The following is a 72,089-nucleotide window of genomic DNA, read 5'->3' as shown; positions in this document are numbered from 1 at the left end:
GATGAGGTTTGCACACGTGTTAGATGGAATTTTGGCCCACTCCTCTTTGCAGATCATCTGTAAATCATTAAGATTTTGAGGCTGTCGCTTGGCAACTCGGATCTTCAGCTCCCCCCATAAGTTTTCGATGGGATTAAGGTCTGGAGACTGGCTAGGCCACTCCATGAACTTAATGTGCTTCTTTTTGAGCCACTCCTTTGTTGCCTTGGCTGTATGTTTCGGGTAATTGTCGTGCTGGAAGACCCAGCCACGAGCCATTTTTAATGTCCTGGTGGAGGGAAGGAGGTTGTCACTCAGGATTTGATGGTACATGGCTCCATCCATTCTCCCATTGATGCGGTGAAGAAGTCCTGTGCCCTTATCAGAGAAACACCCCCAAAACATTATGTTTCCACCTCCATGCTTGACAGTGGGGACGGTGTTCTTTGGGTCATAGGCAGCATTTCTCTTCCTCCAAACACGGCGAGTTGAGTTAATGCCAAAGAGCTCAATTTTAGTCTCATCTGACCACAGCACCTTCTCCCAATCACTCTCAGAATCATCCAGATGTTCATTTGCAAACTTCAGATGGGCCTGTACATGTGCCTTCTTGAGCAGGGGGACCTTGCGGGCACTGAAGGATTTTAATCCATTACGGCGTAATGTGTTACCAATGGTTTTCTTGGTGACTGTGGTCCCAGCTGCCTTGAGATCATTAACAAGTTCCCCCCGTGTAGTTTTCGGCTGAGCTCTCACCTTCCTCAGGATCACGGATACCCCACGAGGTGAGATTTTGCATGGAGCCCCAGATCGATGTCGATTGACAGTCATTTTGTATGTCTTCCATTTTCTTACTATTGCACCAACAGTTGTCTCCTTCTCACCCAGCGTCTTACTTATGGTTTTGTAGCCCATTCCAGCCTTGTGCAGGTCTATGATCTTGTCCCTGACATCCTTAGAAAGCTCTTTGGTCTTGCCCATGTTGTAGGGGTTAGAGTCAGACTGATTCATTGAGCCTGTGGACAGGAGTCTTTTATACAGGTAACCATGTAAGAGCTGTCTTTAATGCAGGCACCAAGTTGATTTGGAGCGTGTAACTGGTCTGGAGGAGGCTGAACTCTTAATGGTTGGTAGGGGATCAAATACTTATTTCTCTGCGCACAATGCAAATAAATATATATATAATTTTGACAATGTGATTTTCAGTTTTTTTTTATATAATCTATCTCTCACTGGTAAAATTAACCTAGCCTAAAAATTCTAGACTGTTCATGTCTTTGACAGTGGGCAAACTTACAAAATCAGCAAGGGATCAAATACTTATTTCATTCACTGTACATACATACATGACAACATACATACAAACATACATAAATGCAAACATACATACATGCAAACATACATACATCATACATACATGCAAACATACATACATGCAAACAGACACACATGCAAACATACATACATACATACATATATATACATGCAAATATACATACAAACATGCACATATATACATACATGTCAACATACATTCAAACATATATGCACATATATACATACATACATGCAAACATACATTCATGCAAACATACATACATGCAAACATACATGCACATATATACATACATACATGACAACATGCATACATACATACATACATACATACATACATGCATACATGCAAACATGCATACATGCAAACATACACACATGCAAACATACATACATACATACATACATACATGCAAATATATACATGCAAATATACATGCACATATATACATACATGCCAACATACATGAACATATATATATTCATAAATGCATGACAACATACATACATGACAACATACATACAAACATACATAAATGCAAACATACATACATGAAAACATACACACATGCAAACATACATACATACATATACATGCAAATATACATACAAACATGCACATATATACATACATGCCAACATACATTCAAACATACATGCACATATATACATACATACATGACAACATACATCCAAATATACATACATACATGCAAACATACATTCATGCAAAGATACATACATGCAAACAAACATACATTCATGCAAACATACATACATGCAAACATACATGCAAATATATGCATGCAAATATACATACACACATGCACATATATACATACATGCCAACATACATGCAAACATACATGCACATATATACATACATATATGACAACATACATACATACATGCAAACATACATACATGCAAACATACATACATGCAAACATACATACATACATGCAAATATATACATGCAAATATACATACAAACATGCACATATATACATACATGCCAACATACATGCAAACATACATGCACATATATACATACATACATGACAACATACATACATACATACATACATACATACATACATGCCAACATACATACATACATACATACATGCCAACATAGAGACATGGCAAAAAAATAATAATAATACGTTCATACTTACTTTCCTCCTGTCCGGCCTCCAGCGATGACGTTTCATCCATGTCGCCGCTGCAGCCTGTGATTGGCTGCAGAGGCGGTCACGTGGGATGAAGCGTCATCCTGACGTGCGTGACCGCCACTACAGCCTGTGATTGGCTGCAGCGGCGAAAGAGATGAAACATCATCGCTGGAGGCCGGACAGGAGGAAAGTAAGTACGAACGTATTATTTTTATTTTTTTATTACATTAAAATTGTATTTTCCGCGCGCCGAGCATGTACTGTCAAGGTTGCTGAAAGAGTTAGTGCAGCCCATTAACTCTATCAGCACCCTGGACAGTAGCATGCTCGGCGCACGGAAGTGACAGGTTCGGTCCGAAAATAACTTTTTTGTGAAATTCGGCGAACTAGCCGAACCGAACATTTGATAAGTTCGCTCATCTCTATTAATTTGGTATCGCCATAATCGTAACGACATTACAGGGTTTTTTTCAATTCACCCCACAAAATGTAGTTTTTTTTACTTTTTTTTTTAATACATTATATGGTACATTAGGCCGCAGGGTAAATTCCACATAAACAGCGCCATTCATCGGTTAACTGTTTAAATGATACCAGTTCAAGTGACCTTTATCGAGAAACACCATAAGAAATGTTTTCACAATTAACCTTCTAATTGGGCCTAGCATGTGTGATACTGTCTGCTAAGCCGTTGTATCTAAGCATATTATATGTGATACTGTCTGCTGAGCCACTGTCTCCTATCAAGTAGCAAAGCTATCAGGTGCCATAGTGTAATGAAACGGGGTAGGGAGACAGACAGGTGAGCCCTAATCTACCCGAAACTCAGTCCCTGCCTACTTGCACGGCCCGTTCTAAGTGACGGCGTACAACTGGGCGACGGTCCCTACGCTCAATAAGTGCAAGACAGACAACACAAGACAAGGGCACACAGAAGAAAAAGGAGGAGGTAGGGGCAGTTGCCCACGGAAACACCGTGAGCAACAGGCAGTGGTGAACGAGCCGAGACAAACCAGGAGAGTACGAAGTAGCAAATCAGAGCAGGAGAATAGTCAGTCAAGCCAGGGTTAATAAGTAACAGCGGTCAATAAGGTAAATAGCAAGAAGCGCAGAGCCAGGAAACCAGACAATCACAGGCAAGGAACATGCTGCAAGTGGGGGTAGAAATAGACCAAGGGCGGGAGCTAGAACCGTCAGGCCAGGCTGTGATAGGTTCGATATTCCTTCCCTTTTTTGACTCAGTGCTTTTTGCTTTACTTACATCATTTCATCATTGGCACTGGAGCGACTTGTTATTGCAGCACTATCCATATCAGTTCCCTGGTGCTCTGATGCTGCTTGTGCATATAGATATACATATAACTGCTTTTCTATCCTTCCTTAAGGGTACATGCTTTTCTGCATGAGGACTTGATACCATTATACTTACCATACTTACCATCTTTATTCATTATTATATACCTGGCATATATTTTATGTTATTTTAATTGTCTATAGTATATACTTGGGAGGGGGGTTCAATTTTTGTATCTTTATTTAATTATTTTTGTATTTATGTGTAATAAATTATTTGTTTTGATTAAATAAAATTATTTTGATTAAATATTATTATATCAAGATTTCTTCTTTGGTTTAATGTGATAGGTTCTCCCTCTCCTCAGCCTGCCAGCCTGAGTGGTAACAGATCGCGTCACTCCAGCAGACCTTGGAGCTGATGAAGGCTGATTAACCCTGGGCGTCGACATAGAACCTGTGTCTGGCAAACCTTTTACAGTACCCCCCCTTTTATGAGGGGCCACTGGACCCTTCCTACGTGGGCCTGAATTGTTGGGGGACCGAAGATGGAACTTCCAGAGCAATATACCGGCGTGAACATCCCGGGCGGGTACCCAAGTCCTCTCCTCAGGCCCGTATCCTCTCCAATGGACCAGGTCCTTCATGGAGCCTTGGACCATCCTGCTGTCCACAATCTTGGCTACCTCGATATCTACCTCATCCGGAGTGAGAACAGGGACCGGAGGTTTCCTCGATGTAGCCAAGGACGGGGAGCAGCTTTTCAAGAGGGAGGCATGGAACACGTTGTGTATCTGAAAAGATGGGGGTAACTCCAGCCGGAAGGAGACAGGGTTGAGGACCTCAATTATTTTGTATGGCCCTATATACCGGGGAGCAAACTTCTTGGACGGAACTTTAAGGCGCAAATTTTTAGAAGACAGCCACACCAGATCCCCGACCACAAACAGAGGGTTAGTTGAATGTTTTTTATCTGCCTGAGTCTTTTGGATGCTCTGGGACGCCTCAAGGTTCTTCTGTACCTGGACCCAGACTGTGCACAGTTCCCGATGAACGACATCTACCTCGGGATTGTTGGAACCACCAGGTGAAACGGAGGAGAACCGTGGATTAAACCCAAAATTACAGAAGAAGGGGGAAACCCCAGACGAGTTACTGTCCCGGTTATTGAGGGAAAATTCGGCGAGGGGAATGGAGGAGACCCAATCATCTTGACAGTCTGAGATAAAACACCTTAAGTATTGTTCTAGAGATTGATTAGTCCTCTCAGTTTGGCCATTAGTTTCAGGATGGAAGGGCGAGGAAAAGGACAGATCAATCTCCAGCTTCTTACAGAAAGCTCTCAAAAACAATGAAACAAATTGTACCCCTCTGTCAGAAACAATATTGACCGGAACCCCATGGAGACGCAGGATGTGTTTGACAAACAAGGTAGCTAACGTCTTGGCATTGGGTAGTTTCTTGAGGGGTACAAAGTGGCACATCTTACTGAAGCGGTCTACTACAACCCACACCACCGACTTGCCTTGGGACTGAGGCAGATCGGTGATAAAATCCATGGAGATATGGGTCCAAGGTCTCTGGGGAATGGGCAAAGAACATAGTAAACCCGCAGGTCGGGACCTGGGAGTCTTGGACCTAGCACAAATTACACAAGCGGCGACGTAGGCCTTAACGTCTTTAAGCAACCCAGGCCACCAATAGGTTCTAGAAATGAGGTGCTTGGTACCCAGGATGCCTTGATGGTCAGATAGTGCGGAGTCATGATTCTCCCTGAGCAACCTTAGCCGGAATTGCAGGGGAACAAATAGCTTGTTCTCAGGAAGGTTCTCGGGAGCAGAAGCTTGATCAGCCGCAATTTCGGAGATGAAGTCTGAATCCACAGAGGATAGGATTATACCTGGGGGCAAAATACAAGAGGGATCTTCCTCAGGAGGAGGGCTGGCCATGAAGCTATGCGACAGAGCATCAGCTTTAATATTTTTTAACCCAGCCCTATAGGTAACCACAAATTTAAATCCCGTGAAAAACAAAGCCCACCGAGCTACTCTCGGGTTTAGCCTCCGGGCAGATTCTAGGAAAACCAGATTCTTGTGGTCAGTAAGGACCGTTACCTGGTGCCTAGCCCCATCCAGGAAGTGACGCCACTCTTCAAATGCCCATTTAATGGCTAAGAGTTTGCGGTTGCCAACGTCATAGTTTCTCTCAGTGGAGGAGAACTTCCTGGAGAAGTAGGCACAGGGACAGAGATGGGTAAGGAAACAGGTACCCTGGGACAAGCCAGCATCCAATCCCACCTCGGAGGCGTCAACCTCCACGATGAATGGCTCAATTTAGTTAGGCTGAATCAGCACTGGGACAGAGACAAAGCACCTCTTAAGGACCTAAAAAGCCTGGACCGCCTCTGGAGGCCAGTGGAGGAGATCAGCACGGACATTTACGAGTGAGGTCTGTTAGAGGCTTAGCGATGACCGAGAAGTTAGCAATAAATCTCCTATAATAATTAGCAAACCCCAGGAAGCACTGTAACGCCTTCAGGGAGGCAGGTTGGACCCATTCCGCCACAGCCTGAACCTTGGCAGGGTCCATGCGGAATTCATGAGGAGTGAGGAGTTGACCCAAAAATGGTATCTCCTGCACCCCAAACACCCATTTTTCGGTTTTAGCAAAGAGTTTGTTTTCCCGAAGGGCCTGGAGCACCTTCCTGACATGCTCAAAGTGGGAGGACCAGTGGTTGGAAAACACAAGTATGTCATCAAGGTACACTACAAGAAATACCCCCAGGTAGTCTCTTAAAATCTCATTTATGAAATTCTGGAAGACCGCGGGAGCATTACACAACCCAAAGGGCATGACGACGTATTCTAAATGACCTTCGGCCGTGTTAAACATAGTCTTCCACTCATCCTCCTCTCTGATGCGGATAAGGTTATAAGCCCCCCGAAGATCAAACTTAGAGAACCATTGGGCCCCCTGAACCTGATTGAAGTTTCAGTAATCAATGCACGGCCTAAGACCACCATCCTTCTTACCTACGAAGAAGAAGCCAGCACCTACCGGAGAAGTAGAGGGGCGAATGTAACCCTTGGCCAGGCATTCTGGGATATACTCTCTCATGGCCTCACGTTCGGGACAAGAGAGATTAAATATCCTACCCTTAGGGAGCTTAGCTCCTGGTACCAAATCGATTGCGCAATCGTATTCTCTATGAGGAGGTAACACTTCGGAGGCCTTTTTAGAAAAAACATCAGCAAAGTCCTGAATAAACTCAGGTAGAGTGTTCACCTCCTCAGGGAGAGAAATAAAATTAACAGAAAAACATGACGTCATGCATTCATTACCCCATTTGGTAAGATCCCCAGTATTCCAGTTAAACGTGGGATTATGCATATGCAACCAGGGAAGGCCTAAAACCAAATCAGACGATAATCCCTGCATCACCATTACAGAGCACTGCTCCAAATGCATGGAGCCAACAATGAGTTAAAAAACAGGGGTATGCTGCGTAAAATAACCATTAGCAAGTGGAGTGGAGTCGATACCCACTACCGGGACAGGTTTAGGCAAATCAATCAATGGCATAGCTAGAAACATAGCAAATTCCACAGACATAATATTATCAGAAGACACTAAATCCACGATGGCACTGCCGGTAGCAGACCTACCCTCAAAAGAGACCTGAAAGGGAAGCAAGGTCTTTTTAGGTTTCATATTTACGGGAAATACCTGTGCGCCCAAGTGACCTCCCCGATGGTCACTTAGGCGCGGAAGTTCTTCCGGCTGCTTATTCTTACGCCTAGGACAGTTGTTCACTTGATGCTTGTCATCCCTACAGTAGAAGCAGAGACCATTCTTCCTGCGGAGCTCTCTACGTTGTTGGGGAGACACGGAGGCCCCGAGTTGCATTGGTTCATCCGAGTTTTCCGTGGAAGAACGAAGCAACGGAACCTCGGGAGCCATCATGGGGGAGGCAGAGGAGAAAGCACAAAAACGTTCAAGTCGTCGTTCCCTGAGACGTCGGTCAAGACGTACCGCTAAAGCCATAACCTGATCTAGGGAGTCAGAAGAGGGATAGCTAACTAACAGGTCTTTCAGGGCGTTCGACAGACCCAATCTAAACTGGCACCTCAAGGCAGGGTCATTCCACCGAGAAGCTACACACCACTTTCTAAAATCAGAACAGTACTCCTCAACGGGTGTCTTACCCTGACGTAAGGTCACCAGCTGACTCTCGGCAAAAGCAGTCTTGTCAGTCTCGTCATATATGAGCCCGAGAGCAGAAAAAAAAAAGATCAACAGAGGAAAGTTCAGGGGCGTCAGGAGCCAAGGAGAAGGCCCATTCTTGGGGCCCGTCCTGGAGCCGGGACATAATTATACCCACTCGCTGGCTCTCAGAACCTGAGGAGTGGGGCCTTAGACGGAAATAGAGCCTACAACTCTCCCGAAAGGAGAAAAAATTGAGGTGGGGCACTACCAGGGTAGCATCATGCTGGTTGCCCCTCTGAGCCAGGGCTTGGACCTGTAGGGAGAGTCCCTGCATTTGCTGAGCCAGGGTCTCAAGGGGGTCCATAGTTGCGTCAGGGACCAGTTTAGAAAAGGTATATGGGCCTGTGATTATGTAATGACGGGGTAGGGAGACAGACAGGTGAGCCCTAATCTACACGCCACTCAGTCTCTGCCTACTTGCACGGCCCGTCCTAGGCGACGGCGTACAACTGGGCGACGGTTCCTACGCTCAATATGTGCATGACAGACAAACAGACAAGGGTACACAGAAGCTAAGGGAAATGGGGTAGTTGCCCACGGCAACACCAAGAGCAACAGGCGTAGTGAACGAGCCGAGTCAAACCAGGAGTGTACGGGGTACCAAATGCAGAGCATGAGTGTAGTCAGTAAAGCCAGGGTCAAAATGAAGCAAGGTCAATAATAATAGCAGGAGCAGCAGAGCCAGGAAACAGGAAAGAATCACAGGCAAAGACAAGCAGGCAATGAAGGTATAAATAGACCGAGGGCGGGAGCTAGAACCGTCTGGCCAGGCTGTGATAGGTTCTCCCACTTCTGAGCCTACCAGAATGGTAGCAGATCGAGTCACTCTATCAGACCTAGGAGCAGGTGCAGACTGATTAACCACGTGCGTCAACACAGAAGCTGTGTCTGGCAGATCCTTTACACCAAGTTCCTGTGACCCAATGTGCCACGTCACAGTGTATTCAAATCATGGAAGCGTCCGGTCTACATGACTACCGACCGTCATGGTGTGCAAACCTTAGATCAAAATTTCGACATATAACTAACTAACTCTAAACCTCATAAGGTAATTTTCTTTAACTATTATACCAGGATGTAGGCGGAGGAGTAGGCTAAGAGAACGGAAAGTGGCCGAGGCGGGAGTTGGGCCAGAGTGAATATGACGCTTGACTGGGCTCTGGGGACGGGAAGGGGAGAGAGACAGATGGGAAGGTGGGAGCAGAGGGGCAACATAAAAAAAATAATTAAACTGAATCTACTGCTTTAAAACAGTCACTCACCAAGTTGCAGAGCCGGCCGCTGCTTCTGGCCCCTGCATGGGTCCCATTCCTTTCTACAAACCAATTACCTCTGATCATAACCTTGATGAGCGGCGGCTGCCCACTTTATTTTACTTTTGTGGCCAGGCCCCTGACAGTAGTATCAGCGGTACTACCCTGATGGCTGGCCTGTTTGCAGGGGTACTAGACAACTACGTCACAGATAACCCAAGTTTCAAGACCATGCAAATTTATGGATTTTTGGCATCCCATGGAATATGGGAACAATAGGGAATTCTATCAGTAAGTATTCTGCCTGTTTCTTGGCTAATACTCCTAATCCAATTCCTTCTTCTAGCAGATTTTTTAAAGATTCTTTACATGCGGTGCTTGGTTTCGCCACAAGTTTGCGATATGTCGATTCATTGTCTAAAATGGTATGAACGTGTCTGGGATATAAACAGGAATCTAGAACAACTCCTGCTCTGTAAGATTTGGAGGACACAGTTATACGCTGGATATATGGTGAGCACCTCTGTGTTTTCACCTTTAGCCCTTATGTGTATATAGTGAACCTTTTAGAAGGTACATCTTTACCCGCTAAGGTGGAAGGGTTGGTTCCAATGCCTAGTTATGGTGGTGTCTGAGGAAATAAAGGTCCTTTTAGACGTCCCGATACTGACCATGAAAACCAGCGCCAATCAACGATACAGCGTGTCACAAGGAGCAATCATCGATAATGTATGGGGGCTAACAATTGTTACTAGACCAGACCCCGCACCGATCTGCCAGTCCCGCTGCCTCCGGGCTCTGGACAACACTGCCGGAAGCAAATGGCTCCGATCACTGCATAGCGGCCGTTCGGCAGAACTGCAGCTTGGCCTCTATTCTTTGACAGGAGCCATCTGCTTCCGGCAGTGTTGTCCGGTGCCCGGAGGCAGCTGGAGTGGCGGATCGGTGCGGGGTCCAGGTGTCGGACACGCACCGATCATATACTGATGACCTATCCAGAGAATAGGTCATCAGTTGTCAGAACATGGAAAACCCCTTTAAAGGGAAGGTGTCACAGATTTTTTTTTTTTTATCTATAATATTGCTTTTAGTATGTCATTAAACTAAATTGTATTTATTTGTGTTTTTGTGTTGTACTTTTTTCTTTCTTTTACTTCTCTATGGGGGCTGCCATTTTTTTTTTCATCTCTGTATCTGTCCATTAACGACGCATACAGAGATGGAATACGGCACATACATCCCCATAGAGAATGAGAACGGGAGCCGTTCCATTCACTATAGCGTACGCCGTCTGTGTGGGAACGGCGCATGCGCCGCTCCCACATAGACCAAAAGGAAGGTCTTTGGTAGAGCGACATCCAGCACCATTTTCATGTGGACCGGAAGCCACGGCCGTACAGTAAGATGATGACTTCCAGTCGCGGCTTCCGGCCATATGTTGAAGGCAGCGCAGACGCAAAGACTAGGAGCGGCAGGGCGGAGGCGGCAGGAGTAGGTAAGTTATGTTTGCGTATGTGATGTGTGTGTGTGTATGTTAATGTTATACTGTCTAATGATCACTGTATCTAATCCTCCTACACTGTGCATTCGCTCAGAAAATGGCGGCACACAGTGTAGGAGGTTTGAACATTCAACCACCTCCTTTCTCCTGGCACTAGCCAGGATAAAGGAGGGGGGATTCTGGGAGGACACTAGAGCGAGGGTGTCTACTACAAATTTGCAGCATAAGGCAATGAGGTTGCTTTACCACATGCCAATGCTGCAATTTTGGGAATTGCTCCCTCTAGTGACCAGCACATGGAAATGTTATAAATTAGAATCTAATTTATAATATTTCCTGACTTGTGAAAAAATTAAAAAAAATAAAACAATGTGTAATCATTTATATATTAACTGTTTAACTGAAAAAATTCTAGCGGCACATTCCCTATAATACTGGCATTTCATACACCAGTCCTATTAAACAGTTTGCTGGAGTAAGATGCAACACATTTATTAACAGGCGAATGACTCTTAATAAATGTGTCGCATCTTTTAGCTGCAACGCGGCCTGTCATCAGTACTTTCTACGTGCTGCGGCCTGCTGTAAGAGCCTGAGGGAATCCGGGAGGGAGAAACGGAGTGGTGAGGTAAGTTACATAGTTACATAGTTTGTACGGCTGAAAAAAGACACATGTCCATCAAGTTCAACCAAGGGACGGGAAAAGGGAAGGAAACATTTCTACACACAGGAGCTGATATTTTTTTGTTCTAGGAAATTATCTAACAATTTTTTAAAGCCATCTACTGTCCCTGCAGTGACCAGCTCCTGCGGTAGGCTATTCCATAGATTCACAGTTCTCACTGTAAAGAAGGCTTGTCGCCTCTGCAGGTTGAACCTTTTTTTCTCCAGACGGAGGGAGTGCCCCCTTGTTTTTTGAGGGGGTTTTACATGGAACAGGATTTCACCATATTTTTTGTATGTGAAATTAATATATTTATATAAGTAAATCATGTCCCCCCTTAGTCATCTTTTCTCAAGGCTAAATAGGTTTAGTTCTTTTAATCTTTCCTCATAACTTAGATTCTCCATGCCCCTTATTAGCTTCGTTGCTCTTCTTTGTATTTTTTCCAACTCCAAATGCCTTTGCAAAGTCCAAAAACACTAAACTCACAGCGGCCCCTCTGTCTAGGCTTCTGCTCACCTCTTCATATAAACACTATATCCACAGCGGCCCCTCTGTCTAGACTTCTGCTCACCTCTTCATAAAAACAGATTAGGTTAGTTTGACAACTTCTGTCCTTAGTAAAACCGTGCTGGCTGTCACTTATAATACTATTTATTGTCACATAATCCTGTATATAGTCCGTCAATAGCCCCTCAAACATTTTCCCCACGATGGATGTTAAGCTTACTGGTCTATAATTACCCGGGGAAGACCTAGAGCCCTTTTTGAAAATAGGCACCACATTTGCCCTGCGCCAGTCCCTTGGCACTATACCAGTCACTAGAGATTCTCTGAATATTATGAAAAGGGGGACAGAAATAACTGAACTAAGCTCTTTAAGAATTCTAGGGTGTAACCCATCTGGTCCCGGGGCCTTGTGCACATTTATTTTATTTAATTTAGCTTGGACCATATCTACATTCATCCAATTCAGTATATCAACTGATATATTAACAGCACCGGCACCGGCTACATCAGCTGTTCTTTCTTCTGTTGTATATACAGAGCGGAAGAACCCATTTAGTAACTCTGCCTTCTCTTGATCTTCTATAACCAACTCCCCATTACCACTATCTAGGGGTCCTACATGTTCAGACCTGGGCTTTTTAGCATTTATATACTTGAAGAATTTTTTGGGATTTGTTTTACTATCCTTGGCCACCTGCCTTTCATTTTGTATTTTTGCTAATTTTATTACATTTTTACAGATTTTATTAAGCTCTTTATATTTTACAAAGGCTGCAGATGTACCCTCAGATTTGTATTTTTAAATGCCCTTTTTTTGTCATGTATTGCCCCTTTCACAGAAGGTGTAAGCCATGTGGGATTTAATTTTAGTCGTTTATACTTGTTACCTATAGGAATAAATTTTGCACTATAATAACCCAAAGTAGATTTGAAAATCTCCCATTTATCATTTGTCCCATTATTTGACATGAGTTCTTCCCAGTCTATATCCTGAATTGCCGCCTTCATCCTGGGGAAATTGGCTTTCTTAAAATTAAATGTTATTGCCCTCCCAGCCTGCGTTTGTTTTTTACAGTATAGGTAAAATGTAACTATATTGTGATCACTGTTACCGAGGTTTTCACGAACATTGACGTTCCCAACAAGATCTGCATTATTAGAAATGACCAGATCCAACAGAGCTTCACCTCTAGTCGGGTCTTGCACAAACTGGCCCATAAAATTTTCCTGCAACAGGTTGAGGAAATGTCTCCCCTTTGCAGTTGAAGCTGAACCATGACACCAATTAATATCCCGGAAATTAAAATCTCCCATTATCACTACAGTACCCGCCTGTGCAGCCCGCTCCATCTGTTTATATAGCTGAACTTCCATCTCCTCAGTTATATTGGGGGGGTCTATAGATTACACCAAAAGTAATTTTTTCAGTGTTTACTTCCCTTTCTAGTTCCACCCACAAGGTTTCAACCTCCTCACAGTATTCACCCACTATTGTCTCTTTCACACTCGCCTGCATATCACTTCTCACATACAGACATACACCACCACCTTCATATAACTTCTCACATACAGACATACACCACCACCTTCATATCATTTCTCACATACAGACATACACCACCACCTTCATATCACTTCTCACATACAGACATACACCACCGCCTTTCCTATTTGTCCTGTCTTTCCGAAAAAGTGTAAAACCCTGTAGATTTACAGCCCAGTCATGTGAAGAGTCCAGCCATGTTTCAGCAACACCAACTATATCTATATTTTCTTCCAGTATCAAGGCCTCCAGCTCCCCCATTTTGCTTGCTAGACTTCTGGCATTTGTGAACATACACTTTAACTTGCCTGTCAGTTTTTCACTTTTATTATCAGAAATGTGATTTGACATTATTTGGGCCTTTTTATTTACACTGATGTTTTGTAACGAAAGGATCTCCTTATCTTGTTGTCTAGTCCTCTCCCCACATTCTGTTTCTCCCCCCACCAATATAGTCTGACCCCTCTCTAACCTGGCTACCCCTTTTTTTTCTACATTGACCTGACTCCTCAGCCCTAGTTTAAATACTCCGCCACCCCAGCTAGAATTCTCTCCCCCAGCACAGCGGACCCCCTTCCATTTAGGTGCAAATCATCTGCAGAATACAGTTTGTACCCCAATGAAAAGTCAGCCCAGTGCTCTAGGAACCCAAAGCCTTCTCCTCTACACCAAGACTTCAGCCATGCATTTAACTCCCTGAGCTCCCGCTGTCTTTCCTGTGATGCGCATGGCACAGGCAGTATTCCTGAGAATACTACTTTGGAGGTCCTTCCCTTCAGCTTGTAGCCTCGTTCTTTAAAATTATTCTTAAAGGGAATGTGTTGCCAGCAAAACATGTTTTTTTTTTTTTAGTTAAGCAATTAGTGTGTGGGTGATTAAACATTGTTCTAATTTATTTTATTTTTTTCACAAGTCAGGAAATATTATAAATTGGATTCAATATATAATATTTCCCAGCACTGGTCACTAGATGGAGCAATTCCCAAAATTGCAGCATTGCATGTGGTAAAGCAACCACATTGCTTTATGCTGCAAAATTGGGAAAAAAATCCCTCGCTCTAGTGAGCTCTCAGAATCCCCCCCTCCTTTATCCTGGCTAGTGCCGGGAGAAACGAGGGGTTTGAACGGTCAAACCTCCTACACTGTGTGTCGCCATTTTTTGAGCTAACACACAGTGTAGAAGGTTTACATACACTAGTAAAACACACTGAAACACGAACATACATAGAAATCACTTACCTGCTCCAGTCGCCGCCGCTCCCTCCGGTCCGTCCGCTCCGTCTGCTGGCGCTGCTCCATGTGCACAAGTCCGGAAGCCGCGACCGGAAGTAGTAATCTTACTGCCTGGCCGCGACTTCCGGTCCACAGGAAAATGGCGCCAGATGGCGCGCATTTCAAATCGGACTGTGTGGGAGCGGCGCATGTGCCGTTCCCACACACACGGCGTACATCATAGTGGATGGAACGGGCCCCGTTCGCAGTCCCTATGGGACTGGAGCTGCCATATTCCATGTCTGTATGTGTCGTTAATCGACACATACAGAAATGGAAAAAAAAATGGCAGCCCCCATAGGGAAGAAAAAGTGTAAAAATAGAAAAAAGTAACACACAAACACACAAATTAATCCAAACGTTTTTAATAAAACCCTAACATAAAACTGATATAAAAAAAAAAATGTTGGTGACACTGTTCCTTTAAGGCTCCTCCACCTACCATTTATTCTGTCGTTGGTACCGACATGGACCACAACAGCTGGATCATCACCAGCCCCTCCCAGCAATTTGTCCACCCGTTCCACCACATGCCGAACCCTGGCACCAGGGAGACAGCAAACCATTCGGTTGAGGTGGTCTTGGCGACAAATTATTCTATCCGTCTTCCTGATTATAGAATCCCCTACGACTATCAATTGTCTTGGCTTACCTGCATTACCATCCCGCCGACTACTAGCTGGGCTGTTCTCCCGGCTGTTAGGGAGATCAGTATCCACTAGGGCTGCCATTTCTGAGACTGACACCCCCGCATCATCACCCAACTTGGCAATTTTGCCTGGAATGTCAGAAACCGGATTGGCCTTCCTTTTCTTTGACCCCTTTCTACTGCCCCTAACTACATTAACCCAGCTACTTACCTGATCCTGCTCACCCATGTCTTCACCCTCCAGTTCTAACCCACTAACTGCATGCTCCGTGAGCAGCAAGCTCAGCTCAAGATTGTCTATCCTCCTCAGTGTTGCATTCTGCTCCTCCAGATCTCTAATACGAGCTTCCAGGTGACCAACATGCTCACATCTGCCACAGAGATATTCACCCTGGAACTCCGGCTCCAGTCGTGTATACATATGGCAAACTGTGCACTGAAGAAAACCTCCAATCTTGCTATCCATTATCCAAGTTACAAAAAAAACAGCGAAGAGTTGTTAATGCAAAAAGAGAAAGAAGTAGAAGAACTTTTTGGAACTCCACTTGATCTACAACCCACTTGTTTTTTCAAGCCACAGAGCAGGTTCTACAGAGTACTGAGGCCTGATTTATAGCACCTGGGACCAGCTAACCCCTCCCCCTTAGTACATTTTTAAAATGTATTTTATTGTCTGATTGGGGGGGGCATACAGTCTGATTGGGGGGAGGTATGGGTCTGGCACGGACCTTTGCCTTGTTACGCCCTCCAGAGATAAATCTGGGGCGCATTAAACATATAGATTTCTGCTATAATTTACATCAGTTACTGGTGTAAATTATAGTAAAATTGTTGGCCATTTCTGCTAAGCCCTGCCCCTTTTTTGCCCCCAAAAATGTTGACATTTGCACATTTTGTGAATTTTCTACGCTAGTAAACTGTTGTAGAAAGGTTAATATATTCCCCCAAAGGCTACAGACCGTAATACAATATCTTCATGTAATCGTTGTGTGCAGCAACGCTTGTTGTCTCCATTCTATGTCAGTGTGGGAAGTAGATGTCCGGCCTTATGATTTTGTGATAGACCCAAAATCCCAAGCACGAAACCATAGAAAGCACAGGCCAGACGGACTCTGCCACAGTGGAGGGTAGGCCAGACATGACGGGGATAGGAGGGAGGATCGTGTCACAGCCAAAGGGGAGAGTTAGTGGAGGGGGATGGTCTAGGAGAGGGAGGGGATCCGGTGAGGGTTAGCCGGAAGTGCGCTGACCTCCCGGTCTTTTGGTCGGGAGCAGCGCACGGAGTAAGACATCCATCCACGCATCTCCCATCCGGCGGCCATCTTAACTCATGTCAGCGCAGCACTTCATTGAGCAGATGCGGGCGGCGGCTGCTGCATTAGGCCCCGCCTGGTTGGAGGAACAAGCTGCAGCGGTGGCCAACGCTCCGGTACCTTCGTCTGTCTCTCCCTCGCGCCGGGACCGGCGCTCGCGTCCTCCAGAAAGGCTGAGCCCCGATGTGGCTCGTCGAACTCAGCGCCACAGAGGGAGCCCTGTGAGGGAACCTCCGGCTCGGGCATCTGGCAGCACAGATACTGCAGCCGGTGCCAGGGTCGGAAGGAATACCACTTTGCAGCGGAGTCCAGCGGAAGTAGGGTGGGTGCGGCCTCTACTTCCGGTCACCCCTCCACTCGCCAGTTCTACGCCGGGTTCCATGGTTCGGACGGCTGCCCCTGGTGATGTGCCGGCTGGGGGTGGAGCCCCACGGCGATCCGGAGGAAGCAAGTGACGTGCATTGGGCCGCAGGCCTAGGTCGTCTGTTTCGAGGGTGACTTCCGGGCAGCGAGCTGCCGGCCCTCTGGTGCCGGTCGACTACCAGAGAGAGAGCTTGGGAGCCCGCCCCTCACCCACCTCGGTTCCGGCAGTTGATCTGGGACCAGATCTGCCGAAGACCTTGAGGATGGGGAGCTTCGTGGACAGGACGGTCCAGCTTATGGGTCCACAGCACCTGTGCAGCTCGGTGAGTCGTTTTCACCATCTTTACCTGTTCCTGCTATACTTATGTCTCCTGTTTCGGGGGAGGGTTCCGCGGTTGAGGAGCGGGTATGTGATGTGGGGTCTGGGTTGGGGAATGTTGGGGGTGGGGGGGAAAGTCTGCGAGAGTTAGTCGGTTGCGTCAAGGAATTGTTAGGCTGGCTCAACGGGACGGGGGTCACCGAGCCCTCTTCGCGGTCTCCTGTGGCGGCATGGGTGGGGGCTGGTGGGGTAGGGTTTAATGCCCCGGCGGCGGTCGCTGCGAGTGTAGGAACAAATACGGAATCGGTGGCGGTGTCTGTTCAGACCGACTCGGCGGTGGCGGTTGATGGTGTTCGGTTGGACGATAAAGCCAGGGGGGAGGTTTATGTGTGTTTTGAAGGACCTTTGGGGGCACACTTGAAGCAGGAAGTTCGGGAAAAAATTTGGAAGGACGAGTACGTGGAATTTTTTTTATTGTTTCCCCTGGAAAAATCTAATCTGGAGAAGGGGAAGCGAGATGAGAGTAAGAAGGAGGAGGAGGAAAAGCGTTGTTACCGCTTTATCCCTAAGAAATTTGTTAACTGGTTGCAAGAGTTCGCCATTTTGGCCAGTGTTATTGGTGAAAAGGCTCCGGAACATTGCTCCCCCCTGTTTTGCTATATGGATGCCATCGGGGAAGCCCATAGGGTATATGGGGGGTAGCTTGGCTAGGTTATGACAAGCAGTTTAGACAACGGAAGGCGGTTCGGCCCAATATTAGGTGGGACCACGGGGATATTGCCCTCTGGTTACGGGTAACGGCTCCGGTTCGACCGGGCCAATCCTTTCCCGGGAGCGGGCGGGGGGGGGGCAGCAGGCCAATCTGGTCAATCCAGCTCAGGGGGCAACGCAAAGCTCGGGCTGTGCTGGCAATACAATGAGGGGCAGTGTAAATTCGGTGCAGGTTGCAAGTTCAAGCACCTTTGTGCTCAATGCAATGGGGCGTCCCACGGGGCATCTAAATGCTTGCGCAAGGGAAAACGAGGTGGGGGTGGGGGTTTTAACGCCAGTCATGGGGGTGACGCCAGTGAAGCTGGAAAGGATGGTCAGGTTTCTAAATAGTTATCCGGACAGGGCCAACGCGCAGTTGTTGTTTGATGGTTTTAATATGGGTTTTTGTATCCCCTCCCCTCCTCACAGGGTCCCCTTTCCCATAAAAAATCTGATTCAGCTTACCAGCATCTTGACGTGGTTAGGGAGAAATTAACAAAAGAGGTGGATTTGGGGCGCATGGCGGGGCCCTTTAGTTCTCTCCCCATCCCGGGTTTGGTCGTCTCCCCGCTGGGGGTTGTCTCGAAGAAGGAGGCGAACAAATACCGTTTGATTCACCATTTGTCTTATCCTAAGGGCTTGTCGGTTAATGACGGGATAGAACGGGATCTTTGCTCGGTCGTGTATACGTCATTCGGCGCGGCGGTGCAGTGGCTGCGTTTCCATGGTAGGGGGGCGTTAAAGGCCAAGACGGATGTCGAGGCGGCTTTTCGGCTGTTGCCGGTGCATGCGGATAGTCAGCGTTTACTGGGGTGTTTTTGGGGGGCGGTTTTTATGTGGATCAGTGTCTCCCCTTGGGTTGTTCCATTTCTTGTGCGTACTTTGAGGCGTTTAGTTCATTTTTGGAATGGGTGGTCAAATCTGTGGTGGGGTGGATTAGATCATTCATTATATAGACGATTTCTTGTGCGCAACGATCTTGGGGCCCGCCCGTTCCGTGAGTTGGTTCGGGACATAAAACACGATCTGTTGCAGGAGAAACAGTAGAAATGATCCAGCGCTAAGTCCAGTTGTAAATTAAAAAGGAATCGATGTTCCCATCTTTATTGGGGTAATGTGAATAAAATAGGAGGGAGACGCAGTCCCAAGAGAAAATACGAGCGGGCAACTGTGTGCTGGCCTACGCGTTTCGAGCAGCTCCTGTGCTCTTAATCATGGCAAAGAAATGTGAGGACACTAGCCGCCATGTCTGCTTAATAAACGTAACTAATTAGTACGCAGATAGAACAGGTGAATAATTAACCCTGGTTTGCAATCGTCTCCACCGGAGAGATACACCCTGCGTAAAGAAATGCATGCAATAGTGTGATCTAAGAGGTGTAAAAAGTATATAGAAAAAAAACTAAATAAATACATTCAGGCACACTAATTAAATTGTAATAAGTTGCATGCAGGATCGTAGGTTTGGTAATATATACAGCAGACAAGGCTATCATGTCCTCACAGTCCTCACAACGTATATCACAGATATTATATATTCGATATACAAGGTTTAAAAACAACACATATTAACAATTCAGCCAGGTTCCGAATATAGCATCTTCGAATACTTATACAAGCTGATGAAAAAAACATACAAGATCAAACATATGATTAAAACATAAACGGGAATATAATTCCCGGTACAATAAAAAATGAATTGATTTTCACATACATGACCTGGGTGAGCCTTATACGTGTAAGAATACATAATGTAAGTACTTACAGGTTCATATAAAGATTTCGGAAAGTTATGTGAAATTGCGTACATGTTTAATTGGAAATGGTTGGCCAAACTGAATAAGAATAAGGTCTGAATGGAGGTATAATGTGCACATGCGTTTTTAAATACAAAAATTTCTCTCAAAGATTGCTATACTGGTTCATTGTAGGGAAAAGATGTTAATGCCCGTGCTTGCAATTTATTGATTATAAACATTCATTTCTAGAATTAAATAATTCCTAGGAGTATATATGGCGTAAGTCAATGTCAGAAAATCCCTCTTTAAGTTTGACATCCGCTTGACATTATATACTAATGTGTGATATATCTGTTCTTTTAGATATATAAAATCATCAACTGCAAAGCGTCGTCGGAGACCTATAGTGTAACCCCGTATGGAACGGAGTGTGTCCAAGAAATATGCAACAAGAGCATCTATATACACGAACCACTGGACCGATTGGAAGAAAAAATGATTTCTGTGTTAAAGTATACTGAAAAAATACGTCTGTAGATATCAGTTATATTTTATAAAATTAACTACAAAACATTGCTGTCATTAAATAAGATTCGTGCTGTAATCTGTCTGGTGTTCAATGATTTTGGATTTCAACTCATAGGGTGAATATCTTCCCGAAAGAATAATACTTGGATAACCCAGTATAGTTGGTGTGCATGTCCAGTTAAATACAACCGGCATCAATATAATATAGCTAAAAGTAGCTCGTATAACTGATGGCGCTGTCCAAGAAATATGGTGCTGAATGTGCTGCAGATGCAGTGTTCGTTATAAGAAAAACCTCTCAGTAAATATTGATAGCAAAGAATATTGAGTTGGCTGTGCAAGATAAGCCACCGTTTCATGATCATAGACTTTATTACGGATGTGATTTTACCAATAAGTACCCGTCCTATTATTGTATAAAATCTCTAGGAATCTACTATGTTGGAACTGGCTTCCGATAATTCTAGTATGTACGTAAATTTTTAAGCTGACATAATTTGATTGTAATATCGCTGTCCGTAGTAGATAGTCTTTCATATAATCTAAACTGTCACAACAATCAGTCCCCTAAATTGGAAAAACTGAATATCAGAATAATGTGCTCTATTACTCTATCCAAAATGTCGGAAAGATATTTTTAAAGTAGAAACATCACATGGTCAATGTTGCAGTCCACCTTAAGTGGTGCTGAAAGTGATGATAAGCCTAGATAGATCATGTACTAGTGGGGAAAATCATGTAGTTGACGATATTAATCCCTCCATGTACTAAGGGGACAAGATAGGCTGATTGTATACTTGTTTATGATATCTTCATACATAGTGGATAGTACTTGGTGTGCTCTAGACTATCTCAACTATTGGTCCCCTGAGTTGGAAAAGCTACATATCAAAATAATGTACTCTATTATACTATCAAGACTGCCAGAGAGATATTTGAAGTAGAAACAGCACGTAGTCAATGTTGCTGTCCACCATGTGTGGTGCTGAAAGTAATGATAAATCCAGATAGATCACATCCTAGTGGGAAAAATTAAGTAGCTGACGATGTTAATCACTCAGTGTACTGAGGGGACAAAATTGGCTAATTTTCTACGGTTTAATTATTCAGTAATGAAACATAAGTTCCTTCCTCACATTTAGACCCAGTGGGAATCGTGTTTCCAAGTAGAAGATCCAAAAGGCCTCCCTCGTTAGCAGGCGTTGTCTGATGTTACCCCCTCTTATACTACCTCTAACTTTTTCCACTGCATAGCAACAAAATGAATTAGTACAGCGGTTATGTTGTGAGATGAAATGTCTAGAGGCACTTGAAATATTCAAAAAATTGGGGTTCCTGATATAGCTGAGATGTTCCAGAACCCGGAGTTTAAATTTCCTTATGGTGCATCCCACATATTTCAAATTACAAATAGTACATTCTATAACATAAACTACATTGTTACTATTACAGTTAATGTACGATTTGATGGGGAAATTGATATTGTTTGAGGAATTCGAAAACTCTTTAGTGATCTTTGAAAAATTGCAAACCTTACATGGGTGTGTTCCACATTTAAAATACCCTTTGTGAGTTAGCCATGAGGGTTTGGGGAGACTAGTTGTCAATAGCGAGGGGGCTAACATATTCCCAAGGGTAGGAGGTCTCCGTGATACAACACGACAACCCTTACTTAGTACTTCTTCCAATTTAACATCCTCATATAACAAAGGAATATACTTAAGTACCATATTTCTGATAAGGTTAAATTGGTTGCTGTATTGTAATATCAAAGTTGGTATGCTGGTATCAATCGTGCTAGAGCATGTGGTGTCTGTGTTACGTTCAATGGACAGGAGACTGTCTCTATCTTTGTTTTTGACAATAGTTTTGCCCTTTCTAATGTCCAATTCCTATACCCACGGGCTGCGAGCCTACGACATATTCTGGATTCCTCTTTGGTATATCCTAACTGTGTGCTACAGTTTCTCTTAGCTCTCGTCAGTTCTCCTACGGGTATTGCTGAAATGGTGTGCTTGGGATGACAGCTAGTGGCATGTAGCAGCGTGTTACCTGATATAGGTTTGTGGTAAATCTCCGTGCATACCCTCGAACCTACCTCAGAAATAAACTTAATGTCCAAGAAATTGATAGTTGTGTCATTGGTGACATATGTGAATCTGAGATTAAGATCATTGTCGTTGATGAAGGCCATGAACTCCGGTATGGCAGACACGTCGCCCTCCCAAATGAATAGGAGGTCATCGATGTATCTGCCATACCAGTGGACATGACCCGCATATGGATTGGACGGGGAAAAAAGAGTGAATTCCTCCCACCAAGACATGACCAAGTTAGCTAGAGATGGAGAAAACTTGGCCCCCATGGATACCCCCCTCCTCTGAAGATAAAAGGTGCCTGCAAAATTAAAATAATTATGTGTCATCAAAAAATTGGTCACTATGACTATAAAGTTTTGCAAGCTTGGGTCGTATCCACTATATTTGAGGAGAGGGTGGGTGAGGGCCTTGACAGCGATTGAGTGTGGAATACTCGTGTAGAGAGAGACTACATCACAACTAAGCCATGTGTGGTCTATGTTCCAGATTTTGTTATGAAAGATGGAAAGTACATCCTTCGTGTCCCTCAGATGACCCGGCACCCTCAGAACCAATGGCTGTAAGTGGCAATCGAGCCACTCTGAGATCCTCTCCGTCAGAGACCCTATCCCAGATACTATGGGCCGCATCGGAGGTGGAATAATGCCCTTGTGTGTTTTGGGCAATGCGTGCATTATAGGTATCACTGGGAATTCCACATACAGGTAATCATACTGTTTCTTGTTTAATAAGCCTTGGCCCAAGCCCTCATCCAATATATCTCTCAATGCATTAGAAAAATCTTTAGTAGGGTTATGACACAACTTCACATAGGTATTAACATCATCTAATAGTAAGAGAATCTGGTCCATATACATGACTCTGTCCATAATAGTAACGGAACCTCCCTTATCCGCCATACGAATTACAATGTTCTCATCTTCTTTCAAGGATTTGATGGCTTGTTTTTCTGCGATGGATAAATTATGTGAAGTTTTGTCAAGTCCCGTATGATTTTTGATTTTGTGCAGTTCTCTCTCCATGATTGATTGGAATGTGTCCATGGATTCCGTTCGGGACTGAACGGGATAAAACCTGGGATTTTTGGTGATAAATTGAGGCCTCGGACTAATATCTGTCTTCTGATTGTGTTCTTCTGCAAGATCTTCAAGACAAGTTAATGCCAGCTGTTCCTGGAACATAAGTTTTCTATAATTATTACTCTGGACAGTGGGTTCTTCTATTTGTCCATCCAAGGTTGCTTCCGTGGTTAGGAAGTGCCTTTTCACCGTAAGGTTACGGATAAATTTATTAATATCAAGTAAGGTGGAAAAGACATCAAAATTTAAGTTGGGCACGAAGTTGAGTCCTCGTGATAGCACCTTAAGTTGAATTGGGGAGAGAGGTGCCGAAGATAAATTGATCACATCTAAGTTCATCTCTGATTTCTCAGTCGTCTGGGTTGAATGGTGTCCATTCGATCTGTGCTTCCTGCCCCCCCTCTTCCCCCGTTTTTTGAAAAGTCTCGTTTGTTGCCATATTGAGACTTGGGTGTGCGAACCCCTTGTGCCACTTCAAAATCCGAGTCACCCTCCGCTCCATCTGTTGTTTCAGGTTCAGTCGAACTGAAACTGACCCTGTGTGAACTTGAGTTGGATCGATATGAGTTATTCCGTTTCTTAAGGATGGATTTTGTTCCACGTCTATTGAAATTGCCTCCATTCCAAGAATAAACTTCGTTGTTCCTATAATCTTGGCTGTCACGCATAAATTTGGTCTTTTTAGTATCCGCAATGGACTTCTCCAATTTTTCTAAATGGTCGTCCATTCTGCTCTGTAACATTGCATGATCAGGTGAGCTGGTAAATGAGCTGATTTCCTCCCTGATTTTGGTGAGATCCATCTGCAGCTCTGTAAGCTTAATCTCCTCATGTTTGGTGATGAGAGTCATAAGGCCAATGGAACAATCGGATAAAATCTTGTTCCAATCGGTCAGAAATTCTTCTGAATATTTGTGTGTCGGCACTTTGCGCAGCCTGAGACCCCTCGGAATCATATCTTTCGAAATGTAATTACGCAGTGTGGTGAGATCCCACCACACTCTGGTCTCACTGGATGCTAATTTTTCCAGGTCTCTAAATTTGTTTTGTAGGGATGTATTCACACTATCCGCATGCGCATCTTGACCGAATACAAAGGCCGCCATTTCAGTTCTTGAACATTGTGATTTAGGAAGTACAGGCATTTCCGTAATTGTCGATCTTATAATAAAGTGAACACCGTAAATGGATTCCCCAGGTCATAAATGATTAAAAACAAGCCATGTGTTGAAAAGGTATAATTCAAGCAAAAATGAGTGATATACAATGGTAGTGCTCACCCTTGGGACATATATATATATTGTTATATGGTAGTTTTGAACAATGATACAAAAGTCCTGATGTTAATGATTGTTCCAATATGTGCCGTTATAGCAAGTGTTGTATACTCCAATATAAATCAATAGAATCCGGTGGGCACGGAAGGTTGGCCGTATATTGACAAGAAATAGCAAAGGGAGGAAACCTCCAGCTCACCAGCTTGTTGCGTCTCCTGACTCGCTGCTCGGATCCCCGCTACGGCTGGCGGTATGTGATAGGAGAAACAGTAGAAATGATCCAGCGCTAAGTCCAGTTGTAAATTAAAAAGGAATCGATGTTCCCATCTTTATTGGGGTAATGTGAATAAAATAGGAGGGAGACGCAGTCCCAAGAGAAAATACGAGCGGGCAACTGTGTGCTGGCCTACGCGTTTCGAGCAGCTCCTGTGCTCTTAATCATGGCAAAGAAATGTGAGGACACTAGCCGCCATGTCTGCTTAATAAACGTAACTAATTAGTACGCAGATAGAACAGGTGAATAATTAACCCTGGTTTGCAATCGTCTCCACCGGAGAGATACACCCTGCGTAAAGAAATGCATGCAATAGTGTGATCTAAGAGGTGTAAAAAGTATATAGAAAAAAAACTAAATAAATACATTCAGGCACACTAATTAAATTGTAATAAGTTGCATGCAGGATCGTAGGTTTGGTAATATATACAGCAGACAAGGCTATCATGTCCTCACAGTCCTCACAACGTATATCACAGATATTATATATTCGATATACAAGGTTTAAAAACAACACATATTAACAATTCAGCCAGGTTCCGAATATAGCATCTTCGAATACTTATACAAGCTGATGAAAAAAACATACAAGATCAAACATATGATTAAAACATAAACGGGAATATAATTCCCGGTACAATAAAAAATGAATTGATTTTCACATACATGACCTGGGTGAGCCTTATACGTGTAAGAATACATAATGTAAGTACTTACAGGTTCATATAAAGATTTCGGAAAGTTATGTGAAATTGCGTACATGTTTAATTGGAAATGGTTGGCCAAACTGAATAAGAATAAGGTCTGAATGGAGGTATAATGTGCACATGCGTTTTTAAATACAAAAATTTCTCTCAAAGATTGCTATACTGGTTCATTGTAGGGAAAAGATGTTAATGCCCGTGCTTGCAATTTATTGATTATAAACATTCATTTCTAGAATTAAATAATTCCTAGGAGTATATATGGCGTAAGTCAATGTCAGAAAATCCCTCTTTAAGTTTGACATCCGCTTGACATTATATACTAATGTGTGATATATCTGTTCTTTTAGATATATAAAATCATCAACTGCAAAGCGTCGTCGGAGACCTATAGTGTAACCCCGTATGGAACGGAGTGTGTCCAAGAAATATGCAACAAGAGCATCTATATACACGAACCACTGGACCGATTGGAAGAAAAAATGATTTCTGTGTTAAAGTATACTGAAAAAATACGTCTGTAGATATCAGTTATATTTTATAAAATTAACTACAAAACATTGCTGTCATTAAATAAGATTCGTGCTGTAATCTGTCTGGTGTTCAATGATTTTGGATTTAAGAGGTGTAAAAAGTATATAGAAAAAAAACTAAATACCCGAACTTGATCACGGTGTGGTCGGATATTGTGCCTAGAAAATCCTGGCGTTTGGCACGGTTGGTGGAGCGGATCAACAAAGCCAGGATAAAAGTTGACAGGGCGGTGTCTGCATTTGTTGCGCGGAATGGCGGCATATGTGTTCGGCACTGGGACTTGGAAGCTGGAGTTGGAGCGTATTGGAGTGCAGATGGTGTTCACCTGAATGATGTGGGAATGGATTTGTGGTGCTTGGGCTTGCAGGATGGCATTGGGAGGGCTATTTTGTTGTGGCGGGACTCTCAGGCTTGAGGGGGTCAAGGCCTGTTCGCTGTGGCTGGGGAGTCCTTGGAGTTAGACAAAATATGTTAAAGCTGATGCTCTGTCACGTAGCTTCATGGCCAGCCCCTCTCTTGAGGAGGATTCCGCTTGTATTTTGCCCCCAGGTATAATCATATCCTCTGTGGATTCAGACTTAGTCTCCGAAATTGCGGCTGATCAAGCTTCTGCTCCCGAGAATCTTCCTGAGAACAAGCTATTTGTTCCCCTGCAATTCCGGCTAAGGTTGCTCAGGGAGAACCATGACTCCGCACTATCTGGCCATCCAGGCATCCTGGGTACCAAGCACCTCAATTCTAAAACCTATTGGTGGCCTGGGTTGCTTAAAGACGTTAAGGCCTACGTCGCCGCTTGTGAAATTTGTGCTAGGTCCAAGACTCCCAGGTCCCGACCTGCGGGCTTACTATGTTCTTTGCCCATTCCCCAGAGACCTTGGACCCATATCTCCATGGATTTTATCACCGATCTGCCTCCGTCCCAAGGCACGTCGGTGGTGTGGGTTGTAGGAGACCGCTTCAGTAAGATGTGCCACTTTGCACCCCTCAAGAAACTACACAATGCCAAGACGTTAGCTACCTTGTTTGTCAAACACATCCTGCGTCTCCATGGGGTACCGGTCAATATTGTTTCTGACAGAGGGGTACAATTTGTTTCATTGTTTTGGAGAGCTTTCTGTAAGAAGCTGGAGATTGATCTGTCCTTTTCCTCGGCCTTCCATCCTGAAACTAATGGCCAAACTGAGAGGACTAATCAGTCTGTGGAACTATACTTAAGATGTTTTATCTCAAACTTTTAAGATGATTGGGTCTCCTTCATTCCCCTCGCCGAAATTTCCCTTAAAAACCGGGTCAGTAGCTTGTCGGGGGTTTCCCCCTTCTTCTGTAATTTTGGGTTTAATCCACGGTTCTCCTCCGTTTCACCTGGTGGTTCCAACAATACCGAGGTAGATGTTGTTCATCGGGAACTGTGCACGGTCTGGGCCCAGGTTCAGAAGAACCTTGAGGCGTCCCAGAGCATCAAAAAGACTCAGGCAGATAAAAGACTTTCAACTAACCCTCTGTTTGTATGACCAAAAAGCACAGCATGGATCCAGAATGGTTCAAAATAAAGTAAGAATGCGGCTGTCAGCAAGCATGTTAAATATGAACCAGATCCAGGGGTGTATACCCATAAGGCATCCAAAACATAATATATGACCGAGAAGAGAACAAATGCCAATACACAAGAACATTTAGAAAAATGAGCAAAATATTTTATTCAAAATAACATATACATACAAGAATGATAAAAAGAATCCATGAACCAACAGGTTAAAAAGACCAAACCGCCATACAATGTATAAGGAAGGTAACGTCTGAAGTTGACGTGTAATAATAACAACCAAGAGATATGATCTAATAATCAGGGTACATACATGCATGAGTATGAAATAAAACATTAATGAAAAAATGCAAGAAAATATGTGAACATCAAGCACATACCCATAGATCAACCGGATGGAAGCACGGCGATGTGTCTGCCCCAACGCGCGTTTCGGCGCAACTGCCTTCGTCTGGGGGTAGCGTTTTAAATGATGTGTATGCCACTATATATGGGGATGGACCAGCCGATCGTAGAATAAAAAAGAGGGGGGAGAAGCCCAAGTATAAACATGTAATAATACATGTTTCGCTGCATGTTTACCGGTCGCTTACCTCGTGGTGAAGCCGGTGGCCGCACCTACCAGGACCGCCAATCACGAGAGGCCAGGGTCGGATGCACGCCATCGCCTGTCGTGATTGGCGGTCCTGGTAGGTGCGGCCACCGGCTTCACCACGAGGTAAGCGACCGGTAAACATGCAGCGAAACATGTATTATTACATGTTTATACTTGGGCTTCTCCCCCCTCTTTTTTATTCTACGATCGGCTGGTCCATCCCCATATATAGTGGCATACACATCATTTAAAACGCTACCCCCAGACGAAGGCAGTTGCGCCGAAACGCGCGTTGGGGCAGACACATCGCCGTGCTTCCATCCGGTTGATCTATGGGTATGTGCTTGATGTTCACATATTTTCTTGCATTTTTTCATTAATGTTTTATTTCATACTCATGCATGTATGTACCCTGATTATTAGATCATATCTCTTGGTTGTTATTATTACACGTCAACTTCAGACGTTACCTTCCTTATACATTGTATGGCGGTTTGGTCTTTTTAACCTGTTGGTTCATGGATTCTTTTTATCATTCTTGTATGTATATGTTATTTTGAATAAAATATTTTGCTCATTTTTCTAAATGTTCTTGTGTATTGGCATTTGTTCTCTTCTCGGTCATATAACCCTCTGTTTGTGGTCGGGGATCTGGTGTAGCTGTCTTCTAAAAATTTGCGCCTTAAAGTTCCGTCCAAGAAGTTTGCTCCCCGGTATATAGGGCCGTACAAAATTATTGAGGTCCTTAAACCTGTCTCCTTCTGGCTGGAGTTACCCCCGTCTTTTCAGATACACAACGTGTTCCATGCCTTCCTCGTGAAAAGCTGCTCCCCGTCCTTGGCTACATCGAGGAAACCTCCGGTCCCTGTTCTCACTCCGGATGGGGTAGAATTCGAGGTAGCCAAGATTGTGGACAGCAGGATGGTCCAAGGCTCCCTCCAGTACCTGGTCCATTGGAGAAGATACGGGCCTGAGGAGAGGACTTGGGAACCCGCCCGGGATGTTCACGCCGGTATATTGCTCAGCAAGTTCCATCTTCGGTTCCCCAACAAGCCAGGCCCACCTAGGAAGGGTCGAGTGGCCCCTCATAAAAAGGGGGTACTGTAAAGGGTTTTCCAGACACAGGTTCTGTGTCAACGCCCGGAGTTAATCAGCCTTCATCAGCTCCAAGGTCTGCTCGAGTGACGCGATCTCTTACCACTCAGGCTGGCAGTCTGAGGAGAGGGAGAACCTATCACAGCCTGGCCTGACCGTTCTAGCTCCCGCCCTTGGTCTATTTCTACCCTCACTTGCAGCATGTTCCTTGCCTGTGATTGTCTTGTTTCCTGGCTCTGCGCTTCTTGCTATTTACCTTATTGACCGCTGTTACTTATTGACCCTGGCTTGACTGACTATTCTCCTGCTCTGATTTGCTACTTCGTACTCTCCTGGTTTGTCTCGGCTCGTTAACCACTGCCTGTTGCTCACGGTGTTTCCGTGGGCAACTGCCCCTACCTCCCCCTTTTTCTTCTGTGTGCCCTTGTCTTGTCTGTCTTGCACTTATTGAGCGTAGGGACCGTCGCCCAGTTGTACGCCATCACTTAGGACGGGCCGTGCAAGTAGGCAGGGACTGAGTTTCGGGTAGATTAGGTCTCCCTACCCCGTTTCATTACACTATGACACCTGATAGCTCTGCTACTTGATAGGAGACAGTGGCTCAGCAGACAGTATCACATATAATATGCTTAGATACAACGGCTTAGCAGACAGTATCACAAATGCTAGGCTCAATTAGAAGGTTAATTGTGAAAACATTTCTTATGGTGTTTCTCGATAAAGGTCACTTGAACTGGTATCATTTAAACAGTTAACCGATGAATGGCGCTGTTTATGTGGAATTTACCCTGCGGTCAAAATGTACCATATAATGTATTAAAACATTTTTTTAAAAACACTCAATTTTGTGGGGTGAATTTAAAAAAAACCTGTAATTCCACCATTTCTGTTTTGATCTTACAGTGTTCATCGGGCGGCATGAATTGCATGATAACTTGATTCTGCGGGTCGTTACGATTATGGCGATACCAAATTTATATAGTTTTATTTTTTACTAAATAATTTGTTTTTGTGACGCTGCATTCGAAGATGAACTGCATAGTTTTTCAATGCAACAGCACTTCATAGGGCGGGAAGGGGTTAAAACCCACTCTCTGAAGCCCCCCTTCAAGATACATTTCAACTAATCTGGTCTCCATGGCAGAAATCTGTCTTTCCATCTGGCACCTCCAGCAGACTCCTTTCAGTCTAGTTTGATTTCTTTTACCCCAGAGTTCCTCTTTTTCCCTTTTTTTAATTTCTTCTTTCCCTCTCCCCTTCTTCTCCTTCTCCCCCCACTTTTTTAGAACTATTTCTAACAGGAGCTGTGCAGGATTAGAAAAATATGTCTGCTTTCTTCCAAATACAGCACCACACCTATCCACAGGTTGTATCTGGTATTGCAGGTTAGCTCCATTGAAGTGAATGGTAATGAGCTGTAATACCACACACAACCTATGGACAGGTGTGGTGCTGGTTTTTGGAGAAAGCAGACAAGTTCTCTCATCCTGGACAACCCTTTGTCATGGATAGTTCTTGTGCGGAGATGCTCCCTGCATTATCCCTTTTCCTTTATGGCCGCTGATATGTTCTATTCAGCTTTATGGCCTCTGTGGTAAGTACACTGCCAGTCATTAAAGGGTTAACACTTCAGACCACTGTGGGTGACGTCACAATGTATGAGTTGTGCAGTGGTAATAAACTCCTGTAGTCATGATGATGAAGGTGCTGATGTCATAAATACAAATGTTTATGACATAAAGAAGATTCCATATTAGAAGGTTTTACTGCCACATTCAGCGCCATATTGGATGGGACTGAGGACCTTGAGCTTGACTTCCCCACCAATACCGACCTGATGTAATTTGGAGGTTCTAGCAGGGAAACCCTTCACCCCAGACCACTTCTTCATCACAGTGATGCCATCCTCTTCATATGGGTTGTCTGTAATAGAGGAGTTTTCCAGCAGGAGATCCCCCTCTATTAGCCGGAGCGGAGACAGGTGCTACAAGGAGGCATCTGGAGGACCCGTCTCATCCGTGGATCGCCCATTCATTTTAATGGGTGCCCAGGAAGAGAGACATCCGCCTAGCCAACCAGATCAGCCGATTTATGTGTTTTATGTCGTTCGTTCATTGTATTGTCTTTCCTTGAAAATCTGAGAAAACGTACAAATTCTGTTACAAATGATATTTTGGCACCTTCTAAGCCCAGAGGAAGGGCAATCCTCCAGCCATGGTTTCCCTAGAGGTTTCCCCCACAGGGGGTTTTTCCTTTCCTACGTGCTGGAGGGTGACTCTTCGTGAGTCGGAGGTTTGCCATTTTGGGTTTGGTCATATAATATAATAAAAGTTTTGACCATTTAACACCCAATTATAATGTTTTGTGTCTTTATTTTGCATTCTTTGGTTTGGTGATTGGGATTCTGGGTCTATCACATATCACAAAATCATAAGGCCGGACATCTACTTCCCACACTGACATAGAATGGAGACAACAAGCGTTGCTGCACAATTAAGTGTACACATCCTTACATTAAGATATTGTATTACGGTCTGTAGCCTTTGGGGGGAATATATTAACCTTTCTACAACAGTTTACTAGCGTAGAAAATTCACAAAATGCGCAAATGTCAACATTTTTGGGGCAAAAAATGGGCGGGGCTTAGCAGAAATGGCCAACAATTTTACTATAATTTACGCCAGTAACTGATGTCAATTATAGCAGAAATCTATATGTTTAATGCGGCCCAGATTTATCTCTGGGGGGCATAACAAGGCAAAGGTCCGTGCCAGACCCATACCTCCCCCCAATCAGACTGTATGCCCTCCCAATCAGACAATAAAATACATTTAAAAAATGTACTTTAAAATGTACAGCAGGCCGCAGCACGTAGAAAGTACTGATGACAGGCCGCACTGCAACTAAAAGATGCGACACATTTATTAAGAGTCATTCGCCTGTTAATAAATGTGTTGCATCTTACTCCAGCAAACTGTTTAATAGGACTGGTGTATGAAACGCCAGTATTAAAGGGAATGCGTTGCTAGAAATTATGACAAATAGCTGCCCCCATACAGTTTAATGCCCCCTTAGCTACCTCTAGTACCAGTGTACACATATAAAGCACCAGTGCCCATATAGATTATGTCACACACAGTGCCCATGTAGACGGTGCCACCCTCCTCCCCCAGGGATTCCACTCCAGGACAGTGGACAGTGACGTAAGGCATTCCCTATAGGAGCAGAATCCCTGTCCAGAGCGTCGGCCACGCTGTGGCCAGGGATTGCACTCCAGGAGGAGCCCTATATATATGGACAGTGACATCAGGGGTTCCGCCTAGGAGCGGAATCCCCGGCCAGACCATCGGCAATGCAAAGGCAGTGGATTCCGCTCCAGGAGTAGTCCCCGACGTCAATGTACATATATGGATAGTGAGATAAGGGGCTCCGCACTTAAAGTAGCGCTGTGCCCGGGAATTCCTCGGCGAGTGGTACTAATACAGAAGCAGGGAGCTGACGATCCCTTAGCATTGGATTCAACTGTATCTGCATCCTGAGGACGCAGATACAGTTGACACCAAGACATACCACCGGCCGCTTGGGACAGCGTAACACCGCCCGGAATCCTGGACTGTCCCGCTGTATCCGGGACGGTTAGGAGGTATGCAGTAATTAGGACCATGCACAGTAAATGCTTGTTCATGAGCCTGCAAAAGAGGAGCTGCTCAGTTTTCCATTAGGGTGATGACTGACGGATAAGGCCTCGTTCACATCTGCACTATTGTCTCTGGTAAAATCACGCCCCCCCGCCTGACGGAAAGCCAATGGAATCCACTAAAGTCAATGGGTTCTGTCGGCAGGTGGCGGTGTCCGTTGTGCGACTGAACCGTTGCTTCCGTTATTCCTTTGTTCTGCACCACTGACGGAGCAGAACAACGAAACACACCAACGCAGGTGTGAACAGGGCCTTAGAGAGATAACTGAATATAGCAGCTGGCCATAAACTGAAATACACTGCAGGTACAGAAGACAAATGGTAGACCAATTAGAAATGTGATTTATATTGTACAATACATACAAGGCAATTTAAAAAAAAACAGTGCAAAGGTGTACATAGCCTTTAAGCAATCAGGAGGCATATTTTCAGATTCTGCTGGACTTCTCCCATATACCGGCGTTTCAGGCATCCTATTGGTCCACGGTGTCCTCAATGCCCACCCCATTTACTTCTTGTTTAGCCACAATGCCCGCACGCCACAGCAAGCTGACAGTGCCCGCCCTAATGGTATATACAGGGGTGATGGAGATTTTATACAGAGATAATGGTGGGCTGGTACCTACACGGATAATGGTGGTTATATATGGGGATGATGGCTGGTATATACAGGGATGATGAGAGTCCCTTATATAACCCCCATATTCCCTGTATATTACCCCCAAAAGGAGAGATCAGCAGCACATCGCAGTCCAAAACTCATGGAAAACTATTTTATGTTTCACCCATCCCACCCATCGCTGGATGTGCGTATACTAGGACACATGACTAATATGATAATATTTTAATATAGAATTGTACATCCTAGTATAATAGCTAAAAAAAATTAGCTTATGAGGTTTAGAGTTATTTATATGTCAAAATTTTGATCTAAGGTATGCGCACCGTGACGGGCGGTAGTCATGTAGACTGAACGCTTCCATGATTTGAATACGCTGTGACGTGGCACATTGGGTCACGTGAACGTGGTATACAGGTTACATCAACACTTTCATGACGTATATTGTGGTTCGCGCTTGGGCATTGGAGATGAAAAAGACTGGAAGTCAACATGGCGTTCTGGGCCGGATGAAGAAGAAAAGAGAACATGAACGACTCCAATCTGAGAAGATGTCACCTGTGAGTCACTGAATTTCACTGCACTGTATTCACTTACACTACCGTTCAAAAGTTTAGGGTCACCCTGACAATTTTGTTTTTTCCATGAAAACTCACACTTATATTTATCAAATGAGTTGCAAAATGACTAGAAAATATAGTCAAGACATTGACAAGGTTAGAAATAATGATTTTTATTTGAAATAATAATTTTCTCCTTCAAACTTTGCTTTAGTCAAAGAATGCTCCATTTGCAGCAATTACAGCATTGCAGACCTTTGGCATTCTAGCTGATAATTTGCTGAGGTAATTGGGAGAAATTTCACCCCATGCTTCCAGAAGCCCCTCCCACAAGTTGGATTGGCTTGATGGGCACTTCTTGCGTACCATACGATCAAGCTGCTCCCACAACAGCTCTATGGGGTTGAGATCTGGTGACTGCGCTGGCCACTCCATTACAGATAGAATACCAGCTGCCTGCTTCTTCCCTAAATAGTTCTTGCATAATTTGGAGGTGTGCTTTGGGTCATTGTCCTGTTGTAGGATGAAATTGGCTCCAATCAAGCGCTGTCCACAGGGTATGGCATGGCGTTGCAAAATGGAGTGATAGCCTTCCTTATTCAAAATCCGTTTTACCTTGTACAAATCTCCCACTTTCCAGCACCAAAGCAACCCCAGACCATCACATTACCTCCACCATGCTTGACAGATGGCGTCAGGCACTCTTCCAGCATCTTTTCAGTTGTTCTGCGTCTCACAAATGTTCTTCTGTGTGATCCAAACACCTCAAACTTCGATTCGTCTGTCCATAACACTTTTTTCCAATCTTCCTCTGTCCAATGTCTGTGTGCTTTTGCCCATATTAATCTTTTCCTTTTATTAGCCAGTCTCAGTTATGGCTTTTTCTTTGCCACTCTGCCCTGAAGGCCAGCAATCCCGGTGTCGCCTCTTCACTGTAGAGGTTGACACTGCCGTTTTGCGGGTACTATGTAATGAAGCTGCCAGTTGAGGACCTGTGAGGCGTCTATTTCTCAAACTAGAGACTCTAATGTACTTGTCTTGTTGCTCAGTTGTGCAGTGGGGCTTCCCACTTCTCTTTCTACTCTGGTTAGAGCCTGTTTGTGCTGTCCTCTGAAGGGAGTAGTACACACCGTTGTAGGAAATCTTCAGTTTCTTGGCAATTTCTCGCATTAAATAGCCTTAATTTCTTACCATCATTATTTTTATTGAAAAATTTTCAAAATGACAAATATAATACACAATAACCACAAACACATGGTTGTACAAAAACGCAGTATAGCACATAATATACTTAGTACATAGAACTAGCATAGTGTCGTAAATTGGCAACTCAGAGTCATTCTAAGCACCCCCACATTTATACAAAGTACTAACCATGTGGAGAAAGAAAATACATTAAAACATGTTGCATGTGGTCAACACACACAAAAAGGCCCTGAAAATAGGGCAAAAACATATGTACAAAAAAAACTAAAATGGAGAGTTTCAGGTTTAAAGTTATCGGTTTCGAACATGTATTACGGGGATATACAATTTTGAGAAAAAAGATGCCAATTCTTCCATATCTCTACATACTGCGGGTATTTGTGATCTTTATAGGCCATCATTTTTTCGTAAGCACATGTAGTATTTAGCATGTCATATGTTTCCCCAACAGAGGGAAGGTTCACACTCTTCCAATACCTAGTTATCCCTAATTTAGTAGCCAAAAGGATATGTGCCACAAGTACCCTATTTTCTATAGGTATCTCATTTATTCCGAGAAAAAGAAGTGCTAAAGATGGTGATAGCGGAATGACCTTATTGCACAACCCGGAAAGCAGTTGAAAGATCGATGACCATAGAGGAGCAAGACAAGGGCAAGACCATATTATATGTATGAGAGTACCTCTGTGCCCACAACCCCTCCAGCAAAGATCAGAAGAACCCGGGTACATACGGCTCAATTTGTCGGGTGTATAATACCATCTGAGGGCTGTTTTCATAGCGGCTTCATAATGAGATACACATTTAAAAGTAGAAACAAGGAATTTCAAGGAGTATGTCCATTGGGATACAGCGAATGTCTGGCCTAAGTCCCTCTCCCAAGCAAGGAGGGGGAAGGTTTTAATAAATGAGGATTTAGAGCCAATTAGAGAATAAAGGGGTTTAAGGCGGACTGGGGTATCTGATGGGGCTGACCATAATTGGAATACGTCCGCATTGGCTGAAAGTACGTTCAAATCCATAGTGGGTAAGAAATGTCTAATTCGTAAGTATTTATAAAAATCTCTATGTGCAATACCATATTTATGGGTCAGTTCCGAATACGGGACTAACTTCCCGCCATCCAGTAGATCCGTTAAGTATACTATGCCTCTCTCTTTCCAAGAGTCCAGTTTCATGTCTAGAAGAGCAATGTGAAATATCACAATAGGCGTTACATGCTGTAAGGAAATAGCCTTCATTTCTAAGAACAAGAATAGACTGTCGAGTTTCACATGAAAGCTCTCTTTTTCTAGCCATTTGGAGAGTTTATTCGAACCCACAAATGTAATGCTCCAGATTCTCAACTAGCTCAAAGGAAGGTCAGTTTTATGGCTCCTCTAAACAGCAAAACTGTTTACAGCGGTGCTAACATAATTGTACAAGGGTTTTCAAGTGTTTTTTTAATCATCCATTAGCCTTCTAACACAGTTAGCAAACACAATGTACCATTAGAACACTGGAGTGATGGTTGCTGGAAATGGGCCTCTATACACCTATGTAAATATTGCATTAAAAACCAGACGTTTGCAGCTAGAATAGTCATTTAGCACATTAACAATGGATAGAGTGTATTTCTGATTAATTGAATGTTATCTTCATTGAAAAAAAACGGTGCTTTTCTTTCAAAAATAAGGAAATTTCTAAGTCACCCTAAACTTTTGAACGGTAGTGTATATGGTCTGCAGAATGCCTGTGTAGGACTGATATCTGTCACTATATGGTGGGAATATTGGTCTTTGTTTTACTACACACGTTTTTAGTACACAATTAAGAGTGTTCACATTATTTCTATATAGTGGTAGTGTAGACCCCCAAGAATTATTTCCTTTGGTGGGTCCAAGGTACCTCAGTCAGACACTGAGTGTACACATCCTTGCATTAAAATATTGTATTACTGTCTGTAGCCTTAGAGGAGAATTTATTAACCTTGTTAAGCCGCTTATCTGTGTCACGGACACAGGGTTTGTGGACCCACTAGGCCGCTCCGCCGTAGCGGGGAGGCAGCTGACCAGGTCACAGTCTAAGCAGAAGTAAATGGCAGACAGTAATGCTTGGGTACCTGAAAGAGTCCGGGCGGTGGCTGTGGCTTCAGAACGGATGGAGGCAGGTGCGGCAAGTGGCGCCAGACGTGGCGGGCAGTATCCGATGAAGCGGTAGACACTTGACGTGGCAGATGACACTTGACATGGCAGATGGCACTTGGCGTGGCAGATGACACTTGACGTGGCAGATGGCACTTGACGTGGCAGAAGACACTTGACGTGGCAGATGGCACTTGACGTGGCAGATGGCACTTGACGTGGCAGATGACACTTGAACGCGGGTAGGCACAGGAACAATACTGAATACAGGAACGGTAACAGGGCACGGATAACAGCTGGAACGGGAGACACTAAGGGACCATTTGCGAGACAGACTGGGAAAGACTAACAACGCTCAGGCAAGGATTAGTAGGCCAGGGGCCTTCTTATAGACCAGGAAATCGTGGCAGTTGATGGTGATGACGATTTCCTAATTGCGCGCGCTGGCCCTTTAAGGCCGGGCGCGAGCGTGCTCGCGCACCCTATGGGACCCAGCCGAAAAGAGCGGAAGTGAGCGCTGGCATCTCCTAGGAGGGAGACGGAGGCCAGCGCTCACAGATCCATGGCTGCGGGAGGTGAGTAAACCCGACGGCCCGCGGCCATGGGTGCTACAGTATCCCCCCTCTTACCCCCCTCTTCTTGGGGCCAGAGTGAGAGAGGAACTTTTTAATAAGAGTAGGGGCGCTGAGGTTCTCTTCTCTTGGTATCTGCCTTTCGCTTCATGCGATCGACCGCCAGCAAAATAGAGGACCGGGTCTGTTGCCAGATTTGCAGGAAGTCCCCATATGCAGAGTCAGCAGCGGGTACCTGAGATGTAGTTGATACAGGAAGAGGAACTCTGGGATGTTGACTGTACACGATGTGAAACGGAGTGGAAGTGGTGGACTCACATGTGTGGTTGTTGTATGAAAACTCGGCCCATGGAAGGAGCTGTACCCAGTTATCGTGCTGTGAAGAGATGAAGTGGCGGAGATAATTTTCCATGATCTGGTTGATCCTCTCAACTTGCCCATTGGACTGGGGGTGATAGGCAGAGGAAAAGTCCAAACTCACATCCAGGAGTTTACAGAGGGCTCTCCAGAACTTAGAGGTAAACTCAACCCCCCGGTCGGACACAATGTGAAGAGGCAAGCCATGCAAGCGGAAGATGTGCTGAATGAAGAGACTTGCCAGTCGAGGAGCAGAGGGTAGGCCGGTCAGCGGGATAAAATGTGCCATCTTAGAGAACCGGTCCACCACTACCCAGATGGTGTTGCATCCTGCTGACAGAGGAAGGTCCGTGACGAAGTCCATAGCGATGTGCTGCCAGAGGGCACTGGGTACAGGCAGGGGTTGAAGCAGGCCGGCAGGCTTGCTGTGAGTCACTCTGTTAGAAGCATACACCGTGCAAGCAGAGACAAAGTCCAGAACATCCTTAGGTAGCGTGGGCCACCAGAAGTGACGAGCGATCAGGTCTTGGGTTTTACGGACACCGGCGTGCCCAGCTTGTTTAGAACTGTGTCCCCAGCGGAGAATTCTTTTTCTGTCTGCCAACCGAACAAAAGTTCTCCCCGGAGGGATATTTCTAAGCTGCAGAGGATTGGCGGTGACAACGCAGAATGGGTCTAAGATCGTCTGAAGGGACTCCACCGTGTCTTCCGTCTCAAACGATCTGGACAGGGCATCGGCTCTTACATTCTTGTCAGCGGGACGGTAGTGGAGCAGAAATTGGAAACGGATGAAGAACAGTGACCACCTGGCTTGACGAGGATTCAGTCTTTGAGCGGACTGAAGGTAAGTAAGATTCTTGTGGTCGGTGAAGATCAGGATGGGGTGAGTGGCGCCCTCTAGAAGATGTCTCCACTCCTCCAGGGCCAATTTGATAGCCAGTAGCTCCCGATCACCAATGGAATAATTGTGCTCAGCAGAGGAAAACAGTCTTGAGTAGTAGCCACATACTACTGCCTTTCCTTTGGAGCTCCTCTGGAACAGAAGTGCGCCTGCACCAACAGAGGAAGCGTCCACTTCCAGTGAGAACTGCCGAGATACGTCAGGGTGATGGAGGATCGAAGCTGAAGTGAAGACTTTCTTGAGGCTAATGAATGCGGACTCTGCCTCTGGAGTCTATACCTTGGCGTTCACACCCTTCTTGGTAAGGGTAGAGATGGGGGCCGTCAGAGAAGAAAAGTTTGGAATAAACTGCCGGTAGAAATCGGCGAAACCCAGGAACCGCTGTATGGCCTTTAGGCCTTGAGGACGTGGCAATTCCAGGACATACTTTAACTTCTCAGGGTCTATCTTAAGGCCTTGATCCGAGATGACATAGCCCAGGAAGGGCAAAGACCTCTTTTCAAAGGTGAATTTCTCTAACTTGGCATACAAGCGATTCTCTCTTAGTCGCAGAAGAACTTGACGAACATGCCTCTGATGGGTCATCAGATCTGGGGAGAAGATTAGAATATCATCGAGATAAACTACAACACACATATAGAGGAGATCTCGGAAGATGTCATTAACGAACTCCTGAAATACTGCGGGAGCGTTACACAGTCCGAAGGGCATCACTAGGTATTCCTAGTGTCCATCGCGGGTGTTAAATGCCGTCTTCCATTCGTCACCCCGGCGAATCCGGATTAGATTATAGGCCCCCCGCAGATCTAGCTTGGAAAATTTTTTGGCTCCTCGTATGCGATCAAACAGCTCGGAAATGAGTGGCAACGGGTATTTGATCTTGACCGTGATCTGATTGAGACCACGGTAGTCAATGCAGGGTCGGAGAGATCCATCTCTCTTTTTAACGAAGAAGAATCCTGCCCCGGCAGGGGAGGAAGATTTTCGAATAAAACCCCTCTCCAAGTTCTCCTTGATATAGGCTGACATCGATAAAGTCTCTGGCAAGGAGAGAGGATATTATCGTCCACGGGGAAGAGAAGCATTGGGAACCAGTTCAATGGGACAGTCATAATTGCGATGTGGAGGCAACGTCTCAGCCTCTCGTTTGCAAAAGACATCCGCAAAACTGGCATACTGAGAAGGTAGATCGGAGAGTGACTGAGGCAGAGGGGGCACAACAGGACGGACTTGTGACAGGCAATGGCTATGGCATCTGGAACCCCATTGAAGAACTTCTCCAGAACTCCAGTCGAGTGTCGGGGCGTGTAGACGGAGCCATGGCAGACCCAGCAGGATAGGATTGATAGCCTTGGGTAGTACCAGGAAGGAGATCTGTTCTGAGTTCTGAGCTCCGACCCGTAATGTCAACGGCTCAGTGATGAGCATGATCGGATCAGGCAACGGTAGACTATTCACAGAAGCAACTGCCAGGGGTCTCTCCAGGCGGACTGTGGGTAGTTGAAACCGATCCACTAGATCCTGGTGGATAAAATTAGCAGCCGCTCCAGAGTCAAGATAGGCGGAGGAAGGATGTGATGTCTGTCCGGTGACGATGGCCACAGGTATCGATAATTTGGAAGAGGTTTTAACGTTTGGAGACGTTCCACCTAGAGTTGCCTCTCCAACCAACCCTAGGTACTGGAGTTTCCCGGTTTCTGTGGGCATTGGCGCACAAAATGACCCTTGAGACCACAATACATACAAAGTCCAGAGGAGCGTTTGCGCTGCTTCTCCTGTTCAGATAACCGGACTCTGTCTACCTGCATGGGTTCCTCAGGTAGCGCACTAGGAGTGGACAATAGTGGTCTCTGGGCGGCAGAGGGTGCTGGTCTGTGGGCCCGGCTCTCCTGACGAACCTCTAGAGAGCGATCCCGGATTCTCATATCAACCCGGGTGGCTAACAGGATGAGGGCATCCAAGGTAGAAGGAAGGTCGCGGGCTGCCAGTTCGTCCTTGATGTGAGAGGACAGTCCCTGCCAGAAGGTCGCCACCAATGCCTCATTGTTCCATGCCAGCTCGGCTGCTAGGGTACGGAAGGAGATAGCATACTCCCCTACTGTGGAGCCTTCTTGCTAGAGGGTCAACAGAGTAGCTGCGGGAGAGGATGTTCGACCCGGCTCCTCGAACACCGCACGAAAGGAACAAGGCTAGGTCCGAGGATACAGGTCATTGTTGCTCCAAGATTGGGTTCGCCCATGCTAGAGCCTTGCCAGCGAGGAGGGAGATAATAAATGCCACTTTGGCCTCCTCGGAGGGGAAGAGATGAAGCTGTAGCCTAAAATGCACTCTGCATTGATTGAGAAATCCTCTACATGCTCTGGGGTCACCGTTGTAGCGAGGAGGAAGAGGCAGAGGAACTGAGGATCCGGAACAAACAGGGGGAGCAACAGGCAGTGGCACAGCAACAGCTTCAGGAGGAAGAACCGGAGGTGGAACAGCGAGTAGATCCATGCGGACCAGGATAGAATTCACCGCCTCAAGGAGTTGATCCTGACGTGTGCGTAGGTCATGCATTTCTGTCTAAACCTTCTGTACTGGGGTCTTGGGCTGGCCAGCGGGTTCCATGGCCTGAGCGTACTGTCACGGACAGCGGGGAGGCAGCTGACCAGGTCACAGTCTAAGCAGAAGTAAATGGCAGACAGTAATGCTTGGGTACCTGAAATAGTCCGGGCGGTGGCTGTGGCTTCAGCATGGATGGAGGCAGGTGCAGCAAGTGGCGCCAGATGTGGCGGGCAGTATCCGTTGAAGCGGTAGACACTTGACGTGGCAGATGGCACTTGACGTGGCAGATGGCACTTGACGTGGCAGAAGACACTTGACATGGCAGATGGCACTTGACGTGGCAGAAGGCACTTGACGTGGCAGATGACACTTGAACGCGGGTAGGCACAGGAACAATACGGAATACAGGAACGGTAACAGGGCACGGGTAACAGCTGGAACGGGAAACACTAATGTATGAGACAGACTGGGATAGACTAACAACGCTCAAGAAAGGATTAGAAGGCCAGTGGCCTTCTTATAGACCGGGAAATCGTGGCAGTTGATGGTGATGACGATTTCCTAATTGCGCACGCTGGCCCTTTAAGGCCGGGCGCGAGCGTGCACGCGCACCCTACGGGACCCAGCCGAACGGAGCAGAAGTGAGCGCTGGCATCTCCTAGGAGGGAGACGGAGGCCAGCGCTCACAGATCCATGGCTGCGGGCATCGGGAGGTGAGTAAACCCGACGGCCCGTGGCCATGGGCGCTACAATCTGGCATAGAAAAGTCCCAAAAGTCGCAATTTGCGGGAAAGTTTTTGGTCAGTTTACGCTGCCTTTAGCAAAAAATACAATGGAGCGGACCTCAATAGTTGGTGGGCGTGCAATTGAATAAAGACTTTTTTATTTTTACTCTTTAATAATGGTTGGAAAACAGGGCTTATTTCTGCCGGCAGGCAGCCTTCTTTGAATTTACGCTGCCATTGGCACTTTTTTGAAAAGTGTGTGGTGCTTTGCTTTTGTATGCTCTGGGACGCCTCTAGTTTCTTCTGAACCTGGGCCCAGACTGTGGACAGTTCCCGATGAACGAGATCTACCTCGGGATTGTTGGAACCACCAGATGAAACAGAGGAGAACCGTGGATTAAACCCAAAATTACAGAAACATGGGGAGACCCCTGATGAGTTACTGACCCGGTTATTAAGGGAAAATTTGGCGAGGGAAATGAAGGAGACTCAATCATATTGACAGTCAGAGATAAAACACCTTAAATATTGTTCTAGAGACTGATTAGTCCTCCAGAACGGACCCCTAAATAAATACAGACCCAAGACTAGACCCCTAAATAAATACAGACCCCAGACCGGACCCCTAAATAAATACAGACCCCAGACTAGACCCCTAAATAAATGCAGACTCCAGAACGGACCACTAAATAAATACAGACCCCAGACCAGACCCCTAAATGAAATACAGACCCTAGACCAGACCCCTAAATCAATGGAGACCACAGACCAGACCCCTAAATGAAATACAGACCCCAGACCAGAACCCTAAATCAATGGAGACCACAGACCAGACCACTAAATGAATACAGACCCCAGACCAGAACCCTAAATCAATGGAGACCACAGACCAGACCCCTAAATGAAATACAGACCCCAGACCAGACCCCTAAATAAATACAGACCCAAGACTAGACCCCTAAATAAACACTGACCCAAGACCAGACCCCTAAATAAATACAGACCCCAGACTAGGCCCCTAAATCAATGCAGACACAGGACCAGACCCCTAAAACAATGCAGACCACAGACCAGACCCCTAAATATTTACAGACCCCAGACCAGACCCCTAAATAAATTCAGATCCCAGACCGGACCCATAAATAAATACACACTCCAAACCAGACCCCTAAATAAATACAGACCCCAGAGCAGCCCCCTAAATCAATGCAGACCACAGACCAGACCCCTTAATAAATACAGACCCAAGACTAGACCCCTAAATGAATACAGACCCCAGACCAGACCCCTAAATCAATGCAGATCACAGACCAGACCCCAAAATAATTACAGACCCCAGACCAGAAGCCTAAATAAATACAGACCCCAGACGGGACCCCTAAATAAATACTGACCCCAGACTAAACCCCTAAATATATACAGACCCCAGACTAGATCCCTAAATAAATGCAGACCCCTGACCGGACCCCTAAAAAAATACAGACAAAGACCGGACCCCTAAATAAATACAGATCCAGGACTAGACCCCTAAATAAATACACACCCCAAACCAGACCCCTAAATAAATAAACCCCAGAGCAGAGCCCTAAATCAATGCAGACCACAGACCAGACCCCTAAATAAATACAGACCCCAGACCAGACCCCTAAATCAATAAAGACCACAGACCAGAACCCTAAATCAATGGAGACCACAGACCAGTCGCCTAAATAAATACAGACCCCAGACCAGACCCCTAAATAAATACAGACCCCAGACTGGACCCCTAAATAAATATAGACCCCAGACCAGACCCCTATAAATATAGACCCAAGACTAGACCCCTAAATGAATACAGACACCAAACCAGACCCCTAAATAAATAGACCCCAGAGCAGACCCCTAAATCAATGCAGACCACAGACCAGACCCCTAAATAAATACAGACACCAGACCAGACTCCTAAATAAATACAGACCCCAGACTAGACCCCTAAATAAATGCAGACCCCCAGAATAGACCCCTAGATAAATGTAAACCCCAGACCCCAAAATAAACACAGACCCCAGACCAGACCCCTAAATAAATGCAGACCCCAGTCCAGACCCCTAAATAAATGCAGACCCCAGACTAGACCCCTAAATATTTACAGACCCCAAACCAGACCCCTAAATAAATCCAGACCCCAGACCGGACCCCTAAATAAATACAGACCCCCAGACTGGACCCCTAAATAAATACAGACCACAGACTAGACCCCTAAATGAATACAGACCCCAAACCAGACCCCTAAATAAATACAGACCCCAGACTGGACCCCTAAATAAATATAGACCCCAGACCAGACCCCTAAATAAATATAGACCCAAGACTAGACCCCTAAATGAATACAGACCCCAAACCAGACCCCTAAATAAATAGACCCCAGAGCAGAGCCCTAAATCAATGCAGACCACAGACCAGACCCCTAAATAAATACAGACCCAAGACTAGACCCCTAAATGAATACAGACCCCAAACCAGACCCCTAAATAAATACAGACCAAAGACTAGACCACTAAATGAAAACAGACCCCAGACCATACCCCTAAATAAATACAGACCCCAGAAAAGACCCCTAAATGAATGCAGACCCCAGACTAGACCCCTAAATGAATACAGACCGCTGACCAGATCCCTAAATAAATAGACCCCAGACCAGACCCCTAAATAAATAGAACCCGGACCAGACCCCTAAATAAATTCAGAACCCAGACTAGACCCCTAAATAAATGCAGACCCCCAGACCGGACCCCTAAATAAATACAGCCCCAAGACTAGAGCACTAAATGAATACAGACCCCAGACCAGACCCCTAAATAAATTCAGACCCCAGACCGGACCCCTAAATAAATACAGACCCCAAACTAGACCCCTAAATGAATAAAGACCCAAAACCAGACCCCTAAATAAATACAGACCCCAGACCAGACCCCTAAATAAATACAGACCCCAGACTAGACCCCTAAATAAATGCAGACCCCAGACTAGACCTCTAAATAAATATAGACCCCAGACCACAGCCCTAAATAAATGCAGTCCTTAGACCAGACCCCTAAATACAGACCCCAGAGTAGACCCCTAAATGAATGCAGACCCAAGACTAGATCCCTAAATAAATACAGACCCCAGACCAGACCCCTAAATGAATGCAGACCCCAGACTAGACCCCTAAATAAATGCAGACCCCAGACTAGACCTCTAAATAAATATAGACCCCAGACCACACCCCTAAATAAATGCAGTCCTTAGACCAGACCCCTAAATACAGACCCCAGAGTAGACCCCTAAATGAATGCAGACCCAAGACTAGATCCCTAAATAAATACAGACCCCAGACCAGACCCCTAAATGAATGCAGACCCCAGACTAGACCCCTAAATGAATACAGACCCCAGACCAGACCCCTAAATAAATAGACCCCAGACTAGACCCCTAAATAAATGCAGACCCCAGACCAGACCCCTAAATAAATAAAGACCAGAGACCTGACCCCTAAATAAATACAGACACAAGACCAGACCCCTAAATCAATGCAGTCCACAGACCAGACCCCAAAATAATTACAGACCCCAGACCAGACGCCTAAATAAATACAGACCCCAGACTGGACCCCTAAATAGATACAGACCCCAGACTGGACCCCTAAATAAATACAGACACGAGACTAGACCCCTAATTAAATGCAGACCCCTGACCGGACCCCTAAAAAAATACAGACAAAGACCAGAACCCTAAATAAATACAGACCCAAGACTAGACTCCTAAATGAATACAGAACCCAGACCAGACCCCCAAATAAATACAGACCCCAGACCAGACCGCTAAATAAATGCAGACCATAGACCAGACCCCTAAATAAATACAAACCCAAGACTAGACCCCTAAATGAATACAGACCCCAGACCAGACCCCTAAATAAATACAGACCCCAGACTAGACCCCTAAATAAATACAGACCCCAGACTAGAATCCTAAATAAATGCAGACCCCAGACCAGACTCCTAAATAATTACAGACCCCAGACCAGACCCCTAAATAAATACAGACCCCAGACCGGACCCCTAAATAAATACAGACCCCAGACCAGACTCCTAAATAATACAGACCACAGACCAGGCACCAAAATAATTACAGACCCCAGACCAGACCCCTAAATAAATGCAGACCCCAGACCGGACCACTAAATAAATACAGACCCTAGACCAGACCCCTAAATAACTACAGACCCCAGACCAGAACCCTAAGTCAATGGAGACCACAGACCAGTCGCCTAAATAAATACAGACCCCAGACCAGACCCCTAAATAAATACAGACCCCAGACTGGACCCCTAAATAAATATAGACCCCAGACCAGACCCCTAAATGAATACAGACCCCAAACCAGACCCCTAAATAAATAGACCCCAGAGCAGAGCCCTAAATCAATGCAGACCACAGACCAGACCCCTAAATAAATACAGACCCAAGACTAGACCCCTAAATGAATACAGACCCCAAACCAGACCCCTAAATAAATAGACCCCAGAGCAGACCCCTAAATAAATACAGACCCAAGACTAGACCCCTAAATGAATACAGACCCCAAACCAGACCCCTAAATAAATAGACACCAGACCAGACTCCTAAATAAATACAGACCCCAGACTAGACCCCTAAATGAATACAGACCCCAAACCAGACCCCTAAATAAATAGACCACAGATCAGACCCCTAAATAAATACAGACCCAAGACTAGACCCCTAAATCAATACAGACCCCAAACCAGACCCCTAAATAAATAGACACCAGACCAGACTCCTAAATAAATACAGACCCCAGACTAGACCCCTAAATAAATGCAGACCCCCAGAATAGACCCCTAGATAAATGTAAATCCCAGACCCCTAAATAAACACAGACCGCAGAGCAGACCCCTAAATAAATGCAGACCCCAGTCCAGACCCCTAAATAAATGCAGACCCCAGACTAGACCCCTAAATGCAGACCCCAGACCGGACCACTAAATAAATACAGACCCTAGACCAGACCCCTAAATAACTACAGACCCCAGACCAGAACCCTAAGTCAATGGAGACCACAGACCAGTCGCCTAAATAAATACAGACCCCAGACCAGACCCCTAAATAAATACAGACCCCAGACTGGACCCCTAAATAAATATAGACCCCAGACCAGACCCCTAAATGAATACAGACCCCAAACCAGACCCCTAAATAAATAGACCCCAGAGCAGAGCCCTAAATCAATGCAGACCACAGACCAGACCCCTAAATAAATACAGACCCAAGACTAGACCCCTAAATGAATACAGACCCCAAACCAGACCCCTAAATAAATAGACCCCAGAGCAGACCCCTAAATAAATACAGACCCAAGACTAGACCCCTAAATGAATACAGACCCCAAACCAGACCCCTAAATAAATAGACACCAGACCAGACTCCTAAATAAATACAGACCCCAGACTAGACCCCTAAATGAATACAGACCCCAAACCAGACCCCTAAATAAATAGACCACAGACCAGACCCCTAAATAAATACAGACCCAAGACTAGACCCCTAAATCAATACAGACCCCAAACCAGACCCCTAAATAAATAGACACCAGACCAGACTCCTAAATAAATACAGACCCCAGACTAGAATCCTAAATAAATGCAGACCCCAGACCAGACTCCTAAATAATTACAGACCCCAGACCAGACCCCTAAATAAATACAGACCCCAGACCGGACCCCTAAATAAATACAGACCCCAGACCAGACTCCTAAATAATACAGACCACAGACCAGGCACCAAAATAATTACAGACCCCAGACCAGACCCCTAAATAAATGCAGACCCCAGACCGGACCACTAAATAAATACAGACCCTAGACCAGACCCCTAAATAACTACAGACCCCAGACCAGAACCCTAAGTCAATGGAGACCACAGACCAGTCGCCTAAATAAATACAGACCCCAGACCAGACCCCTAAATAAATACAGACCCCAGACTGGACCCCTAAATAAATATAGACCCCAGACCAGACCCCTAAATGAATACAGACCCCAAACCAGACCCCTAAATAAATAGACCCCAGAGCAGAGCCCTAAATCAATGCAGACCACAGACCAGACCCCTAAATAAATACAGACCCAAGACTAGACCCCTAAATGAATACAGACCCCAAACCAGACCCCTAAATAAATAGACCCCAGAGCAGACCCCTAAATAAATACAGACCCAAGACTAGACCCCTAAATGAATACAGACCCCAAACCAGACCCCTAAATAAATAGACACCAGACCAGACTCCTAAATAAATACAGACCCCAGACTAGACCCCTAAATGAATACAGACCCCAAACCAGACCCCTAAATAAATAGACCACAGACCAGACCCCTAAATAAATACAGACCCAAGACTAGACCCCTAAATCAATACAGACCCCAAACCAGACCCCTAAATAAATAGACACCAGACCAGACTCCTAAATAAATACAGACCCCAGACTAGACCCCTAAATAAATGCAGACCCCCAGAATAGACCCCTAGATAAATGTAAATCCCAGACCCCTAAATAAACACAGACCGCAGAGCAGACCCCTAAATAAATGCAGACCCCAGTCCAGACCCCTAAATAAATGCAGACCCCAGACTAGACCCCTAAATGCAGACCCCAGACCGGACCACTAAATAAATACAGACCCTAGACCAGACCCCTAAATAACTACAGACCCCAGACCAGAACCCTAAGTCAATGGAGACCACAGACCAGTCGCCTAAATAAATACAGACCCCAGACCAGACCCCTAAATAAATACAGACCCCAGACTGGACCCCTAAATAAATATAGACCCCAGACCAGACCCCTAAATGAATACAGACCCAAGACTAGACCCCTAAATGAATACAGACCCCAAACCAGACCCCTAAATAAATAGACCCCAGAGCAGACCCCTAAATAAATACAGACCCAAGACTAGACCCCTAAATGAATACAGACCCCAAACCAGACCCCTAAATAAATAGACACCAGACCAGACTCCTAAATAAATACAGACCCCAGACTAGACCCCTAAATGAATACAGACCCCAAACCAGACCCCTAAATAAATAGACCACAGACCAGACCCCTAAATAAATACAGACCCAAGACTAGACCCCTAAATCAATACAGACCCCAAACCAGACCCCTAAATAAATAGACACCAGACCAGACTCCTAAATAAATACAGACCCCAGACTAGACCCCTAAATAAATGCAGACCCCCAGAATAGACCCCTAGATAAATGTAAATCCCAGACCGCTAAATAAACACAGACCCCAGAGCAGACCCCTAAATAAATGCAGACCCCAGTCCAGACCCCTAAATAAATGCAGACCCCAGACTAGACCCCTAAATGCAGACCCCAGACCAGACCCCTAAAAAAATACAGACCGAAGACTAGACCCCTAAATGAATACAGACCACAGACCTGACCCCTAAATAAATACAGACCCCAGACCAGACCCCTAAATAAATACAGACCCAAGACCAGACCCCTAATTAAATACAGACCCCAGACCAGACCCCTAAATCGTTGCAGACCACAGACCAGAGCGCAAAATAATTACAGACCCCAGACCAGATGCCTAAATAAATTCAGACCCCAGACCGGACCCCTAAATGAATACAGACCCCAGACTAGACCCCTAAATAAATACAGACCCCAGACCAGACCCCTAAATAAATACAGACCCAAGACTAGACCCCTAAATGAATACAGACCCCAGACCAGACCCCTAAATAAATACAGACCCCAGACCAGACTCCTCAATCAATGAAGACCACAGACCAGTCCCCTAAATAAATAAAGACCCCAGACCAGACTCCAAAATCAATGAAGACCACAGACCAGTCCCCTAAATAAATTCAGACCCCCATACCGGACCCCTAAATAAATACAGACCCCAGACTAGACCACTAAATAAATGCAGACCCCAGACTAGATCCCTAAATAAATACAGACCCCAGACCAGACCCCTAAAGACCAGACCCATAAATAAATAGACCCAAGACTAGAGCACTAAATGAATACAGAACTCAGACCAGACCCCTAAATAAATATAGACCCCAGACCAGACCCCTAAATCAATGCAGACCCCAGACCAGACCCCTAAATATTTACAGACCCCAAACCAGACCCCTAAATAAATCCAGACCCCAGACCGGACCCCTAAATAAATACAGACCCCCAGACTGGACCCCTAAATAAATACAGACCACAGACTAGACCCCTAAATGAATACAGACCCCAAACCAGACCCCTAAATAAATACAGACCCCAGAGCAGACTCCTAAATTAATGCAGACCCCAGACCAGACCCCTAAATAAATACAGACCCAAGACTAAACCCCTAAATGAATACAGACCCCAAACCAGACCTCTAAATAAATAGAGACCACAGAGCAGACCCCTAAATCAAAGCAGACCACAGACCAGACCCCTAAATAAATACAGACACCAGACCCCTAAATAAATACTGACACTAGACCAGACTCCTAAATAAATGCAGACCCCAGATCGGACCCCTAAATAAATAAATACAGACCCCAGACCAGACTCCTAAATAAATACAGACCCAAGACTAGACCCCTAAATGAATACAGACCCCAGACCAGACCCCTATATAAATGCAGACCACAGACCAGACCCCTAAATTAATGCAGAGAACAGACCAGAAACCAAAATAATTACAGACCCCAAACCAGACCCCTAAATGAATACAGACCACAGAGCAAACCCCTAAATCAATACAGACCCCAGACCAGACCCCTAAATAAATGCAGACTCCAGACCAGACTCCTAAATGAATAAAGACCCGAGACCTGACTCCTAAATAAATACAGTCCCAAGACCAGACCCCTAAATCAATGCAGACCACAGACCAGACCCCAAAATAATTACAGACCCCGGACCAGACCCCTAAATAAATACATACCCCAGACCAGACCCCTAAATAAATACATACCCCAGACCAGACGCCTAAATAAATACAGACCCCAGACCGGACCCCTAAATAAATACTGACCCCAGACTGGACCCCTAAATATATACAGACCCCAGACTAGACCCCTAAATAAATGCAGACCCCTGACCGGACCCCTAAAAAAATACAGACAAAGACCGGACCCCTAAATAAATACAGATCCCAGACCAGACCCCTAAATAAATACAGATCCAGGACTAGACCCCTAAATAAATACAGACCCCAGACCAGACTCCTAACAAAATACAGACCCTAGACCAGACCCCTAAATAAATGCAGACCCCAGACCGGACCACTAAATAAATACAGACCCTAGACCAGACCCCTAAATAAATACAGACCCCAGACCAGAACCCTAAATCAATGGAGACCACAGACCAGTCGCCTAAATGAAGTACAGACCCCAGACCAGACCCCTAAATAAATACAGACACAAGACTAGACCCCTAAATAAATGCAGACCCAAGACTAGTACCCTAAATAAATACAGACCCCAGACCAGACCCCTAAATAAAAACAGACCCAAGACTAGACCCCCTAAATGAATACAGATCCCAGACCAGACTCCTAAATAAATACAGACCCCAGACAAGACCCCTAAATCAATGCAGACCACAGACCAGACCCCTAAATAATTACAGACCCCGGCCCAGACACCTAAATAAACTCAGACCCCAGACTAGACCCCTAAATAAATGCAGACCACAGACCGGACCCCTAAATAAATACAGACCCAGACTAGACCCCTTAATAAATTAAGACCCCAGACCAGAACCCCAAATTAATGCAGACCCCAGACCGGACCCCTAAATAAATACAGACCCCAGACTAGACCCCTAAATAAATGCAGACCCCAGACTAGATCCCTAAATAAATACAGACCCCAGACCAGACCCCTAAATATTTACAGACCCCAGACCAGACCCCTAAATAAATACAGACCCCAGACCAGACCCCTAAATAAATCCAGACCCCAGACTGGACCCCTAAATACATACAGACCCCAGACTAGACCCCTAAATAAATCCAGACCCCAGACTGGACCCCTAAATGAATACAGACCCCAAACCAGACCCCTAAATAAATACAGACCCCAGAGCAGACTCCTAAATTAATGCAGACCACAGACCAGACCCCTAAATGAATACAGACCCCAAACCGGACCCCTAAATAAATACTGACCCTAGACCAGACCCCTAAGTAAATGCAGACCAAAGACTAGACCCCTAAATTAATACCGACCCCAGACCGGACCCCTAAATAAATACAGACCCCAGACTAGACCCCCAAATTAATGAAGACCCCAGACCGGACCCCTAAATAAATACAGACCCCAGACTAGACCCCTAAATAAATGCAGACACCAGACCAGACCCCTAAATAAAAACAGACCCTAGACCAGACCCCTAAATGATTACAGACCCCAAACCTGACCCCTAAATAAATACCGACCCCAGACTAGACCCCTTAATAAATACAGACCCCAGATCAAACCCCTAAGTTAATGCAGACCACAGACTAGATCCCTAAATCAATGCAAACCACAGACCAGACCCCTAAATAAATACAGACCCCAGACCAGACCCCTAAATCAATGCAGACCACAGACCATACACCAAAATAATTACAGACCCCAATTCAGACCCCTAAATAAATACAGACCCCAGAGCAAACCCCTAAATCAATGTAGACCACAGACCAGACCCCTAAATAAATACAGACCCCAGACTGGACCCCTAAATAAATACAGTCCCCAGACTAGACCCCTAAATACATGCAGACCCCTGACCGGACCCCTAAAAAAATACAGACAAAGACCGGACCCCTAAATAAATACAGACCCCAGACCAGACCCCTAAATAAATGCAGAACATAGACCAGACCCCTTAATAAACACAGACCACAGACCAGACCCCTAACTAAATACAGACCCCAGACTAGACCCCTAAATGAATGCAGACCCCAGACTGGACCCCTAAATAAATACAGACACCAGACTAGACCCCTAAATAAATACAGACCCCAGACCAGACCCCTAAAAAAATACAGACCCTAGACCAGACCCTTTAATAAACACAGACCACAGACCAGACCCCTAACTAAATACGGACCCCAGACTAGACCCCTAAATGAATGCATGAAAAACCTACACAAACCTCGAACCAAAGCAATGGCATGAAAAGGGGTCCCTTAATACAAGTAGACAACCAAAAGCGAACAACAAAGGGACATAGCCCTTAAAATGATAGTCAACTATATAATATAGAAAAATGAACAATCTTTATTAAGAAATAATACAACAAATATCACAGAATATAAAACACGAATGGACCACATAAGGAGATAAAGACAGTGTGGTCAGATGAAAAAGACCAAAAACGTACAGCGTCAGCCAACCTAGGGAAGTCAAAAACCGCTCAAATGACCCACAGGGAAATGATCGTGCATGTGGAATGGCAATCTGTAAGTTTTTGGTCTTTTTCATCTGACCACACTGTCTTTATCTCCTTATGTGGTCCATTCGTGTTTTATATTCTGTGATATTTGTTGTATTATTTCTTAATAAAGATTGTTCATTTTTCTATATTATATAGTTGACTATCATTTTAAGGGCTATGTCCCTTTGTTGTTCGCTTTTGGTTCCCTAAATGAATGCAGACCACAGACTAGACCCCTGAATGAATACAGACCGCAGACCAGACCCCTAAATAAATACAGACCCAAGACTAGACCCCTAAATAAATAGACCCCAGACTAGACCCCCAAAATAATACAGACCCCAGACCGAACCCCTAAATAAATACAGACCCCAGACTAGACCCCCAAATTAATACAGACCCCAGACCAGACCCCTAAATAAATACAGACCCCAGACTAGACCCCTAAATAAATGCAGACCCCAGACCAGACCCCTAAATAAATACAGACCCCCGACCAGACCCCTAAATAAATACAGACAACAGAGCAGACCCCTAAATAAATACAGACCCCAGACTAGACCCCTAAATAAATGCAGACCCCAGACCAGACCTCTAAATAAATATAGACCCCAGACCAGACCCCTACATAAATCCAGACCCCAAACCGGACCCCTAAATCAATGCAGACCACAGACCAGACCCCTAAATAAATACAGACCCCAGACTGGACCCCTATATAAATACAGACCCCAGTCAAGACCCCTAAATAAATGCAGACCCTAGACCAGACCCCTAAATAAATACAGACCAAAGACTAGACCCCTAAATGAAAACAGACCCCAGACCAGATCCCTAAATAAATACAGACCCCAGACCAGATCCCTAAATGAATGCAGAACCCAGACTAGACCCCTAAATGAATACAGACCGCTGACCAGATCCCTAAATAAATAGACCCCAGACCAGACCCCTAAATAAATAGACCCCGGACCAGACCCCTAAATAAATACAGCCCCAAGACTAGAGCACTAAATGAATACAGACCCCAGACCAGACCCCTAAATAAATTCAGACCCCAGACCGGACCCCTAAATAAATACAGACCCCAAACTAGACCCCTAAATGAATAAAGACGCAAAACCAGACCCCTAAATAAATACAGACCCCAGACCAGACCCCTAAATAAATACAGACCCCAGACTAGACCCCTAAATAAATGCAGACCCCAGACTAGACCTCTAAATAAATATAGACCCCAGACCACAGCCCTAAATAAATGCAGTCCTTAGACCAGACCCCTAAATACAGACCCCAGAGTAGACCCCTAAATGAATGCAGACCCAAGACTAGATCCCTAAATAAATACAGACCCCAGACCAGACCCCTAAATGAATGCAGACCCCAGACCGGACCCCTAAATGAATACAGACCCCAGACCAGACCCCTAAATAAATAGACCCCAGACTAGACCCCTAAATAAATGCAGACCCCAGACCAGACCCCTAAATCAATGCAGACCACAGACCAGACCCCAAAATAATTACAGACCCCAGACCAGACGCCTAAATAAATACAGACCCCAGACTGGACCCCTAAATAGATACAGACCCCAGACTGGACCCCTAAATAAATACAGACACCAGACTAGACCCCTAATTAAATGCAGACTCCTGACCGGACCCCTAAAAAAATACAGACAAAGACCAGAACCCTAAATAAATACAGACCCAAGACTAGACTCCTAAATGAATACAGAACCCAGACCAGACCCCCAAATAAATACAGACCCCAGACCAGACCGCTAAATAAATGCAGACCATAGACCAGACCCCTAAATAAATACAAACCCAAGACTAGACCCCTAAATGAATACAGACCCCAGACCAGACCCCTAAATAAATACAGACCCCAGACTAGACCCCTAAATAAATACAGACCCCAGACTAGAATCCTAAATAAATGCAGACCCCAGACCAGACTCCTAAATAATTACAGACCCCAGACCAGACACCTAAATAAATACAGACCCCAGACCGGACCCCTAAATAAATACAGACCCCAGACCAGACTCCTAAATAATACAGACCACAGACCAGGCACCAAAATAATTACAGACCCCAGACCAGACCCCTAAATAAATGCAGACCCCAGACTAGACCCCTAAATAAATACAGACCCCAGACTAGAATCCTAAATAAATGCAGACCTCAGACCAGACTCCTAAATAAATACAGACCCCAGACTAGAATCCTAAATAAATGCAGACCTCAGACCAGACTCCTAAATAAATACAGACCCCAGACCAGACCCCTAAATAAATACAGACCCCAGACTAGACCCCTAAATAAATGCAGACCCCAGACCGGACCCCTAAAAAAATACAGACCCCTGACTAGACCCCTTAATAAATACAGACCTCAGACCAGACCCCAAAATAATGCAGACCCCGGACCGGACCCCTAAATAAATACAGACCCAAGACTAGAGCACTAAATAAATACAGACCCCCAGACCAGACGCCTAAATCAATGCAGACCACAGACCAGACCCCTAAATAAATACAGACCAAAATACAGAACCCTAAATAAATGCAGACCCCAGACCGGACACCTAAAAAAATACAGACCCCCTAAATAAATTTACAGACCCCAGACCAGATGCCTAAATAAATACAGACCCCAGACCGGACCCCTAAATACATACAGACCCCAGACTGGACCCCTAAATAAATACAGACACCAGACTAGACCCCTAAATAAATACAGACCCCAGACTAGACCCCTTAATAAATACAGACCCCAGACCAGACCCCCAAATTAATGCAGACCCCAGACCAGACCCCTAAATAAATGCAGACCTTAGACCAGACCACTAAATAAATACAGACCCCAGAGCAGACCCCTAAATAAATACAGACCCCAGACCACTTCCCTAAATAAATACAGACCATAGACCAGACCCCTAAATAAATACAGAACCCAGACCACTTCCCTAAATAAATACAGACCCCAGACCAGACCCCTAAATAAATACAGACCCCAGACCACTTCCCTAAATAAATACAGACCACAGACCAGACCCCTAAATAAATACAGACCCCAGACCAGACCCCTAAATAAATACAGACCCCAGACTGGACCACTAAATAAATAGACCCCAGACTAGAACCCTAAATAAATGCAGACCCCAGACTAGACCCCTAAATGAATACAGACCCCAGACCAGAGCACTAAATCAATGAAGACCCCAGACTAGACCCCTAAATCAATGCAGACCACAGACCGGACCCCTAAATAAATACAGACCCCAGATCAGACCCCTAAATAAATACAGACCCCATACGGAACCCCTAAATAAATACAGACCCCAGACCAGACCCCCAAATCAATGGAGACCACATACCAGTCTCCTAAATAAATACAGACCCCAGATCAGACCCCTAAATAAATGCAGACCCCAGACCGGACCCCTAAATAAATACAGACCCCAGACCAGACGCCTAAATAAATACAGACCCCAGACCGGACCCCTAAATAGATACAGACCCCAGACTGGACCCCTAAATAAATACAGACACCAGACTAGACCCCTAAATAAATGCAGACCCCTGACCGGACCCCTAAATAAATACGGACCCCAGACTAGACCCCTTAATAAATACAGACCCCAGACCAGACCCCCAAATTAATGCAGACCCCAGACCAGACCCCTAAATAAATGCAGACCTTAGACCAGACCTCTAAATAAATACAGACCACAGACTGGACCCCTAAATAAATACATACCCCAGAGCAGACCCCTAAATAAATACAGACCCCGGACCACTTCCCTAAATAAATACAGACCCCAGACCACTTCCCTAAATAAATACAGACCATAGACCAGACCCCTAAATAAATACAGACCCCAGACCAGACCCCTAAATAAATAAAGACCCCAGACTGGACCACTAAATAAATAGACCCCAGACTAGAACCCTAAATAAATGCAGACCCCAGACCAGACCCCTTAATCAATGAAGACCACAGACCAGTCCCCTAAGTAAATACAGACCCTAGACTAGACCCCTAAATGAATACAGACCCCAGACCAGAGCACTAAATCAATGAAGACCCCAGACTAGACCCCTAAATCAATGCAGACCACAGACCGGACCCCTAAATAAATACAGACCCCAGACCAGACTCCTAAATAAATACAGACCCCATACGGAACCCCTAAATTAATACAGACCCCAGACCAGACCCCCAAATCAATGGAGACCACATACCAGTTTCCTAAATAAATACAGACCCCAGACCAGACCCCTAAATAAATACAGACCCCATACGCAACCCCTAAATAAATACAGACCCCAGACCAGACCCCCAAATCAATGGAGACCACATACCAGTCTCCTAAATACATACAGACCCCAGACCGGACCCCTAAATAAATACAGACCCCAGACCAGACCCCTAAATAAATACAGACCACAGACCAGACCCCTAAATAAATGCAGACCCCAGACTAGACCCCTAAATAAATACAGACCGCAGACTAGACCCCTAAATGAATACAGACCCCAGACCAGACCCCTAAATAAATACAGACCCCATACGGAACCCCTAAATAAATACAGACCACAGACTAGACCCCTAAATAAATACAGACCCCAGACCAGACCCCTAAATAAATACAGACCCCAGACTGGACCCCTAAATAAATACAGACCCAGACTAGACCCCTAAATAAATACAGACCCAGACTAGACCCCTAAATAAATACAGACCCCTAAATATAAACCCAGATTCTATATTGTGGATGAAAAGGGTTTTGCCAATAACCTGAGCAAATAACCGTTGTTTATCTCTACTGTAGGAGTGGCATGTATTGCTACTGTGTTCTGCAGACCCCTGACCAGGCCATAAGAAACCCTGGTTGCAGGGGCGTAACTAGGGAAGACTGGGCCCCATAGCAAACTTTTGACTGGGGCCCCCCCCCCCCCGGTAACCAACGGCGCCACAACTCCCGCCTTCCCGACAATGAACACTTACCAGTTCTGTGTGGCAAGTGTACTCTTATTAACCTTTTAGTTACAGGGTTACAAATAATGTAACAAACAGTTCAGCACTGATATTATAAAACATTTATCACTTAATTATGTTATTTCATAGTTAATTTAAAAAAAAAAAAACTGACCTGAAACTGAAAGCACTGGGACATGAAAGACTTGTTTCCATCCGATCTTGCTAACTTTTGAAGTGTAAAAGTACAACCTAAAGGCCAAAAAAGATAAGCTATGAAAATGTATTTTAACACAGCAGTATAACATTCACTTAAAGGTCATTCAACAAAACTTACTTAGAACTGTAAGGAGTAGAGAAAACTTGTTTTCATCTCTTGAAAGATGTGTAACGGTTTCCAACTTTTAAAATGCACAAGTGCCAAAACAAAGCAACTAAAGTCTAAAAAAATTAAAAAAAGAGTAAATGTTAATAATCTGTATGCATGTGCTATTCTGTTTTTTTTTTCAAAAATGATTGCAGTATTAGTTATAACAATGAATTAACAATTTGTAAACTTACATTAACAAAACCAGAACTTGAAATGAATCGTAACAGGATAGATAGATCATCCTAGAAAAAAAAAACAACATTTATTTGAGGTTTGCGATTCTAAGTTTGGTATTTTAAGGCTGCTACTACTGTACCAGTGCTAAGGGCTGAATATACTGTGGAACCTATCCAAAAGACCACTTCTTTGAGAAGACCACCTTTTTTTGAGTAGACCAACTCCTTATCTAGACCAGATCCCTTTTCTGACAGATTTTCAATTCCATCGTATACTGGCCATCTTCCTTAAAAAGTCAACCCCCTAAAAGACTACTTTTCAATACTATTTTAAGTGTAGTCTCCAAAAGGTTCCACTGTATCTATTCAACCCTGGCATTGTGCATAAAGTGACGCTCCTTCAGGAGTGTTACTTAAAATCAAACATGCATGAAACTGTGTTAGTAAAACTGTTTGTTAGTTTAACAGGAAACCGTTCAACTGTTAAAAGTCCAAACCCCCCCAACTCCCAAAGAACTTTACACTTACGCAGAAGACCATTTCTTACAAGGCACGCCTGCGTGCCTTGACTTCGGCAAAGGTGTTCACAATGCTGTCTATGTCTAGTTTCCTAGCTCTCTCATTTTCAATGCTCAGTACTGCAAGCCCAGAAAGCCTTTGTTCTGACATAGTACTCCTCAAGTAGTTTTTTATCAATTTTAGCTTGGAAAATGATCTTTCGGCACTAGCTACTGTCACAGGTAATGTTAAGAATAGTAGCAAGGCTACGCACACATCAGGCAGTGTAGATGAAAGGGCACTGTTGTCTACCAATAGGAGGTGAGCAAGGTCACTGACGGAGGATGCATTTTGAATCTCTTTACCTAATGCAGACCGAAAACTAAGCAGTTGCCCAGGAAAAGTAGGTGATAAATCCTCCTGATAGACTTCTTGCAGATTTGATGCAGATTTGTATACATCATCATCAGATGCAGATGAAAGCATTGCAGGCTGAATTACGTTAAATCTACCAAGAACCTGATAAAGTCCCTTAAATCTGTTTAGAAGCTGAGATGTTATAATATCTAAACATGGGAAAAAAACTGTAACTTTAAAATGTTTTTCAGCATCATTTAATCTCTCATCAACTGCCAATTCATCAAAATGGCGCTTGACTTTGGGGATCCGTTTCTTTTCAAATTGCGGTGAAATGCCCCACTGTTGTGAAAGTGACGCTGCGGTTTGTTTTGCTTCCTCAAACTGATTCCTGTATTGACCAAGACTCTCTGCAACGTTCTTAATTAAACTTGACGCCTTGGACAAATCAGTGTTTTTTGTTTGCAAAACTTTTGAAACTGCATTTACCTTTTCCAAAATTTTAGTTTGAAGTACAACTAAAAATATAAATTTAAATGACTCCATTTTTTGTTTAATAGATCCAGCCTCTTCTCTTTCTTTTGGTTTTGATGAGGTAACCATGATCTTTGACAGTGCTTGCAAAACATCCATAAAACGGAAACGTAAAGCAAGCAGGGATTCATAGCGTGATGACCAACGTGTAGGGCACAACTTCTTCAATGTCATGCTGGATTTAGTTGTGAATGAACAAAGAATTTCCCACCGTTTTATACTATCAGCAAAGAAAGTATACAAATTCTGCACCACATCAAAAAAACGTGCTATTTCTTTAATATTAGCCATTGCATCTTGCAATACCAGGTTAAGATTGTGTGCTGCACAGTGCACATAAACAGCATTTTGCTCTTTTTCTAAAATGCGTGCCTGCACTCCTGAGTATATGCCACTCATTGTTGCAGCTCCATCGTACCCCTGGCCACGACACTTATTTAACGTTAGGCCTTTGCTCTCTATACAGGCAATGATATCATTTTCTATGCCTGCAGCACTCTGATCTTTCACAGCATGAAATCCCAGAAACATTTCATGTATTTTTACACTGGTTGCTCTCCTGTTCTCATCTCTGCCAATGGCAACATAGCGGAAAACCTGGCTTAGCTGATCAACTTTTGAGATGTCCTGAGTCGTATCCATGATGATGGAGTAAAATTGTGCCTGTTGAATTTCTGAGACTATTTCCTTCTGTACTTTTTCAGAAAGAATTTGTATTATTTCATTTTGGATTTTTGGGCTCAGATATTTAATGGATCTTTGTGGCATTTGAATCAGTTCTTTCAGAACGGGATCATAGTCTGCCAGAAGCTGAATAATTGAGAGAAAATTCCCATTATTAATTTCCCCTAAATGCTCTCGGTGGCCACGAAATGGTAGATTGGCCATTGACATTGTTAATGTGACATTTACAATTCTTTGGAGAACTTGCCTCCAAAAATTCTTTTCCTGCCTGATTTGCCTTTCATTTTCCTCATCTATAGTCCCATTTTTCCTCCATTGGTCATATACCATACAGGCTTCAATGTGAGCATTTGAGGTCTCGTGAATTTGTATTTTTGTTGTTAAGCTCTTCCACTTATTAATTCCTTTCGCCCAGACTGGTTCAAAACCCTGCTTTATCCGATCCCCAAAAAGCCAGCATGGTTCACAATACACAGCATTCAGTTTGGGGGAATAGCACAGCCACGTGACAGGGATTTTAAGTCCTGTTTGTGTGATTCGGTCATAATATTTATCTGAAAAACATCTTCTGTCTTTATCATTATCTCTAACAAATGGACCAGGGGGTCTGCAAGGGCCTTGGGAAATAATAAATCTTTTTACATTTGGGTCAGTAATTGTTATAGGATAATTCGCCCTATCAGTGACATCCTTTTGAGAAGCAGTTCCCCAATCTAAAATATTGCTGGTAGATGTGCTTGCAGTTTCACTAGGGTCAGTGGTCTGCATTGCCCCATCTGAGGTGGGGTTGATGGCTTGTAATAGGCTCATTTCACTGTCACTACTTTCTCCACCTATTAAAGTAGTTTCATCCACAAAACACTGGCTGTAGGGGGCGCACTCCTCCGCCTGGGTTGCTGCAACATTCACATTAGGAGCAAAACTTTCTGCACTTGCCTCCTCTGCAGCTGATGCCATGGTAGTAGAGGTACTAGAGCTTTCACCCATGGCTTTAGGGGATGAAAAGAAGCTACTAATTTTAGGAATTTTTTGACTCTTCAAATTCTCTTCCCTCCTCTTTTTACGTTTCTGAGCACCACTGACATGGTGATAAGTTGACATAGTGAGGGGAAACTGTGGGCTTTGCACCTTGTCTGAAAAAATAAAGCACTATATATAAATGCATCTATTAAATCAGTGGGAGTTTACAGTCTAATGCCACAGTTTATATTTACAGGGGTTATCCAGCCTTTCAAAATGAATTGCCTAGATGGGTGGAAGTCGTCTCAGCAACCCCACAGATCAGGTGTTTTAAGTCATGACGCCTGTACAAATTCTGCAGTCTCTTCAATGTTTATATCGGTTTCAGGCTGGAGCAATAATAATAGGCAAAAACTTCAATACCTTGCAATGTCGATATAAAAAGTACAAGGCTTGCAAGTATGAACCAGCCTGAAAACAATGTGAACATTGAAGAGGCTGTGGGGTGCTGAGAGCCGTCTCCAACCAATCTAATGTTCATTGTCTATCCTACAGATAGGCTATCATTTTTAAGAGACTAGATAACCCCTTTACCCAATTCAAAGTGAGATATGCCTACACAATGCAACCAAAACTAGTCCTTCATTTGTACTCCCCACGTATAAGATATCTAACAATACATTCCTACATGTACAATACATTTAAAGAATAAAATAACTTTTCTCACATTCGACACTGATGTCAATTTGCAAGGTTTTTAGTAGAGGTCTGAGTGTTGTGACCCCAGCCAATAAGCTATTGATCACATAGGTTGAACCATTAAATTACACATTTGGATGTGACTCTACCTAAATGCCATACATTCCTTAAAGGCTATTTAGGGTATGTTCACACGGCCAAATTACGTCCGAAATTACGGCTTGAATGCGTTGACAAACATCTGCCCATTGAAAGCAATGGGCTGACGTTTGTTTGTTCACACGAGGCGTATATTTACGCGTCGCTTTCAAAAGACGGCGAGTAAATAGACGCCCGCGTCAAAGAAGTGTCCTGTCACTTTTTGGGACGTAATTGGAGCCGTTATTCATTGACTCCAATGAATAGCAGCGCTAATTACGGCCGTAATGGACGCGGCGTTCAAGCGCCTGCACATGCCGTTACGGCTGAAATTACGGGGATGTTTTCTCCTGAAAACAGCCCCGTAATTTCGTTCGTTACGGACGCTGTAGTGTGAACATACTCTAAAGCTTCGAAAGCGTTTTTTTTAAATAAAAATATTTATCAGTGTGTTTGGTGCAACTTTGCAATTTCTTTTATTAAAAACGATTTTTACATTTTGAGATACAGCTGCTTTGTATCCTGTATACAGAGCAGCTGTATGTTGCATTGAAGCCTTTATCTGTCATGTCCGCGGTACTGACGAGTTCAGTGTTAGCGGGTCAAGCAGAATCCACCTGTTATCGATCACATCTAAGTTCATAACTTAGATACGATCTATAACAGGTGGATCCTGCGTATCAGAGACACACAGGGCTCGCTGACACTGCACGCGTTAGTGCCGCGGACCTGACGGATACAGGCTTCAGTGCAAGATACAGCCGCTCTGTATACAGCATACAAAGCAGCTGTATCGCAAAAAGTAAAAATCGTTTTTCATAAAAGAAATTGCAAAGTTGCACCAAACAAACTGATACACATATTTATTTATTTATAAAGCCATGCCTCTGGAAGGGCTTAATAGGAGCACAAAGAGGACAGGCTGGGGGACTTCATTAGGCCCCCAGGCTGCCATGATAACCATCGGATGGGCGGTCTGAGGGGCCTCTCTTTCTTAGGGCTTACATGCCGTGGTTGCTATTGACCGCAGCATCTAAGAGGTTAAACGCGCGGAATCAGAGTGATCTTGGATTCTACCCGTTGCAGTGAGGCGTCTGCTGTATCAAAGGCGTAGGTAAAGGCTCATAGGCCCTGATACAAAAGTCCTTCTTGGGCCCCCCCAACTTCTTATGACCGACGGGCCGCAGCTTGCAGCTGCATCGCTAAGTCTCCTAAGTGACCCAACAATGCAGCACTAGCAGCCAGGGGCGTCACGAAGGTCTTAAAACATCAGGGGCAATAGCCACAATTCATATCCACCAAAAAATGTGTGTGTATATGAATATATATGAGGCAGCATATCTATAGCACTACAACCACATAGCTATGGATAGGATTAAATACAATGGCTCGGCAGACAATATCACACATGATAGGATTAGATATAAGACTCAACAGACAGTATCACACATGATGGGATTAGATACACAGCACAGCAGTCAGTATCACACATGATGGGATTAGATACACAGCTTAGAAGTCAGTATAGGACTCAGCTCACTGACATTGCGGCTCCAGTGCAGGAAATGTAAGTTAATAATTGCTTTGCTTTTTTATGTTACAAAATTTTTTTGCTTTTTTTACAGGTTCGATTTTCGCACTACGTCAATGACGGAGTTCTTTTTATTCTCAATAAAATGGTTAACAAGGGTTGTGTGGTGTTTTTTTTTTATTTCAATAAAATATTTTTTCTATGTCCTTGCATTTTTTAAAACTTTATTACTACCACCTTACTGATGCCCGCTGGCTGATTGACAGCATCCATTACTAAGGGCGGGGCTTAATGTTAGCCGTGCAGAGGCCAACACTAACCACCATTATTACTCAGGTACCGTCTGCCACCAGGTGTGCCGGGAAGAGCCGGGTACGATCCAGTACCCGACCATCTGTAGTGGTGGTCGTGCACTGGGCCGGCAGCAGGCTGATATTATTAGGCTGGGAAAGGCCAACCATATTGGCACTTCCCACCCTGGTAAGGCCAGGCTGCTGCTGCTGTGTTCTATCTGGCTGGTTATGAAAAATGGGGGGTGGGGGGGTTGTGCGGGGGATTTTTTACCATTTAAAAAAAAAAAAATGACGTGGGGTCCCCCCCCATTTTCATAACCAGCCAGATACAACATAGCAGCAGCAGCCTGGCATTACCAGGGTGTGAAGGGTCACTGTATTTGGCCTTTCCCAGCCTAATAATGCCAACCTGCGGCCGCCCCAGTGCCCGACCATCGCTACAGATGGTCGGGTACTGGATCATACCTGGCTCTTCCCAGCACCCCTTGTGGCAGTGGGTACCGGGGTAATAATGGGGGTTAGTGTTAGCCTCTGCATTGGCTAACACTAAGTCCCTCCTTAGTAATGAACACTGTCATTCAGCCAGTGGCCATTACTAAAGAGGTAGAAATAAAATGTTTAAAAAATAAAAAGACATATAAAAAATATTTTATTGAAATAAAACAAAAACACACGACCCTCGTTAACCATTTATTTAAAATAAAAAGTCGTTATCGAAGTAGTCCTCGAATCAGACGTAGTCCAACAACCGAATCTGTAAAAAAAAAAGATCACAAACACAAAAAAAAAACCATTAGTAACACATGTGGTAGGCTTAGATACAGGGCCCCAGCAGACAGTAATGTTTCACTTACCCTTCTCTTCGGCTCTGGGCGCACCAAAGGTCCTGACGCCATCCAGCGCCGCGACGTCAAGATGTGAAAAAGACGTCAGGACCAAAGCTGCGCTCGGGAACGAGGAGGGTAAGTATATTGTTACTATACTAACAGGGGTCCTTGTAGTTTATTACATAGGGCCCCGGTTACTATAGTAATTTATAATAGTCATGGCGCTTTGGGCAACGGGCCCACTGCCTTCGGGGCCAGGTCGCAATTGTGACTACTGCGACCTCTATAGCTACACTGCGACACTGGGCTGCAATATACAGCTGAGACCTGCTGAGTATGGGTGCGCTCAGCCCGTTCCATACTTCCCCATGATGGCTGCTACGTACATTTACGTGGCATGTCATTAGGGTGTTAAAGGGGTCCTCTGGACATTTCTTATTGATGGTCTATCTTTATGATAGGTTATCAATATTAGATTGTTGCGGGTCCAACTCCCGGAACACCCGCCGATCAGCTTTTTTGGAGGGGCCGTAGAACTCGTCGCCTTGGCCTCTTCAGTGTTTACCAGGCACAACGCCGTACACATCGGTAGCAGCTGTGGCTGGGATTGCAGCTCCGTCCCGTTCACTTGAATGCGATCCCAGGCACAGTCGCCCCGTGTGTGTGTATGGTGTTGTGCTTGTTAACTGGGAAAAGTCAGACGAACGCTATGGTCCCATCAATCACGGACCCCCCACTGATCTGATATTGATGGTCTATCCTAAGGATGGGCCATCAATATAAAATGCCCAGAGGACCCCTTTCTTTAATGTAATGTAATGTGTGTGAAGTTTGAAGTTATATAACTTGGCAGAGGGCAGGGCCAGGCAGGCATCAGTATATGTGTTAGGATATGTTCACACGACAGCGTCCGTAACGGCTGAAATTACGGGGATGTTTTCAGGAGGAAACATCCCCGTAATTTCAGCCGTAACGGCATGTGCAGGCGCTTGAACGCCGTGTCCATTACGGACGTAATTGGCGCTGCTATTCATTGGAGTCAATGAATAACGGCTCCAATTACGCCCAAAGAAGTGACAGGTCACTTCTTTGACGCGGGCGTCTATTTACGCGCCGTTATTTGACAGCGGCGCGTAAATATACGCCTCGTGTGAACAGACAAACGTCAGCCCATTGCTTTCAATGGGTAGATGTTTGTCAACGCTATTGAGGCGCTTTTTTCGGACATAATTCGGGGCAAAAAAGGCCGAATTACGTCCGTAATTAGTGTGTGTGAACATACCCTTAGGGGGAATTCACTGAGTTTTTCAGCATACTTTTTGACGCGGAAAAACTTGTAAAAAAACAGACGGAAACGGATGTGTCTTTTCCAGCGAGCGCTAAAACCGCTCACGGGAACAAGCGACTTGCCCCTATCTCCGTATGTTTACGTCTCTGACCTCCCATTGACAATAAGAGGCAGAGAAATTTGTCTGCGGCGCTCAATGTCCGCCGCCAAAAAACGCAGCAAAAAATACGGCAAACGGCGTGCAGGCATGTGAAAATCTGACTCAAAATTACAGAAGGAATTTTTAGGCAGATTTTTCTGTCTGCAAAAAAATCTGTGTGAACAGGACCTTAAGGCTTCAGTATAGGTGTTAGGGGGAAAGTGCCACCCATTGAAAACCATGAAATTTTTCCTGCGAGCATTAAAAAATGCCTGCGGGTAAAAGAAGCGTTAGGCTATGTTCACACTGAGTTTTTTGCAGGAAGAATATCTGCCTCAAAATTCCGTTTGGAAGTTTGAGGCAGATTTTCCTCTGCCTGCACGCCGATTTTTGCCCGCGCCCATTGAGCGCCGCAGGCATAAAACACCGCGAAATACGCTTTCTCTGCCTCCCATTGAAGTCAATGGGAGGTCAGAGGCGTAAACGCCCGAAGATAGGGCATGTCGCTTCTTTTTCCCGCAAGGCAGTTTTACTGCTCGCGAGAAAAAGACGCCAACGCCTCCCATGCATTTTTTGCTGCGTTTTTCTGCCCACGGCCCGATGGCCGAAAAACGTCACAAAAAACGCAACGAAAAACGTGGGAAGTGTTCAAAATATGCATCAAAATTCCGGAAGGAATTATGAGGCAGTTTTTTCTACCTAAAAACTTTTCCCTTCTCCCATGAACTTTTTTATTTTATGTACCTGTCCTCTGCAGTCTGCTCGTCCTCCGGCCGTCCTCTGATTGTCCTCCGCCCGTCCTATGGGATGCTAGTTCTCCGGCAGTCCTGAGTCCTCCGCCCGTCCTATGGGGTGCAAGTACTCCGGCAGTCCTGGCTCCTGACTGTACTGTCCTCCGCCCGATGTCTCGCGCCATACGTTTAGCTCCGCCCCCTGTCCTCTCCCCTGCCTTAGCGCTCCTCCTACCACGTATCGCCGTCCTATTCCACTGTGTGTGGAGGAGGAGTCGTCGGACTATCAGTGGAGTGCACAGTGAATATCACCGGGCCCCGGACCCCCCCCCCCCCCGCGGCTGTCACCGGGCCCCCCCCCCCGGATGCCTAGTGTAACGTTAGGGACAGGATACTAGTAGGCATTAGGGGGCCCGTGCCTCCATGCCTGGCACATAATGTAATGTGCCTGACACGGGCCCCCCCATGCCCCGGGCCCCGTAGCAGCTGCTACTGCTGCTACTGTGGTAGTTACGCCACTGCCTGGTTGGGAAACACAGCTCTGGACACTAGACTGGCACTCATGATGCCCACATCAGACATGGCAGAGCAGGTTACTGCCAGGCAGGTGCCACCTGAGGATTCCATGACCTCTGTCATCATGTGACCTGCACACGACCAACTGCCGTTTACTTTCAACTGTCGACGGCAGCGATCGGACTGAAGTCTACAGGTAGGAAGATATTGGTGAAAATGGCGTCCAATGGACATGGAGAAGATGGCGAGAAGAGAGAAGAGGAGAAGAGGAAGAGGGAGGAGGACAGCGTCTCCGGATTCAAGAAGAAGAGGAGAGGAGCCAAGGACAGAGGATTGGAGGATGAGGAGCCAAGACCTGGGAGCAGCCAAGACCCTGGAACATCCAGCCCCTATGCCAGGCTTACCATCAGCCGCTTCACCATCCACCAGGTCCTGGGTAGGGGCAGCTTTGGCAAAGTGAGTAGAATATCTAAATATTTCATTTTATAGGGTGGTAAACCTAAAGTTGACCTTTTATCTCCATCAATTGTTCTCTGTTGTCACCATGTTATGCTGGATGGATGATGGGTGTAGTGTTCTCCTGTGGGATGCCTAATAGGACATCCAGAAGTATTCCTGCCACTACTTTAGTTTTAATTTTAGTATTTTTCTGTCGACATATGAGAGATTTTGATTTTTGGGGGCACGAGTTGTAGTTTTTAATGGCTCCATTCAATGTACCATATCATTTACTGGGAACATTGTAAAAGGCTGTTTTTTTTAGGTGAAATAGCAAAAAAAAAACAAAACAGCAATTCCTCCATTGGTTTAATAATTTGGCTTTTATGGTGTTAACTAAGTGGTAAAAATGACACGTTACCTTTATTCTGCGGGTCAGAACAATAACGGGGATACCAAAATTATATTGTTTTATTTTTTATACTTTTTATCCAATAAAAACAATTTGTAAAAACATTAATTTGTTGTGTCTTCATATTCTGAAACCAAGAATTGTTTTTATTTTTCTGTTGATGGGGCGGTGTGAGGACTTGTTTTTTGTGGGGCGAGCTGTACTGTTTATTGGTACTATTTTGGGTTACATAAAACTTTTAATCACTTTTTAACTTTTTATTCCATTTTTCGAGGAGCTAAACAAAACGAAATAGAAAAAAGTTTATTGATTTATTTTGACTGCAATATTTATGTATCGCTTGAACTGTTCTTTTAGCCTCCTCCTATTAAGCTTAGTAGGAGGACCAAGTTGGCAGACCTTGGGGTCTTCATTAGGCCCCCTGGCTGCCATGACAACTATCTACACACTGTGATCGCGTTGCGGGTAGGAGTTATGGGGTGACAGCGGGAGCTTACCTCTATTTAACTGTTTAGATGCCACGGTCGCTATTATAGCGTATGATCCTGCTCCATACTCCCCCTACCAACTAAGATAATTATGTCAAATGTGGGTAAGGCGTGAAGACCTCTCCATACAGGACCCAACAGCAGACACTGCATTATGCTGGGAGCTCAGCTTTGTTCTGCTGTAGAGTCCTGGGCATTACCCGACTGACCCACCTCTCTGTCCACCCCTGTTCCTTCTTCTTCTCATGAGGACATCTCCATTTGTTTTCCTCAGGTGGTCCTGGCATCAGTCCCCGGCCGAAACACCTACATGGCCGTAAAAATGATCACCAAACGGGACAATACGGACGAAATTATGAGAGAGCGGCGGATACTCCTAGCGGCCAGACACTGCCCGTTCCTATGCCACCTCTATGCCGCACATCAATCTGAGGAGCGGGCATTTTTTATCACGGAGTATCTGTCCGGTGGCAGCCTGGAGGCTTTGATCAGGATGTGCGGCTGCTTGAACATCGGCAACGTAAGGCGAGTAAATAATCAGGAGACTGAGGGGGGTGGAAAGAGGAAAAGGTGAGGGGGGAGTTCAGATGAAGGATAATACAGAGAATGCAGAATACAGGCTGCCATAATCAGCGCCTCCTCTCTGCTAGAGACCGCACACACTCCATAATAACATGATATTAGGGAATTGATAGAGGAAGATTTCATGACATTGAGACTCCGCTCTGTTCTCCCCATCAGATTCTACACAGCAGAGATGATATGTGGCCTCCAGTTCCTCCATGGACACAACATCGTCCACCGGTAAGCAGAACTTCCCCTTTCTTTCATTCTCCTTTACATGCTGGAAACAGTGCACCCAGCTTTCCTACACTCCTGAATGGCTATTCTGCTTGGTGGTGCAATGACCCATCCCCCGTCTCCTGGATCACTGGGCGGATTTGTCATTCTCTCGTCTTATTTCTTTGCAGAGATCTAAAGCCGGAGAATATAATGTTGGATGCAGATGGCCACGTCCGTATCATCGACCTGGGATTGGCCCAAGATGGCGTCACAGCCTCCAATAAGATCCGTGGAGTGTCGGGAACGTTGCATTACATGGCCCCCGAGGTGCTTCTTAGAAAAAAATACGGCACCGCAGTTGACTGGTGGAGCCTGGGGATTGTGGTGTCCAGGATGGCAGCAGGACGCTCCCCATTTTACAACGGCCCCGTCAGGCAAATGGCTATCAAAGCCATCACCACCGCGAAGCCTAAATTTCCAACTTGGCTTAATCCTGACGTGAAACATCTGACCAAGAGACTGGTCCGTAAAAATTCTAAGAGGCGCCTCGGTGTGTGCGGGAACATCAGAGAGCATCCATTCTTCTCCACCATCGGCTGGGAGGAACTGCAGGAGAGGAGGGCACATCCACCATTTACACCATTTGTGCCCGTTCTGGAGACCCAACATCTGAAGTGGCCAGAGAATAACAAAGCCCTTCACCCCTTGGCCGGGTTCAGCTTCATGTCACCAAGCTGGACCCGATAAGATCTCAGCACAAGGGCCCAGAACTTCATGCCTCCTGACCCGCGCCTCAAGT

The sequence above is a fragment of the Rhinoderma darwinii genome, unplaced genomic scaffold (assembly GCF_050947455.1).
Source record: "Rhinoderma darwinii isolate aRhiDar2 unplaced genomic scaffold, aRhiDar2.hap1 Scaffold_510, whole genome shotgun sequence".
Taxonomy (NCBI): domain Eukaryota; kingdom Metazoa; phylum Chordata; class Amphibia; order Anura; family Rhinodermatidae; genus Rhinoderma; species Rhinoderma darwinii.
The sequence above is the reverse complement of the archived record's forward strand: the minus strand, read 5'-3'. Positions refer to the sequence as shown.